This window comes from Suncus etruscus, chromosome 10 (genome assembly GCF_024139225.1).
Source record: "Suncus etruscus isolate mSunEtr1 chromosome 10, mSunEtr1.pri.cur, whole genome shotgun sequence".
In the NCBI taxonomy this organism is placed as follows: domain Eukaryota; kingdom Metazoa; phylum Chordata; class Mammalia; order Eulipotyphla; family Soricidae; genus Suncus; species Suncus etruscus.
Window position 1 is genome coordinate 38,242,627 of NC_064857.1, and position 69,721 is coordinate 38,312,347.

General features: G+C 50.8%; 2 protein-coding genes and 1 non-coding gene across 3 annotated transcripts in view; 1 reads left to right on the top strand and 2 right to left on the bottom strand.

The window, feature by feature from the left end:
- The first annotated feature begins 488 nt into the window (after positions 1-488).
- Positions 489-22,943, top strand: SLC25A44 (solute carrier family 25 member 44). Its single transcript, XM_049782310.1, has 4 exons — positions 489-629; positions 6,768-7,411; positions 17,946-18,073; positions 22,099-22,943. Exons 2-4 carry the CDS (start codon positions 6,787-6,789, stop codon positions 22,288-22,290), a joined length of 945 nt encoding a protein of 314 aa, XP_049638267.1. The 5' UTR covers positions 489-629; positions 6,768-6,786; the 3' UTR covers positions 22,291-22,943.
- A 13,114-nt stretch (positions 22,944-36,057) lies between these two features.
- On the bottom strand, positions 36,058-36,164 carry LOC126021427 (U6 spliceosomal RNA). Its single transcript, XR_007499943.1, has one exon. It is a non-coding gene; the product is annotated as a U6 spliceosomal RNA (small nuclear RNA).
- A 9,955-nt stretch (positions 36,165-46,119) lies between these two features.
- SMG5 (SMG5 nonsense mediated mRNA decay factor) overlaps positions 46,120-69,721 on the bottom strand; it is a 29,934-nt gene continuing 6,332 nt past the window's right edge. Inside the window, exons 3-22 of the mRNA XM_049782210.1 lie at positions 69,644-69,721; positions 69,128-69,284; positions 64,055-64,144; positions 62,053-62,142; positions 61,355-61,433; positions 56,371-56,496; positions 56,205-56,273; positions 55,671-55,879; positions 55,060-55,197; positions 54,349-54,945; positions 52,120-52,295; positions 51,617-51,692; positions 51,206-51,381; positions 49,072-49,230; positions 48,701-48,760; positions 48,212-48,371; positions 47,898-47,988; positions 47,319-47,393; positions 47,013-47,151; positions 46,120-46,931 (exon numbers count right to left, since the gene is read on the bottom strand). The exon at positions 69,644-69,721 is cut by the window's right edge and continues 46 nt beyond it. Of these exons, the coding sequence (XP_049638167.1) occupies positions 46,848-46,931; positions 47,013-47,151; positions 47,319-47,393; positions 47,898-47,988; positions 48,212-48,371; positions 48,701-48,760; positions 49,072-49,230; positions 51,206-51,381; positions 51,617-51,692; positions 52,120-52,295; positions 54,349-54,945; positions 55,060-55,197; positions 55,671-55,879; positions 56,205-56,273; positions 56,371-56,496; positions 61,355-61,433; positions 62,053-62,142; positions 64,055-64,144; positions 69,128-69,284; positions 69,644-69,721 (2,829 nt within the window). The 3' untranslated portion in view covers positions 46,120-46,847. The remainder of the gene's footprint in view (positions 46,932-47,012; positions 47,152-47,318; positions 47,394-47,897; positions 47,989-48,211; positions 48,372-48,700; positions 48,761-49,071; positions 49,231-51,205; positions 51,382-51,616; positions 51,693-52,119; positions 52,296-54,348; positions 54,946-55,059; positions 55,198-55,670; positions 55,880-56,204; positions 56,274-56,370; positions 56,497-61,354; positions 61,434-62,052; positions 62,143-64,054; positions 64,145-69,127; positions 69,285-69,643) is intronic.

Sequence of the window (69,721 nt, forward strand, 5' to 3'; positions counted from 1 at the left end):
CCCGAGCCCTGCCAGGAGTGATCCCCGAGTGCAGAGCCAGGAGTAAGCCCTGAGCACTGCCTGGCGAGGCCTCCCCGAAAAAATCAAAAATAAAGAGAGGCAGGACTCTTGCTGGGTGCAAAGCCAACAGTAACTCCTGAGCATCGCCGGGTTTGGGCCAAAACCAAAGCAAACAAACCAAAGTGTTACAATAGACATGAAGCACAAGGTGACCCACATAGAACCGGACGTTCAAGGAATTGGCCCGTCTTTCAATTTTTTCTCCCAGAGCTAGAAAGAACACGCATGCGCCGCAGAGCTGAGGGCACAGTGAAGCTTCAATGGGCGTGGCTACTGCCCTAACTCAAAATGTCCTCCAGGCCCATCGCTTCGGGAGGCGGGCCTAAAGATGCAAAACATCATACCTCCATTGGTCATATTGCCTGTCACTCATCTTTGTCCCGCCCAGGGGCGGGAGTAGCGGGGTTGTATTTCCGGTTCCGCCAGTACCTGGAGCCGGGGCGAGATGGAGGAAGATGCGACCCGAGGCCCTGAGTCCCCAGGCCCTGCGGATCGAGTGGGAGCTGCGGCCTAAAGGTCGGGGCTTGCAGTTCCCTTCGCTGGCGGCGGAACCTCCGTGATCTCGGAAGGTGAGCCCCCATCTCCTTGGGGCGCTGGAGTGTGACCCCGCCAAGATCCCTGAGCTTGTCAGAGAGCTGTCAGGGAGGCAGCTGTCAGGGAGGCTTCAGTGTTGGGGAGTTGGGGGGGGCAGTTTTGGGGAGGCCATGGAGGACGATTCCAGCAAGGCAGCATTTTTTCTGTCGGTGCATGCATGAGACTGACAGCAAATGAAGCTTGGTGAAGGACACCGAGGCAGCAGTGCAGGAGAGGGCTGGGGGGGGTCCACACTGGGGGTGCATAAATAAAGGGGTGTCACGTGGAGTGGAGGGAGCGGTGTCATGTGGTGTTGGCCATGTGGGGTCACGTGGGAGCTCTATAGATTACCGAACGGACACCAGGCAGTCAGGAATCTCATCCGGTCTGGGGGTTGGGGGTGTGAGACTGCCTCTCTCCCTGGAGCTGAGACCACACCTAAAGGGGGTGTTGTATTCATTGGGAAGGTGGGAGAACGTGTGGACGCACATATTTAGGGGAGGTGATCGCTGCTGTTAGGCACAACCTGAATGCAGCCGGCCCTGGAGAGGACAAAGCAACAGGGGGAAAGCCAAGATCTCCTTGTTTCCAGCCTTGGAAGGGGGAGCAGGCCCCAGGGATGTGCAGCGGGAGTGGTAGGAAGCGATTGGAGTTGATGAATGGTGGTTGTGCAGGTTTGAATAAATCTAATAGTTTTTGGTGGCAGGTAGAATAGTTAGAGGGTTCCTGATCCAGTTGTCATGGTCTCATGGCCCTGGACTGCTTGAGTGATGGCTATTCTGACATCACTTAATATTTCCAGGAGTGTTTTCCAGCCCCTGACATATGTTGTCACCTGGGAGTTTAGTTAAAATATTACTTCTTGGGGCCGGAGAGCTAGCCTGGAGGTAGTGTGTTTGCCTTGCATGCAGAAGGACAGTGGTTCAAATCCCGGCATCCCATATGGTCCCTGGAGCCTGCCAGGAGTGATTTCTGAGCATAGAGCCAGGAGTAACCCTTGAGCGCTGCCAGGTGTGACCCAACAACAACAACAACAACAATTACTTCTTGGGGGCCAGAGCGGTGGCACAAGCAGTAGGGCATCTGCCTTGCATGCTTGCATGCACTAACCTAGGATGGACCGCGGTTTGATTCCATGTCGTCCCATATGACCCCCAAGCCAAGCCAGGAGCGATTTCTGAGCACATAGCCAGGAGTAACCCCTGAGCGTTACCAGTTGTGACCCAAACACACACACACACACACACACACACACACACACACATATACTTCTTACACTAGTGAAATGGGAGAGTGGAAAAGGCTCATGCCTTGCAGGTAGCTAACCTGAATTTAATTCCCTGCACTGCATAGGGTTCCTTGAATCCTACCAGGAGTGATCCCTTATTGTAGACCCAAGAATAAGCTCTGAGCACAGTTGGATGTACCCCAACCCCCCACTTTTATCTCTGTTCAGTTGCTCTGGTGGACATTCTGGAAATTCTACAGATCTGGTTCATCGTGTATCTCAAGGGATATCCAGGCTGCCCTACTCTCAATGGCAAAACTGTCGAACAGCAAGGGGAAAAGCACTTTCCTGGTGGTTGGGTTTGGTGTCTAGTAGCAGAATTCGTGTGTTTCATCTAAGAAATCTAGGATTTGTGCCTGGAACCACCTCCCCCCAAAAATGTACTGTTAGCAAAATACATTCACAAATGAACTGTGGGAGCTGTGCCATGCTGCCTCACAGCAGCACGGTTCAGAGATGAGCAAACTGAATTTTAGGGGCTTGGTTTGGCCACCATCCTTCTGAGTAATGAAGATGCAACTCCAACTTGCCTCTTCAGATTACAGGTTTCCCTGTATAACCTGGCCATCCAGGGGACATTGTCCTCTCAGCCTGAGTCTTCTCTCTGAGCCCGGTGATAGTCTGGGGATCATACTTGACAATGCTTAGGAGACCATTTGGTGCCTGGCAAATCAGACAAGGCTGCATGCAAGGCACCAAAGGGCCTTAAGCCCTGTACTACTATCTTTCCAGCTTGTCTGGTATGATTTTATTTTATTTATTTATTTTATTTTTTGGCCACACCCTGTGACATCAGGGGTTACTCCTGGCTATGTGTTCAGAAATCGCTCCTGGCTTGGGGGACCATATGGGACACTGAGGGATCAAACCGTGGTCCGTCCTAAGGTAGCGCTCACAAGGCAGATGTCTTATGGCTCGCGCCATTACTCTGGCCCCTTGATTTTATTTTAACTAAATTTAGGGTGATGGAATCAGAGCGATGCCTGAGCCAGTTTGACCCTTTATATTGGAAAGGTCAGTTAGAGAGGTCTGTGCTGAGACAACTCATTCAATGGCTTGGGATCATCCAGGATCATCTATTGGGTCTCCATAGAAAGTACTGGAAACTTTGTTCCTGGACAGTGTTCTTAGCTGGGAGAAAAGCCCAGGATATAGGCCGTGCATGCACAAAAGAAAGGGAGTAAAACCATGAGCAAGTGTGGGTGATTGAATTGGGTGCCATGAAAGGTTGCATTCAGTTCCTTGCAAGGATGCTCTTCCAGAGGGTCAAGGCAGAGGAGCTGGTCTCTTTCTTGGGGGGTGGAGTCACTTTTGTGAGCCCTCTTTCCTTCTGGGGATTAACTATTTGATAGCTGAGGACTACCAGGATGTGGGGCCCTGAGTCCTGTACTGCTCTGCATCTCCTGAGCTTATGGAAAAGCAGCCTCTTTTGCTGGGCTTCACCTGCCGCTACCAGGGAGCTGCTGTCCTCTCTAGACTGGCCCAATTTTGGCCTGTGACACTGAGGTTCCTGCCCTGCTTAAAGAGGTCACTTTACAACTGCCTGTTCACCTTACAAACACCCTGGGAAAGTTGCGGCAGAGCATGGCTAGCCTGGAACAGTGGTGAGAGGCATTTTCTCGGTGCTTCTGAGGGGAGCCTTTGCACGGCTGGCAGTCCTCAGGGCCACCCAGAGTGTTTTGTCTTGGAGGCCGCTGCTCTCAGGAGTTCTGGAGGCTGGCAGTATACAGCGAGCTCCTGGCCGTATCCCTGCCTTCCCCTCTGACCAGCGAGTGGCCTGACCTTGGGCCTGTCGCTTCTGACCTCTCTGACCCCTCTCTGACCAACTGTTTCCTCACTTAGGGCAAGTATCAGAGCATCCACGACAGTATGAGACTCATACAAGTGACAGACATTTGGGGGCCTCTGTTTCCCCTTACTGGACAGTTAGTAATGTTGGGAACATGAATAGGCTTCTTGAGGACACTAAGGCAAGAAGAGAGTGACCCCTTCTCTAGAATGCTCCTCATGGGGGCAGAGGTTGGGAGCATTGCTGCTTGCTGGGGCTGACAGGGAGGCAAGGGGGGCGGGCCTCCGTGCCATCTGTCCTTGCAGTCCTCGAGATCCTTTGGACCCTGCTCCTGCTCAGCACACACTGATTCCTTGTCCTAGCTTAAACTCTTGACATCTTCCTTCAGCTTCAGGCCGTGCTTGTCTTGTTCCTACAGTCTAGACATTTCTTTCCTAACTTTCCATTGCTGGTACTGTGCCAGGATCTGATACACACAGGAACACTTGGCATCACAACTAATGTATGTCAGCATGTGATATCCCTGGTCTAATAGTTCTTAAGTTGGAAGATGCTGATTTTTTTTTTTTTTCTTTCTGGGATACACCCGGTGATGCTCAGGGGTTACTCCTGGCTATGCACTCAGAAATTGCTCCTGGCTGGACAATAGGGGATCATAGGGGACGCTGGGGGATCGAACTGTGGTCCGTCCTAGGTTAGCGCGTGCAAGGAAAACACTATCGCTTGTGTCCTGATCCGGTCCCAGATTTTTTTTTAATTTGAGTCACAATTGGTCTTGCTCACGGGTTACTCCTGGCTGTGAGCTCAAGGATCATTCTTGTCAGTGCTCGAGGGACTATATGGGATGCTGGGGATTGAACCCAGGTTTCCACTTGCAAGGCAAATGCCCTCCCCAATGTGCTATTGCTCTGGCCCTATCTTTTGTTTGTTTTGAAAGATACTGATTTTTATTTGGGGATTTGTGGCCACACTTGATTGCTCAGGGCATAATCCTGGCTTTGTGCTAGGGGAGGGGCATCACTTCTGGCGCATGACTCCTGGATTGTTTGGTGCTAGGTATTGAACCAGAGTTGACTGTGTGCAAGGCAAATGCCTTGACCCATGTCCACTCCCTCTGGCCACAAGAAATACCTGCTTTTCTATAGTTGTTATTTTAGTAAACTGATTAATGTTGAACTTTTTGAAACTTTTTTGTTTGTTTGTTTTTGTTTTTTGTGTCACACCAGCAGTGCTCAGGGGTTCCTCCTGGCTCTACGCTCAGAAATCGCTCCTGGCAGGCTCAGGGGACCATATGGGATGCTGGGATTCAAACCACTGTCCTTCTGCATGCAAGACAAGCGCCCTACCTCCATGCTATCTCTCTGGCCCCATAATATTGAAACTTTTTGGCTGCTGGAGCACCAGCCACATTAAAGCCACACACTACTTTAGTTTTCGTGCTTTCATCTTTGTGTGTGTGTGTGTGTGTGTGTGTGTGTGTGTGTGTGTGTTTTAATCTTTGTGTGTTTTACACTGATGCTCTGAAGGACTTCAGCTTTTCTTGAACAGACCACCACATTGTCAGAGGCAGAATCTGTGTCTTGTGTCACTAGAGCCAGCTAGGGATAGCTAGGCTGGGTAATTATGATTCATATGCATCAAGATGGAATGGGGGTGGGGAGGGGTGACCCCCAAAAAATAGAATGGGGGGGCAGAGAGATAGCATGGAGGCAGGGCATTTGCCTTGCATGCAGAAGGATGTGGTTTGAATCCTGGAATCCCATATGGTCTCCTGTGCCTGCCAGGGGCGATTTCTGAGTACAGAGCCAGGAGTAACCCCTGAACGCTGCCGGGTGTGACTCAAAAAAAAAAAAAGTGGAAGGGGAGGGTCTGGAGTGGTAGCATAGCAGTAGGGTGTTTGTCTTGCACGCAGCTGACCCAGGATGGATGTGGGTTTGATCCCCAGCATCCCATATGGTCCCCCAAGCCTGCCAAGAGCGATTTCTGAGCACAGAGCCAGGAGTAGCCCCTGAGCGCTACCAGGTGTGGCCCTAAAACCAAAAATAAAATAAAATAAAAGATAGAAGGGGCAAACCATGTTCCCTCTGTATTCTCCCTATGTTCTCTCCATGTCCCAAACGTGACTCTCAGCAGAATGACTCAGCTTACAGCGCTGCTTTACAATTTTTGGAGTAAGTTATCTAGTAACCACAGGGGACTCTGACCTTGGGCTGGTTTCTGACCCTTTCACTGGGGCCAGGGGAGGTAGTGATTGGGGATGCCCTGTGGTGTGAACACCCCACTTACCTTATGCTCCACCTTCTTTTCTAAGGCAGCCCAGGGAAAAGAGAGGTGCAGAGAATATGGTCAGGGGAGCTTGAGGGGTCTACAAGGGAAGCCAGGTGGCAAGGTGAGGTCAGGGCCATAGTGATAGGACAACAGGTAAGACGTTAGCTTTGCACAGGCTGACCCAGGTTCAATCCTCAGGAAATCCTATGGTTCCTGAGTACTGTCAGGAGTGATTGCTGAGCACCGAGCCAGGAGTAAGCCCAGAGTACAACCAGGTATAGTGCAACAAACAAACATAAAGAAAGGTGAAGTAATTGGCTGATGGGGCAGATGAGGGTGATAGGCCAAAGGTGATGCCACATTAGGACCCAGGCCTCCTAGCTCCCACATATCCCTGTGGTCCCAAGAGAGCTTGTTAGTTCTGACAGCCCTGTCCTACCCACTTCCCTCTCTCCTGAACATCTTTACAGCCCCTGCTGCAACAGGAGCTGCAGAAGCACTGAGCCCATAACTGAGGATGGGAGTGAGTCTCCCATCCTTTGAGGGGTGAAGGGCTTCACAGAGAGGGGGCACCTAAGTCAGCAGGACTGCGCAGGATGGAGATGGCAGGCGGTTTCCTCATCCATGCAGGGAGACTGTGGTGGCAGTTGGTGCTGCTGGACTGGTCAGGCTGACGCATTGTTGGGAGGAGAGAACCCCAAAAGATGCAGCTTGGGGATGGAAATACCAGAGGAGAACCTGCAATGAGCTGACACCTCTCATTTCCCTCCCCATGTCTCCTGCTCTCAGCCCCAGGCCTGCTTGCGCGATGGAGGACAAGCGCAACATCCAGATCATTGAGTGGGAGCACCTGGACAAGAAGAAGTTCTACGTATTTGGGGTGGCCATGACCATGATGATCCGCGTCAGTGTCTACCCTTTCACCCTCATCCGCACGCGCCTGCAGGTGCAGAAGGGCAAGAGCCTGTACCATGGCACCTTTGACGCCTTCATCAAGATCCTGCGGGCGGAGGGCGTGAGCGGCCTGTACCGGGGCTTCCTGGTCAACACCTTCACGCTCATCTCCGGCCAGTGCTATGTCACCACGTACGAGCTCACGCGAAAGTTTGTGGCCGACTACAGCCAGAGCAACACGGTCAAGTCGCTGGTGGCCGGCGGCTCAGCCTCCCTGGTGGCCCAGAGCATCACGGTGCCCATCGACGTGGTCTCGCAGCACCTGATGATGCAGCGCAAGGGGGAGAAGATGGGCCGCTTCCAGGTGCAGGGGACAGCAGAGGGCCAGGGGGTGCTGGCCTTCGGGCAGACCAAGGACATCATCAGGCAGATCCTGCGGGCTGACGGGCTTCGTGGTTTCTATCGAGGGTATGTGGCTTCGCTGCTCACCTACATCCCCAACAGTGCGGTATGGTGGCCCTTCTACCACTTCTATGCAGGTAAGAAGGGAGCAGGAGAGAGGGGCTGGGCTTTGGGGGGCTTGGGGGGCTGAGACAAAGGTTTGATGCAGGTTGAGGTGGGAGAGCTGATGGGACACTGAGCCATTCATTTAACCAAAGTCTGAGAAATTCAGAGACAAAATGATTCTTTTTTGTTTTTTGTTTTTTGGGTCATACCCAGTGGCACTCAGGGTTTATTTCTGGTTCTGCACTCAGAAATTGCTCCTGGCATGCATGGGGGAACTATATGGGATGCTGGGATTGGAACTACCATCTGTCCTGAGTTGGCTGCGTGCAAGTCTAATGTCCTAAAACTGTGCTATCTCTCCGGCCCAAGTGATTTTTTTTTTTGGATTTGTGGCCACACCTCGCAATGCTCCGGGGTTACTCCTTGTGTCTACTCTAGGGACCATCTGGGATGTAGAGAATTGGACCCAGAACTGCCATGTGCAAAGCAAACACTCTGACCCATTTTACTGTCACTCTAGCCCCAGACATGGTGATTCTTGTCTTCAAGGAGTCTCTAATAGAATGGGCACTGGGGCTCAGGCAAGCCAAGTCTTTGATGGCAGAATATAGTAGAGAGAAGGTAGAATAGAGGGTGTGTTGGAATCAGCTTGGGTCTGGATAGTGACAGAACTGGAGTGTAGGAAAGGGACAGAGATCCGTAAGGTAGGTGTGGGTTTTGTTTTGGTTTAATTTGGCCTCTCAAGTAGTAGTTCAAGAGGTCCAGGGACCCCTCTGGGAATTCTCAGTCAGCTGAAGAGTTGGTTCAGTGCAAAGACCCAAGGATTTAATGCTACTCCAGCCCTGCAGTGTCAGGGCCACTGGACCATCATGGAGTGCTAGGGACCTTCAGAACAGTACTTAGTGATGTTCGAGGAATATGTAGTGCTGGCAGTTGACCTTGGGTCAGGTGCATGCCAGGAGTGTACCTTGCTTGTTATGCTAGCTCCCAGCCTGAGGGCAGGGAATTTGAAGATGAACTTCATGGCTTTTTTTTGTTTTTGGACCACACCTGTCAGTAGTTCAGGGCTTACTTCTTTCTCTGCACTCAGGGGTCACTGCTGGAGAGCTTGGAGGACTATATGTGCTGCCAGGGATCAGCTGTATGCAAAGCAAATGCTTTACCTGTTGTTGTCCTGCTGTTCTGGCCCAAACTCGATGGATTTATAGTGAACTTCTGGATTGTCTGCTTTACCTCAGTATTGTTCAATGACAGCTGTGCTAGAATCTGACCCTCTTCATTCCTATAAAGATTTTTGTTCAAGAGCTGGGGAGTTAGGGCCTGGGTAGGATGCTTGTCTTGCATGTGGCCAACCTGAGTTCAGTCTTTGGCGCCACATAGTGACCCCTGAACCCCACCAGGAATGATCCCTGAACACTGCTGGTTGTGACCCCAAAATCAAAGAAAAAGAAAAGTAACTTTGTTCATAGACATTTTATTTTTCTTTGGGTGGAGGGGGGACACACCTTATGATGCTCAGGAGCTACTCTTACCTCTTCGTTCAGAAATCACTTTGGCAGGCACCGAGGACCAGATGGGATGCCTGGGATTGAACTGGGTCAGTCTCATGCAAAGCAAATGCCCTACCTGCTGTGCTGTGGCACCAGCCCCTAGACATTTTACTTTTTTTTTTTTTTTTTTTTTTGTGGTTTCTTTTTTGTTGTTGTTGTTTTGGGGGCGTACCCGGCAGTGCTCAAGGGTTACTCCTGGTTCTGCGCTCAGGAATCACCACTGGCAGGCTTGGGTGACCATACAGGATGCCAAGGATCAAACCCAGGTTAGCTCAGTGCAAGGCAAATGCCCCACCATTGTACTATTGCTCCAGCCTTTAGAAATTTTACTTCTAAGGTGTTTTCTAGAAGTGGGATTATTGGCTTGAAGGTAACATTCTCACCTCAATACATGTGCCCCCAGATTTCCATTGGGGGAGGATGGAGTATGTGGTTGAGTTGGAATTGAGGGACTAAGAAAGAGCTTGCCAGCCTGATGCCAGGTTTGCATTCAGGAGGCTTGGTTTATTTTATCCCTGAGCATAGCTGAGATCTAACTAAAGTCCCAATACCCCAGCGCCCCAAATAAAATATTAAGAGGGGGTGGATCAATACATAGCCCAGTGGGTAGGGCATTTGCCTTGCTCACAGCTGATCAGGGTTCAATTCCTGGCATCCCATATGGTCTCCCAAGCCCTGCCAGGACCAATTCCTGAGTGCAGTGCTAGGAGCAACCCCCAAGCATCACCAAGTTTGACCCCCCCCCCAAACAAAAATAAAACAAATAAATTTTATGGAATTGTATGTGTTTCTCCCCAAATAAATTTTCGTTTTGTTGTAGAACTGGTTTTGCTCAGGGGTTACTCCTGGCAGGCTTGTGGGACCATATGGGATGCTGGGGGTCAAACTCGGGTAAGCTGTGTACCAGACAAATGCCCTACGGGCTGTGCTAGGCTGTGCTGTCACTTCAGCCCACTTTGTTTTGTTTTTGGATCACACTCATCGGTGCTCAGGGTTTACTCCTGACTTCTCAGGGATCACTTTGGTGGGCTTGTGAGATCAATGGGACGCCAGGTCTTAAACCTAGGTTGGCCGCATGCAAGGCAAATATCCTACCTGCTGTACAATTGCTCTGGCCCCTAAACAAAAACATTTTTTTTTGTTTGTTTGTTTTGTTTTTGATTTTGGGACCATACCCAGCAGTGCTCGGGGGTTACTCCTGGCTCTGCACTCAGAAATTACTCCTGGTAGGGGGCCGGAGTGATAGCACAGTGGAAGGGCATTTGCCTTGTATGTGGCTGACTCTGGATGGACCCAGATTTGATTCCCGGCATCCCATATGGTCCCCCAAGCCTGCCAGGAGCGATTTCTGAGCGCAGAGCCAGGAGTAACCCCTGAGCGCTGCCAGTTGTGGCCAAAAAATAAATAAATAAATAAATACAAAAACAAGGGGACCGTACAGTTTTGGGGATTGAACTGGGACCTCCTGCATGCAAAGCATATGCTCATCTCGTTGAGGAATATCCTTGGCCCTTCTTTTTTCTTTCCCTTCCCTTCCCTTCCCTTCCCTTCCCTTCCCTTCCCTTCCCTTCCCTTCCCTTCCCTTCCCTTCCCTTCCCTTCCCTTCCCTTCCCTTCCCTTCCCTTCCTTCCCCTTCCCTTCCCTTCCTTTCCCTTCCCTTCCTTCCCTTCCCTTCCCTTCCCTTCCTTCCCTTCCCCCTCCCTTCCCTTCCCTTCCCCCTTCCCTTCCTTTCCCTTCCCCTTCCCTTCACTTCCCCTTTCCTTTCCCCTTCCCCCTTCCCTTCCTCTTCCCCCTTCCCTTCTCTTCCCTTCCCTTCCCTTTCCCTTCCCTTTCCCTTCCCTTCCCTTCCCTTCCCCTTTCCCCCTTCCCCTTTCCCCCTTTTCTTCTCTTTCCCTTCCTTTCCCCTCCCCCTTCCCCTTCCCTTCCCCCATTCCCCCTTCCTTTCCCCCTTTTCCCTTCCCCCTTACTCCTTCTCCCTTCCCTTCCCTTCCCTCCCCCTTCCCCTTTCCCTTCCTTTCCCTTCCCCTTCCCTTCCCTTCCCTTCCCTTCCCTTCCCTTCCCTTCCCCCTTCCCCTTTCCCTTCCCTTCCCTTCCCTTCCCTTCCCTGCCCTTCCCTTCCTTTCCCTTTCCCTTTCTCTTTCCCCTTCCCTTCCCTTCCCTTCCCTTCCCTTCCCTTCCCTTCCTTCCCTTCCCTTCCCTTCCCTTCCCTTCCCTTCCCTTCCCTTCCCTTCCCTTCCCTTCCCTTCCCTTTTCTTCCCATCCTTTCCCTTCCCTTCCCATCCTTTCCCTTCCCTTCCCCTTTTCCCCTTCTCCTTCCCCCTTTCTTCTCTTTCCCTTCCTTTCCCCTCCCCCTTCCCTTTCCCCTTCCCTTCCCCCTTCCCTTCCTTTCCCCCTTCCCTTCCCCCATTCCCCCTTCCTTTCCCCCTTTTCCCTTCCCCCTTACTCCTTCCCCTTCCCTCCCCTCCCCTCCCCTCCCTTCCCTCCCCTCCCCTCCCTTCCCTTCCCTCCCCTCCCCTCCCCTTCCTTCCCTTCCCTTCCCACACCTGGTGGCACTCGGGTTACTCCTGGTTCTGCCCTCAGAAATTGCTCCTGGTATGCACGGAGGACCATATGGAATGCTGGGAATCGAACTTAGGTCAGTTGCATTTAAGGCAAATAAATGCCTTACCACTGTGCTATCGCTCCAGTCCCCATCTCATCTTTTCTCGTCTATCTTTTCTTTTTTCTTTCATTTTTGCTTATTTGTGTTTGTGTTTGTGTTTTTGTTTTTGTTTTTGTTTTTTGTTTTGTTTTGTTTTTGGGCCATACCCGGCGGCTCAGGGGTTACTCCTGGCTGTCTGCTCAGAAATAGCTCCTGGCAGGCACGGGGGACCATATGGGACACCGGGATTCGAACCAACCACCTTTGGTCCTGGATTGGCTGCTTGCAAGGCAAACCCCGCTGTGCTATCTCTCCGGGCCCTTATTTGTGTTTTTTTGGGGTACACCTGGCAGTGCTCAGGGTTTACACCTAGCCCTGCATTTAGGGATCACTCCTAGTTGGCTTAGGGACCAAGCATATGGGATGCTGGAGATTGAATTCAGGTAGAATGCATGCAAAGTGAGTGCCCTACCTGCAGTACTCTGGACCCTGGCCCTTCCTCTTTTCTTTATTAATTTTTTAAAATTAAATAACCAGATACAGAGTTGAAAACTGTTGGTAGTTGAGTTTCCAACAATGTATAAACTTATGAATAAACTGTGTGACTCATGATGAATCATTGCGTACTAATATACTATCTAAACATTAAAGGTATTTCTAAAATATTTGATGGTAGATTATGATTAAGACATTACCTACAGGGGCCAGAGTATGGCGCAAGTGGTAGGGCATTTGGACGGACCACGGTTCAATCCCCTGGTGTCCAGTATGGTCCCCCAAGCCAGGAGCCATTTCTGAGCGCATATCCAGGAGTAACCCCTGAGACTCACTGGGTGTGGCCCAAAAAGAAAAAAAAAAAAAAAAAGACATTACTTACAAAAAAATCTTATTCATTCCTCTTTTTTTAAATTTATTTATTTAAATTTATTTAAAGAAATGCATCAATAGTTGACATATTTGATTATAATACATTTGTTTCAAGATAAGTGAAAGCAAAGTTATTTTAAAAAAATAAAAGTGGGGCCAGAGAGATAGTGCAGTGGTAGGGTGTTTGCCTTGCAAGCCAGAACCTACAGTGGTTCGAATCCCGGTATCCCATATGGTCCACCGTGCCTGCCTCATATTTCTGAGGGCGAGCCAGGAGTAACCCCTGAGCGCTGCTGGGGCTGGCCCACCTCCCCCAAAATAAAAGAAAGTGGGACCCGAGCGATAGCACAGAGGTAAGCCATTTTGCCTTGCATGCAACCAACACAGGATGGACAGTGGTTTTAATCCCAGCATCCCATATGGTCCCCCGAACCTACCATGGATGATTTCTGAGCACAGAGCCAGGAGTAACTCCTGAGCTGAGCGCCACCAGGTGGAACCCCCCAAAAAAAAAACCAAAACAAAAAGAAAGATGGGGCTCGGAGTGATAGCACAGCAGTAGGGTGTTTGCCTTGAATGTGGCCGACCCAGGACAGGCCTGGTTTGATGGCTGGCATTCCATATGGTCCCCTGAGCTTGCCAGGAGCGATTTCTGAGCACATGGCCAGGAGTATCTCCTGAACGCCACCAGGTGTGCCGCGCCCCCCCCCCCCCCAAAAAAAAAAAAAAGCCCTGGGGTGAAATCAATCCCAAAACTGGCTTACCTGAAATTTGGTCAAATTGGTGTCCCCGAAAGGAATCATAGAGGTTCAGTGATTTGAGGCAGGGCCATCAGGAAAATGGTGATTCTGGGTCATGGAGACAGCAGGTGTGTCATGCTTCTTTTTTAAGGCAGTTCCAACATTTCCCTGATGCTCATTGTGTATTATTTTCCTCCTCTTGTGTGTACAAGCAAGAGGGTTTTATGGTTTCTTTTTCTTTCTTCCTTTCTTTTTATATTTTCATTTTTGTTTTTTGTTTTTGTTTTTGTTTTTGGGCCACACCCGGCATTGCTCAGGGGTTACTCCTGGCTGTCTGCTCAGAAATAGCTCCTGGCAGGCACGGGGGACCATATGGGACACCGGGATTCGAACCAACCACCTTTGGTCCTGGATCGGCTGCTTGCAAGGCAAACGCAGCTGTGCTATCTCTCCGGGCCCATATTTTCATTTTTGGGCCTCATTGTGCATGGCAGACTCAGAGGACCCTCTGTGCTATTGGGGATCGAACCAGAGTCAGTGGCATGCAAGGCAATCAACCTAACCTACTGCACATTCTTTTCAGCCCACTATGATATCTTTTTAGAGTGCTGGGGATTGGACCTGGCCTGACTCATACATTCAAGTGCTCTGCTACTGAGCCATATCCTTGGCACTATAATTTCCCCTTTGAATGCTTCATGAACTTGCATGTCATCTTTGTGCCCTCCTAAGCTTTGCATGTGCCAGTTTTGGTATATGTGCTGCTAAAACCAGAACAGGTTTTTCTTCTTCTTTTTATTTTATTTTATTTTCATTTTTTGCTTTTTGGGCCATACCCAGTGGCGCTCAGGGTTACTTCAGGCTCTGGGCTCAGAGATCTTTCCTTTTAGGGTTCAGAAAACCATATGGGGTGCTGGTGATTGAACCCAGGTTGCCATGTGCAAGGCAAGAGCTCTAGGCTCTTTACTATTCCTATTTAAAAAAATTTTTTTTGTGTGTGTTTTGGGCCACACCCAGTGACGCTCAGGGGTTACTCCAGGCTATGTGCTCAGAAATTGCTCCTGGCTCGGGGGACCATATGGGACACTGGAAATCAAACTGCAGTTCATCCTGGGTCAGCTGACTGCAAGGCAAATGCTCTACTGCTGCGCTATTGCTCCGGCCTCCCTATTTAAAATTTTTAGAAATTTAATTCTTAAAAGTATTTTGGTTTTAGGGCTGGAGCAATAGCACAGCAGGTAGCTCATTTGCCCTGCATACAGCCAATACAGATTTGATACCTGGTGGTGTTCAGTGGTTATTTGGCTCTGCACTCAGCAATCACTCCAAGTGGAGTTCAGGGGACTGACTGTATGGGATGCTGGAAGTCAAACCCAGGATAGCTACTTTCAAGGCAAGCACTGTACTTACTGTATTATCTCTCTGGCTCCTATTTATTTATTTTAAATGTGTTTTTTGGGGCTGTATCTGGTGATGCTCAGGGCTTACTCCTGGTTCTGTGCTCAGGAGTCATTTCTGGCGGTGCTCAGGGGACTCTCTGGGTGCTGGGAATGGAACCCAGTTCAGTCCTGTTTAAGGCAAGTATGCCTTCCCCATTTTCCTGTCTCTATGCAACCCTTTTCTCCCCCATTTTGCTGGATTATATCTCATGATTATCAAGGGCTGGGCTTCTTGGAAGCATGTACTCAGAACTTGGCCTCTGTCCTTTAGCCAGAAGAGACTGAAACTAGTCCACCTGGGTTTATCTTTGCTTTGCCTGGATTGGGTACCCAGGAAACATTGCTGAATGAGTGACAGCAGGAGAGATGTGAGGCATTGAACCCCACCCTTTGCCTGTTTTGCTGTGGCTTGTAGGTCTGGGGGCCAGTGACAGCAAGCCCAAGAAGCCGCTCCTGCCAATATCGACACACACACACATCTTCCTCCCTCCTTCCCTCCCTCCCTCCCTCCCTCCTTCCTTCATTCCTTCCTTCCTTCCTTCCTTCCTTCCTTCCTTCCTTCCTTCCTTCCTTCCTTCCTTCCTTCCTTCCTTCCTTCCTTCCTTCCTTCCTTCCTTCCTTCCTTCCTTTATTGTTATATGTGCTACTATCTTTCTTTCTCTCTCTCTCTTTTTCTTTTTTTGCTGGGGACATACCTGGCTGTGCTCAGTACTTCTGGCTCTTCACTCAGGAATGCACTCCTGGTGGTGCATGGGGAACCCTATGGGCTGCTGGGGAATGAAACTGGGTCTGCTACCTGCAAGGCAAGCACTCTCTCCTCACTGTACTATCACTTCAGTCCCATTTATTTTCTGTTTTTGGGAGGCCACACCTGACCATACTCAGGTTACTCCTGGCTCTGCTTGCGGGAGTTTCCCTGGTGGTGTTCTGGGAACAGTTTGGGATGTGGAGGATTGAATCCAGGTTGCTTCATGCAAGGGCATCAGGCCTTACCTGCTCTACTACCTTTGGCCCCTCTTCCTCCCTCCCACCTTATTTCCTTTATTTCCATCCTTCTTTCTTTCCCTTCTTCCTTTCCTTCCCTCCCTCTTTCCTTCTTTCTTTTCCTCCTCCCTTCCCTCCTTTCTTCCCTTCTTCCTTCCTTCCTTTCCATCCTTCCTTCCCTTCCTTTCCTCTTCTCTCATTTCCCTTCCACACACTCTGTTCCAGATCACTTGGTGGGGATCTAGGGGACCCTATGTGGTATGGGGGATTGAATTAGGATCAGTTGTGTGCGGGTAAAGTGCCTTAACCCTGTACTGTCTTTCCCAACCACTTCAAAAACTTCAAATTAGTAGACAGGAGGTATCATGGGCCATGAGGTATCCCAGTGAGACTCTAGTCTTCTTTTTTTCACTTTGCCTGCTGACTCTGGTAAGACCAGGGGAGACCAGGGAGAGGGACTTTGGACAACTTAGGGAATTGCCAGACAGGGTCATTTCTACCCTGTCCTCCTGTATGTCCCTTAGTCTTCAGTTTTCTGGCTGTAAACTTCAAAAGTTTAGAGCAAGGGGGAAATAGAGCACATACTTTGCACACCAGTGTCCTTGATTCAGTCCCTGATATTGATGGTCCCTAAGCTCTGCTGAGTGTGATCCCAAAACAAAACAAGAAAAAACTGGAAGTGTGAGAAAAGAATTTCTTTTGTTTTTCAGTGGGCTAGAGTGGGTGGTACTGTTTAGGGTCACACCATCAGTGCTTAGGGGCTGTTTTCTGAGTTGTTCAGACTTTTTGCTCAAGGATTCTTTCTTTTGTTTTTTCAAGGATTATTTCTTGTGCTCAGGGGAATATGTTACCCAGAATCAAACCTAGGCCTCCTTCATGCAAAGCTTCTGCTCCAATCTATTGAGTCATTAGAAAAAAATATTTATTTTGGTTTGTTTTGGCCCACACCCTGCAGTACCCTGCTCTTACTCCTAGCTCTGTGCTCAGGGATCACTTTTGGTAGTACTCTGGGGACCTTTTGCCTTTTTTTTTTTTTTTTTTGGTTTTTGATTTTTGGGCCACACCTGGTGACATTCAGGGGTTATACATGGCTTTGTGCTGAGAAATTGCCCTTGGCCTGGGGGACCATATGGGACACGGGGATATTGAATCTTGGTTCGTCCTAGTTCAGTCTCGTGCAAGGCACATGACCTACCATTGCACCACCACTCTGGCCCCTGTAGACCTTTTGTGTACCAGTGATTACGCCAGAGCAATTATGTTCAAAGAAAACACCTTAAGCCCTGTACTATTTCTCCTACCTTGTAAACTCCTGTACTATTGGACCAGAGAAATATCACAGTGGGGAGATCGCTTGTTTACATGTGGCCAACCTGGATCCAATCATAGGCATTCCATATGGTCCCCTGAGCCTGCCAGAAATGACCCCTGAGCATAGATTCAGGAGTAATACCTGAGCACTACTGGTATGACCAAAGGGGGAAAAAAAAAAAACAAAAACCCAACCTTCTGTACTATTTTTTCAACCCACCAAAAAAAAAAAAAAAAAAAAAAAGATCTTTAAAGATTTTATGACAGTTGAAGGCCAGAGCAATAGCAGTGAGTAGGCCATTTACCTTGCACACAGCTGACCCGGGTTCAATTCCCAGCATCCCTTATGGTCCTCCAAACCTGCCAGGAATAACTTGCTTATACAATGACCAGGCTTCAGTCTCTGGCATCAACACCCCTGGCATCCCTAAGCATTGCCAGATGTGGCATCTGTAACAGTGCAAAAGAATACATTTTTCAAAACTGACTTATAGAGAGAAAACTGAGAAGGAATCATTGAGGTGCTGAATCTGTCTTACCTCAGGCTCAGGAATTGTTCCTGGCAGGTTCGGGGGACCATATGGGATGCTAGGGATCAATCCCGGGTCTGTCCTGAGTTGTCCACATGCAAGCAAATGCCCTACTGCTGTGCTATCACTCCAGCCCAGGGATCATTCTTTCAGTTTTTTGCTTCTTGGGCCAAATTGGAGGTGCTCAGGCTCTGCACTCAGAGCTCACTCCTGATGCTGCTTGGGGGTGTTAGGGATGAACACAACCCAGGTTGGCCACGTGCAAGGCAAGCACTCTCCCCCTCAACTCCCTCTCCAACCCTCAGAAGAATCTTGTCCCATTCAGAATGGGCAGTGTGGTGGGCAGTGTGGCTAAGAGGATTTCTGCAGGGTAGGAGGTGAAGAAACTTTTCTCTGAGTCCCCTGTGTCTTCAGTGGCCATGGTCAGTGGGTTGGTGGTCAGTCAGAGGCAGCTGGGCACTGGTGCTATGTGTTTTTGAGGTCTTATCTCCCCTTGGATTCCAGAGCAGCTCTCGCATCTATGCCCTAAGGAGTGTCCACACATTGTCTTTCAAGCCATCTCGGGGCCTCTGGCTGCAGCCACTGCGTCCATCCTCACCAATCCTATGGACGTCATTCGTACCCGAGTGCAGGTAAGAGAGGCCTCCCACATGTCCCCCACACTTCCCACACTCCTCATGTGTCCCCTCCAACTCCTCCCACATGTGTCCCCATTCTGCTTTTTATGGGGGGGGGACACATTCTGTGGCACTCAGGGGTTACTCCTGGCTCTGTGCTCAGAAATCACCCCTGGCGGGTTTGGGGGACCATTGGGAATGCCAGGAATCAAACCACCATATGTCCTGGGTTGGCCACGTGTAAGGCAAATGCCCTACCACTGTGCTATCTCTCCGGCCCCATCAGAGGAGAGCCTGAGCAATAGCACAATGGTAGGGCATTTGCCTTGCATTTCGCCATCCATGTGGTCCCTGAGCCTGCCAGGAATGATTTCTCTTTTAGCTTCTTTTTGCTTTTTTGGGCCACACCGGTGATACTCAAAGGTTACTCTTGGGTATGTGCTCAGAAATTGCTCCTGGCTTGGGGGATCGAATTGTGTTCCGTCCTAGGCTAGTGAGTGCAAGGCAGATGCTTTACAGCTCGCATTACCACTCTGGCCCTTTTTTTTTTTTTTTTTTTTGCTTTTTGTTTTTGGGCCACACCCAGCTGTACTCGGGGTACTCCTGGCTTTCCACTCAGAAATCACTTCTGGCAGGCGTGGGGGACTGTATGGGAGTGCAGGAATTGAACTCAAATCTGTCCCGGGTTGGCTGCTTGCAAGGCAAACAGCCTTCCACTATGCTATTGCTTCGACCCCTCATTCTGCTTTTTTTTTTTTTTTTTTTTTTTTTGTGTTTTTTGGGTCACACCCGGCAGTGCTCAGGGGTTATTCCTGGCTCCAGGCTCAGAAATTGCTCCTGGCAGGCACGGGGGACCATATGGGGCGCCGGGATTCAAACCGATGACCTCCTGCATGAAAGGCAAACACCTTACCTCCATGCTATCTCTCCGGCCCCTCATTCTGCTTTTATGTATTTCCCACATTGCTTCCAAGTAAGCCATGAGAAGCCAGAATTCAGAGTCCTGATGCTCTATTCTAGCCATTTCTGCAGCTTGAGCAAACCCTTTACTGAAGTGTTCCTCAGACAGATAGTTCCTTTTTGGGCTGAAGCAATAGCACAGTGAATACGGTCTTGCACATGGCCAACCTGGGTTCAGTCCCTGACACCCTATATGGTTCCCCAAACTTTCCAGGACTCAGTAGAGTGCAGAGCCAGGTGTGGCCCCAAAACAAGATGATCCATAGCACTACAAAAAAAAAAAAAGGCAAAGAAAAATTAATAAGTAATCACATAGACTCCGGAAATCCTAATCTCATTGGGAAAGCTACTTAAAGGGATAGAATATAGGCTTTGCATGCAGGATCCAGGGATCAGTTCCACTACTGCAAGGAACAGCTACAAGCTCTTCCAGGTATTGTTTAAAAAACTTGAATCAAAGAATCTAAAAAGATTTCCAGGAGAGGGCCTGAGTAATATATTATAGTGGGTAGGGCAGTTGCCTTGCACGCAGCAAATTTGGGTTCAATCCCCAGCACCCTGTATGGTTTCCCCAAACTCATTAGGAGTGATCCCTGATTGCTGAAACCTGACCATTACTTGGTGTTGCCCAAAAACAAAAACATTTCCAGGAGAATGGGATGATTGGATTATGAGGAGGAGCAGGAAGATGGAAAGCTTTAACAGGTTGGGATGAGGGGCAATTTTTTTTTTTTTTTTTGGTTTGGGGGGGACTTATACCTGGTGGTACTCAGGGGTTACTCCTGACTCTGAGCTCAGAAATCGCTCCTGGCAGGCTCAGGAGACCATATGGGATACTGGGATTCGAACCACCATCAATCCTGGGTCAGCTGTATGCAAGGCAAATGCCCTACCCACTGCTATCACTCTGGCCCCAATAGTGAGAGCTTATTTTTTTTTGTTTGGGGGCCATACTCAGCAGTGCTCAGGACTGTCTCCTGGTTCTATACTCAGGGGTCACTCCTCCGAGGGCTCAAGGGATATAGGAAAATATATGGGATATAGGGAATCAAAACCAGGTCGTCTACATACAAAGCAAATATCCTGTCCACTGTAGTATCACTCTGGCCCCTTAATATTTTAATGTTTGGAGAGGTATGTATTTGGACTTTTGCGTGTGGTGTTGGGGATTGAACCTGCGTGTCACACTTGCAAGCCAGGTGCTCTCTGCCATCTTCCCAGATCTTTTGGGAAGGTTACTTGAGTCTAGCTCAAAGTACTTAGTTCAAGACTCCTGGCTCCCCAGCTTCTCTGAGGAGAGACATAGGAAATTTATCTGAGGTTCTAGTAGAAAGACAAATGCGTTAAACAAAACCTTATCTGTTCATTCATCCATCATGACGCTTTTGGAAAAGTAGTGGGAAATAAAGATAGGCAGGTGTTTAGCTGCCAGCTAGTTTACTGTATGTGAAAAGCATAATATATGTTGACACAAATAACGACTATACCAGATGGACTGAGAGGAGTTATAAGAACAACAATCGTGGGCTAATGGATGGAAAGGGGACAGGATACTTCCCTCCTAAAATAGAATAGAATAAAGGGGCTGGAGCGGTGGCGCAGCAGTAGGGCATTTGCCTTGTAAGTGGCTGACCTAGGACAAACCGAGGTTCGATCCCCCAGTGTCCCATATGGTCCCTCCCCCAAGCCAGAAGTGATTTCTGAATACAGAGCCAGGAGTAACCCCTGAGTATCACCGGGTGTGCACCCCCCCCCCCAAAAAAAAAAAAGAATAGAATAAAAAACTTTCAGGTGGCTGAAGGGATAGTACAGTGGTAGGGCATGTGCCTTTGCACGTGACCAAAAACAGGACGGACCCCGGTTCGATTCCCGGCATCCCATATGGTCCCCCGAGCCTGCCAGGAGAAACCCTTGAGTGACACCATGTGTCACACACACACACACACAACTTTCAGCTTGATCTTAAAGCATGATGGATTTGAAGAGATGTATGGGAACAGTATGAGGGAAGTAATAACAGCAATAGTACAGTATTTGTCTTGTATGCAGCCCACCTGGGTCTGATCCCTGACACCTACATGGTTACCCAAGCACGAGAGGAATAATTTCTGAGTGTAGAGCCAGGAGTAACCCCTGAGTGCCAGCAGGTGTGGCCAAAAAGAAAAAAAAAAAAAGAAAGAAAAAACCTCTTGGGGCCCGGAGAGATAGCACAGCTGCGTTTGCCTTGCAAGCAGCCGATCCAGGACCAAAGGTGGTTGGTTCGAATCCCGGTGTCCCATATGGTCCCCCGTGCCTGCCAGGAGCTATTTCTGAGCAGACAGCCAGGAGGAACCCCTGAGCACCACTGGGTGTGGCCCAAAAACAAAACAAACAAAAAAATACAAACCTCTTTTTGATTTTTTTTTTTTTTTTTTTTGGTGGTTCACACCTGGCAGCGCTCAGGGATACTCCTGGCTTTACACTCAGAAATCGTCCCCAGCAGGCTCGGGGGGACCATATTGGGATGCTGGGACTCGAACCACCGTCCTTCTGCATGCAAGGCAAACGCCCCATCTTCATGCTATAAACACCCCACCTCCATGCTATCTTTCCAGCCCTTTTGTTTTTTTGTTTGTTTGTTTTTGAGTAACACCTGGAGTCACTCAGGTTACTCCTGGCTCTGAGCTCAGAAGTCGCTCCTGGCAGGCACGGGGAACCATATGGGACTCTGGGATTTGAACCACTTCTGTTTGAATCAGCTGTGTAAAAGGCAAATGTCCTACCACTGTTCTTTCTGGCCCCTTTTTCTGTTTTGTTGCTGTTTTTTTACTCCAGTTTCTTGATTTGTCTCTCTGGGCCTCTTACTTGAGCAAACAGGCATGACGAATGGAATAGATTCCCCATAGTTTTGCTGTTAGCAGGTCTGGAAGCCTGAGTTTCCAGCCCAGGCATGTGTCAGCCAGGACTATACTCAGCCACTGCTGCTGAACTGGCTCTCAGCAGATGGTCCGGCATCCTGGCTGGTTCTCACCACAGCAGTTTCAGGTGGAGGGAGGGTGTGCAGAGAAGCTCTGAGCTGACCTTATGGTGCCTTTTTTCAGGTGGAGGGCAAGAACTCCATCATCTTGACCTTCAGGCAGCTGATGGCCGAAGAGGGGCCATGGGGCCTTATGAAGGGCCTCTCTGCCAGAATCATCTCAGCCACACCCTCCACCATTGTCATCGTGGTGGGCTATGAAAGCCTCAAGAAACTCAGCCTCCGCCCCGAGCTGGTAGACTCAAGGCACTGGTAACTGTGGGGAGAAGTCTGCTGGTTCCCACACTACACGGGTTGGGGCAGATGGAGGAACACCTCTCTCCTCATGTCCCCTTCCCAACTTCCACTCTCAGCCCTATCCTGGGCTGGGTGGCCTGTCTGGGACAGTGACAGAGATTTGAGACTGCTCTTGCTGAAGACGCCCCACACTGGATCCCTGCCCCCACCATTTTGAATTTTCTTGCCAGACTCCTTCACTTAGTTCAGACTAAGGAGATCAGATCCACATGATTCTCTAGTCCCCTGTCCGGCTTGCTTCGTGGTTTCTGCCTCTGCCTGTGTCCTGAGAGCTGTACATAGAGCTTGTCAAGTGTCCTGCTACTGCCTCCAGGGCTGGCTGCAGCCCCATCCTGAGCTTGCAGTCTCACCTCTCCGACTGGCTTCACCTGGACCGAGGTGCCCACCCGACTCTGCCGAGTCATGCCATTGGGAACAGGTGGCAGGCGCTGTTGTTCAGGGGGGCAAGGGGTAGGAGCCGCACAAACCAACCATTCTGCCCCCTTATCCTCTTTCTAGATTTTTAGCTTGGGGAGAAAAGTGGATGCTCTATTGTGTGTATGTTTGTTTATCACCTGTGAACCAGACTACTCGTCATTTCCTGCTCCATCCTCAGTCTTATAGTCAGACGTGGAAAAATATAGGTGGGCCATAAGCCCACTTCTTTGGTCTTCCTATGTCAACCCTGTTGGCTCCATAGTCCTAGAAGAGTAGCTGCCGTTGGCTTCCCGGCCCAGATTCCATAGATGAGACTACCTGGAACCTGTTGGACTCAGAGAACAGTGAAAGTCAGGTTGAGAAAGAAGGTGAACTGGAAAGTAACAGAAGAGGGTCCATGCACTGGAATGCATGTCCCCAAGCTTAGGGTCTGAGCAGACGCTCATCACAGCGCGAGGACACCCCAGCCTTTGGACTCCAGGAAACACCCCTTTCCTCAGGAAACACCCCTTTCCTCTAAGGAATGGGAGGTGCCCATCCCCTGGAGGGATGCCTGGAAGAGAGCTGAGGGTCCTCGAGAAGCCACACGACACAGGACCACCGCGTTCACCAGCGTCATACTGCCGAAGTCCTCTGCTAAAGAGCATGGGGTCCAGATGAAGAGCCTCTCCCCCAAGCCTGTGTTGTGGGGAGAAGTGGCCAACTAGTGGAGTCGCAGGCATGGCAAACCCCGATATCCAGGCCTAATCGATCTTTCCAGTCTAATTGGTCCCAGCCTCTGGGGAAGGCCGTGGTGCCAATGTGAAAGGTGCTCAGCTCCCCGAAGCCTTGATTCTTCCTGCGGTCGCCCTCATTCTGTCAGGCAGAGATGCTGAAAACCTTTCTCTGCCTTTTTACCACTTCCATGGCTCCTTCAGGTCGGTCCTGCATCTTTGAGAGTCATCTTTTCCCTTTCCCTCATTTTGTTCTTGCACTTTATGAAAATCCTCCCATCGTTCTCCATAAATGCTCAGCCAAAGGGTTATTCCTTCAGATCATTCTGAATCTTCCTGTGCCCTCAAGAATCTTCCTCCCCTGTCAAGAAGCCTCCTGTACCTGGGTCCCATCCCTCCCAACCCCACATCTCCTGCTCGGCCTGTGAGAGCAGGATCGTCTCAGAGCATGGGACCACGGGTTGGGGGGGCGAGGTGAGGCAGGAAAGGTCCAGAGGATAGTTGGGGAGGTTCCCCCCAGACTGTGCTCTTGGATATAGTATTACCCAGCTTTCCGCTCCACATTTCTCCCATCTCTCGATTTTTCCATTTTACCAGGACCATAGGTCGCACCAGCTGGAATTTTTAGCCAAAATTTGAGGATTTGGGGGGAGTATTGATTGGTGGGCCAAGGAAAGGAACAATTAATTGATGCATTAATGCAATTAATAAACCTTGAGTAAAGTGGATTCGTGACTAGTAACAGCGAACTTTCACTGTCGGCACTGTGAGAAGTCTGAAAATGTAATGAATTAAAAGTTTTTATTGAGTCCCTGAGCTTTGCTTTATGTATTTGTTTTGTTTTGGGTCAGACCTGGCAGTGCTCAGGGGTTCCTCCTGGCTCTATGCTCAGAAATCGCTCCTGGCAGGCTCGGGGGACCACATGGGATGTCGGGATTCGAACCACCGTCCTGCATGCAAGGCAAACTCCCTGCCTAGCCTATTCTATCTCTCCGGACCCTCCCGTCCCGTTACCAAGAAAACCGCTCGCGGAGTCTCCTGACTTCCGGCTTCCGGCAGTTGCCCCGCCCCAGTGATTGACACTCCATTGCGACCAATCAGAGGCCGCCGGCTCCCGGGAACGGGCCTATCCGGTACTTCCAGGGGCGGGGCGGGGCGATCCGGCCGGCGGGATTTGGCGGTTCAACTTCAACATGGCTGAAGCGAGCAGCGTTGGTGCGGATGGCTGCTGTGAGGTAAAAAGTCCCCAGGATTCATCCCTGGAACCTGGAGCCGCCGGCCCAGCTCTCTCGAGGGTGAAGCTCCTGGATACCATGGTGGACACTTTCCTTAAGAAGCTCGTCGCCGCCGGGAGGTAAAGGTGGAGGGAGACGGTGTGATGGATGAAATTTCACAGTTGGTGAAGGTGGGCCAGGCAGGTTTTTCCCGCCAAAAATCTGAGTCTCGCGAGATCTGAAGGGAAGGTGGGGGGGCGGGAATTGGCTTGGTCACGTGACCCTGCGGACTGTCTAGTTCTCCTCGGGTTTGGCACGTGACCTCGAACATTCAAGTTAAAAGAATTCCTAGAGGGAGGGGCCAGAGTGGTTGCGCAGGGGGACCTGGGTTCGATCCCTGGTGTCCCATATGGTCCACACAAACCAGGAGCGATTTCTGAGTGCATTAGCCAGGGGTCTTCAAACTACGGCCCGCGGGCCACATATTGTATTTATTCTCATTTTGTTTCTTCACTTCTAAATAAGATATATGCAGTGTGCATAGAAATTTGTTCATAATTTTTGTTTTTACTATAATCTGGCCCTCCAACAGTCTGAAGGACTTGAACTGGCCCCTTGTTTAAAAACTTTGAGGACCCCTGCCTGAGAGTCACCAGGTGTGGCCCAAAAAGATTAAAAAAAAAATCGCTCCTTGGGGGGGGCATCATGGGATGCTGGGAATTGAATCTGGGTCCCTGTGGGTCAGCCACATGCAAGGCAAACGCCTTACCATTGTGCTATATAGCTCCAGCCCCTCAGGTTCTATTCTTGGCATCCCATATGGTCCCCCAAGACTGCTAGGAGTAACATCTAAGCTCAGTGGCAGGAATAACCTCTGAGCACTGCCGGGTGTGGGCCCCCCCCCAAAAAAAAATGGAGATAGAAAACAAACCAAAAAGAAAAATACAGGAGCTGGAGCTGTGGCACAGGCGGTAGGCCTGGTATGTACCTAACCCAGGATGGACAGCAATTCTATCCCCGCCCCCCCCCCCCGCCCCGTGTCCTATATGGTCCCCCCAAGCCAGGAGCGATTTCTGAGCACATAGCCAGGAGTAACCCCTGAGTGTCACTGGGTGTGGCCCAAAAAGTTAAAAAAAAATAAAGGAGAAGAAGAATTAGATGGTGATCCCAATCTACCCATTTTCATGACTCACAGCAACACAATACCCCAGCTCGGATGGCTCTGAGGATTCACTTTTGGGGAGTGCATGAATACACATGGGCTCCTAGAAGCAGGGTCTACTCCAGGAGAGCATGGGGTGACCCGCTACTTCACCCCGAGGGGAAAGTGCAGGACGACAATAATAACAACGCTTTCTTTTTTTGTTTTTGTTTTGGGGCCACACCCAGTGACGCTCAGGGGTTACTCCTGGCTGTGGCTATGTGCTCAGAAATCACTCCTGGCTTGGGTGCCATATGGAACGCCAGGGATGGAACTGAGGTTCGTCCTAGGTCCTAGGTTCGAGCAAGGCAAATGACCTACCACTTGTGCTACTGCTCCAGCCTCACACTTTCTTCCTTGACTATGTCTGGCACTGAGATCCTAGGAAGGTTTCCTCCCCACCCCACATAGCACTCACCGCACGGTGGTGTGGAAAGGCTTTGGAAAACACCAGCAACGTCTCCTGATCACAGCATTTCTACTTGCCCCTATGGCCCACTACCTGTTTTTCTTGAACTCACCAAGACTCCCAGTCTCTTTCCCTCCAAGTTTTAATTTATTTGGGTTTGGGCCACAGAGGGCTACTCCAGCTCTGGGCCTCGTGAATACCTGTGCTCCAGTCCATTGAGCTCTCTCTTTCCCACCAGTTAGTTCCTTGTGCCTGGTGTCCCATTCCTTCACGGACCTTATGAACCACCTTGCTCACGAATTCACTCAACAGTTATTTGGGGGTGTGTGTGTGTATGTGTGTGTGTGTGTGTTTTTCTCCCTTGGCTTTTGAACCACATAGAGCTGCGATGGCGAACCTATGGCATGCATGCCAGCTGTGGCATGTGAAGGCCTTGCAGCTGGCATGCGGGAAGGTCCGCAATTAATAAATTTATAAAATTTATAAAGAGTTTTTAGATACTAAAATCTTGTTATTAAGGTTTAATTGATGTGCTGGCACTTTTGAGGAAATTCTTAGGTTTTGTGCGGCAGTTTGGGCACTGGGCTCAAAAAGGTTAGCCATACTGACAGAGAGGGTAACTCCTGATTGGTTGTGCCCAGACTGCTGCAGAGGAACTATGTGATGGTGGGGATCGAACCTGAACTTCTTGTATTCATTCATCCTTTTTTGCCATTTCTCTGGTCCTCAATAGGTCTTTGAGTACTAATTCTGTGCCTGGTACTTTTAGATACAGGAATGCTATAAAACAGACAAGATTCTGACCTGGAGCTTCCATTCCGTGGGTAGAGATAAGTGATAAACTCAATAATGAGAATTTGGAAAGAATCAACAGGTAATGTAATAGCAACATGTGTAAAAGCAACGTGCTAGGATAGGGATAGCCCCTTCCGAGAAAATGACACTGAGTTGAAACTTGAAGAATTGCAAGGAGCCAGGCTGGAGAGATAGCATGGAGGTAAGGTGTTTGCCTTGCATGCAGAAGGACGGTGATTCGAATCCTGGCAACCCGTATGGTCCCCTGAGCCTGCCAGGAGCGATTTCTGAGCGTAGAGCCAGGAGGAACCTTTAGTGCTGCTGGGTGTGACCCAAACCCCTCCCCCACCCCAAAAAAAAAAGAGCCTCCTTTGGGGGGCGTTGCAGAGGGAGTACACCGAGCAGTGCTTAGAGAGCTTATTCCTGTGTCTGGCTCAGGGATCACTTCTGGTGAGGCTCAGAGCACCCTATTTAGTGCTAGGGATCAAACCTGGCTTGCCTACGCGCAAGACCAGTGCCACCCCCCAAATTATGTCTCCAGCCTAGAAACATTTCTTCTTAATGAAGCAGGGTGGCTGTCTCTGAGGTTGCTGAGGTGTGAATAGCACGAATTCTTGTCTCTGTCCCTGTCTGTTCCCAGCTTCTTTGTCTTGTAGTGAGTGAATCCTTTCTGCGGGCCCTGGCCAGGTGCTGCACGCCCCCTTGTGGACCGTGTGAGGTTGTTGTTCACTGCTAGTACTGAGGTTACTTTGAGGGCTGACTAGCCCTCCCGTAGCATTTTGGTGTCTTGCACATTTATCTTCCCAGAGGAACTATCGCTGACAAGCATCCAGAAATTTATTTTTAAAGTAATTAAAATAATGGGGGGGGGATTTGCATGCAGCCAACCTGGGTTTGATCCCAGGCATTTCATATGATCGATCTCCCTGAGTCCACCAGGACTGATTTCCTGAGTGCACAACCAGGAGTTAGCCTTGAACACTGCCAGGTATGTCTCAAAAATTAAAAACATGATTGGTTTGTTTTGGGGGTGTCACTCCCTGATTGATTTCAGGAGGTCAGGCAAATCTGGGGATTGAACTGAACTAGAGCCTGATAGATGTATGGCATGAGTTCTACCACTTGAACTGAATCTCCAACCTTAGGGTTTTTTTTTTGTTTGTTTGTTTGTTTTTTTTTGTGGTTTTGGGTCACACCCGGCAGTGCTCAGGGGAAACTCCTGGCTCCATGCTCAGAAATTGCTCCCGACGCATGAGGACCAAATGGGAAGCCGCATTGGAACTGTTTACCTTCTGCATGTTCTACCTCCATGCAATCTCTCCAGCCCCCTTAGGGGTATTTTTTTGTTGTTGTTTTTTTTGGGTTTTCTTTTGGGCCACACCCAGTGATGCCCAGGGGTTACTCCTGGCTTGCACTCAGAAATCGCTCCTGGGGGCCGAGAGATAGCATGGAGGTAGGGCATTTGCCTTGCATGCAGAAGGATAGTGGTTCAAATCCCGGCATCCCATATGGTCCCCTGAGCCTGCCAAGAGCGATTTCTTTTTTTTTTTTTTTTTTTGGTTTTTGTCCACACCCTGTGACGCTCAGGGGTTACTCCTGGCTATGCGCTCAGAAGTTGCTCCTGGCTTCTTGGGGGACCATATGGGATGCCGGGGGATCGAACCGCGGTCCGTCCTAGGCTAGCGCAGGCAAGGCAGGCACCTTACCTCCAGCGCCACCACCCGCCCCCAAGAGCGATTTCTGAGTATAGAACCAGGAATAATCCCTGAGCACTGCCAGGTGTGATCCAAAAGCAAAAACAAAACAAACAAACAAAAAAACCAGAGTTGGCTGTGTGCAGAGTAAATGCCTTAATCCCTGTCCTATCACTCCATTCACTGTAGTGAGTTTTTCAATGAAGTAAATGAGATGTTTTTTCAATAAATTAGAAAGCAGTGGAGGGCTGGGGATGTGGCTCCAGCAATTGCAACTTATATATGTTTGTTTGGTTTGTTTTGGAGCCACGCCTGGTGGTGCTCAGAAGTCGCTCCTGGCAGACTCGGGGGACCATATGGGATACTGGGATTCAAACTGGGGTACCTCCCGTGTTGGCCGAGTGCAAGGCAAATGCCTTACCGCTGTGTTATCACTCCGGCCCTCTCTCTATATAATTCCCCCCCCCCCCCCGTCTATATATAATTTTTTAATTATGTTATATATGTGTGTGTGTTTTTTTGGGCCACACCTGGCAGTAATTAGTATTTACTCCTGGCTCTATGCACAGAGTTTGCTTCCAGCAGTGGGGTACACACCATGCTGGGATTAAATCTGGCTTTCAGCATGCAGAGCTTTAGTACCCAACCCTTTGAGCCGTATCTTTGACCTGGAACAGCCTTTTTAGGGTGGGGGTGGTTTTGTTGTTTTGGGGCTACACCTGATTATGCTCAAGGCCTACTTCTTGTTCTGTGATCAGGCATCACTCCTGGTTTCTGCACCCAGGAATCACGTTGGGCCATATTTGGTGCTGGGTTCTTACCTGTTTGGGCAGATACAAGGCAAGTGTCCTGCCAGCTATACTATTGCTCTGGCTCCTACAACAGGGGTCTGGATAAGCTGCTGGCTCCACTGCAGTAGCTTTTTTTTTTTTTTTCTTTCTGGTTTTTGGGCCACACCCTGCAGTGCTCAGATCACCCTTGGTAGGCTTGGGGACCATATGGGATGCCAGTATTCGAATCAGGGTCTGTCCCAGTTGTCCCCGTGCAAGGCAAACATTCTACCACTTTGCTATCTCTCTGGCTCCTGCAGTAGCCTTTTAACAGGCCTGTCAGCATGTGGGGTGCACTGGAGTAAGGACTGTTAATGTAGCCCTTTATTCCTGCCACCTGCATTCCACCTCTAGAATCCTGTGAATGGGCACACCTCTGTATTTTTCATGTTCTTTGAATTCTCAGACCCTAAAGGGGACTCTTGCAGAGATTAGGGTCTACACTTTCCCATCTTGTCCCATCCTCTGTCAGCTGCCCGGAATTGAGGAGAAATGTGCCTGACCCCTCAGATATCCTCATGCAGGGCAGAGTCCCATGATCTTCCTGGACCAAACCCATGTCAGACCATAATGACCCATTTTGATGCCAGCCTCTGGCCCAGCTGCCTGGAGCCAGACCATAGCGGATGTCTGTGGTGGTTCTGAGGGTGCAGAAAACATCTGTTTCTTTCTTTCTTTTTTTTTTTTTTTTTGGGGGGGGTCACACCCGGCAATGCTCAGGGGTTACTCCTGGCTCTATGCTCAGAAATCACTCCTGGCAGGCTCGAGGGACCATATGGGATACTGGTTCTCGAACCAATGACCTTCTGCATGAAAGGCAAACGCCTTACCTCCATGCTCTCTCTCCAGCCTCAACATCTCAGTTTCTATCCTCTACTTCTTTGGGCACTTCCATCACCCAGTGCAGATTGGTGGGAACTTAGAACCAACTTCCCCCAAATAAAGCCCTGGTCCACAGTGCCACCAGCTTTCAAAGTGATAGTCCTGAGTACACTCAATCTAGAGCTGCTTCTGCACACTGAGCCACGTGGAAGAAAAGAGTGAAACACATATACAGTGATCAGGAGAGATTAGGGGTGGCAGAATCAGAGCCTTTGTTTTTGGGTAATATGTTCTCTGGTTATGTGATTCAGCTTTCAGTATTGTCCCTGGTGACTGACCAGCTCACTGCTTTCTTTTTTTTTTTTTTTTGGTTTTTGGGCCACACCCAGTAATGCTCAGGGGTTACTCCTGGCTATGTGCTCAGAAGTTGCTCCTGGCTTGGGGGACCATATGGGACACCGGGGGATCGAACCGCGGTCCGTCCTAGGCTAGCGCAGGCAAGGCAGGCACCTTACCTTTAGCGCCACTGCCCGGCCCCCCAGCTCACTGCTTTCTTGAACACTTATCACTCAGTTGTTTCTTATAAGCTGTCCCATAGTTTGGGGTCTGAGAAGCAGCTCAACAATAGAGCACTTGCTCTGCTTGTGTGAGATCTTGGGTTTGACCCCTTGTATCAAAAATAAACAAATGGATTAGGGGCCAGAGAGATAGGATGGGGTGAACATCCTATTGCATGTGGACAACTCCAGGTTCACTCATACACATTACACAGTGATCCCTGAGCTCTTCAGGGAGTGATCCCTGAGCATTGCTGGACATGGCACATAACAAAACACCATGGATTGCAGAAGGAATTGAGTTAGGGTTTAGGAATGCTGAGGAGCGGGGCCGGGCGGTGGCGCTAAAGGTAAGGTGCCTGCCTTGCCTGCGCTAACCTTGGACGGACCGCGGTTCGATCCCCCGGTGTCCCATATGGTCCCCCAAGCCAGGAGCAACTTCTGAGCACATAGCCAGGAGTAACCCCTGAGCATTACTGGGTGTGGCCCAAAAACCAAAAAAAAAAAAAAAAAAAAAAAAAAAAAAAGGAATGCTGAGGAGCTGAGGATGAAGGCCTCAATACCTGGAGGGACGGGAAGGGTCTGGCCATCAGTTTACAGGTACCTGATTTCACCATAATCTCTGCCTATCCCCTGCACACGTAGAAAGGAGCGTGCGTGCGTGCGTGCATGAGTGCGTGCATGCGTGTGTGTGTGTGTGTGTGTGTGTGTGTGTGTGTGTGTACTTGTTTCATCCCCTCCCATCCCGCCCCATGCACATCTCCAGCTAAAAGATGGAGCAGCCAGGACAGGTGGGGAACAAGGAAAGGAGGCAGAAAGCTGGACAAGGAGACAAAGGGAAATGAACACTGGGGAAGGATGTGGAAGGGGATTGCGTTATGCATGAAACCCTGTCATTAGGAGTATTGCAAATGTAAGCTACATGGTGCCTAAAACATGTAAAATAAATGAATAAACAGATTTTAAAATAAAAAGGGGAAAGGCATATGTTTTCCAGCATATAAGACGACTGGGTGTATAAGATGATCACCTACTTTTGCTGAAAAAAATATAGGTTTTGGGCTATATTCATCATATAAGATTCTCTCTCTCTCTCTCTCTCTCTAACTTTTTATCTCAAATTTGGCTTTATTTTTTGTTTCCTAAATGGTTTACTGATCCATATATTTGGCTCTAATTTTCAAGAAGTCTAAAAAAGACTACCTCTTTTAACGCATGGAAATGGAAATTAATGGGGGCCGGAGAGATAGCATGGAAATAGGGCCTTGCATGCAGAAGGATGGTGGTTTGAATCCCGGCATCTCATATAGTACCCTGAGCCTGCCAGGAGCGATTTCTGATTGTAGAGCCAGGAGGAACCCCTGAGCACTGCCGGGTGTGACCCGAAAACCAAAACAAACAAACAAAGTAAGATTTGATTTCAATATGGAAATTTTAATTCAAATGCTTATGTCATGCATTTACTTAGCTGGAAAACTCGCTTATAAACATAAGGCTATTTGTCATCAAACATGTAAACATAAAACTGTGATCTACATTGAGAGCAGGGAGAAGGCTCCTCCAAGAGCAGCTGGCTGGGGTGCAGTGATTAATAGGAGAGCTAGAGGAAGACAGAGCATCTCCTCTGTGTCCCATAAAAGCTGAACAGAGGGATGCTGGTGGTAAGAGGTAGGGGGGCTGATCACCCTGAAGCTGGAGTTAGTTATAGCATGCCGTATAATCGGTGTATAAGACGACTTTTTATTTTTTTTAAGCCAGTCAAATTGAGCAGAGGGGGGTTATATACCAACTTTTGTGATACTAACGTTAATAAGTTCTGATAAACCACTACCATCAGACCAGTCGACCCCCAACTTTTTTTTTTTTTTTTTTTTTTTTGGTTTTTGGGCCACACCTGGCAGTGCTCAGGGGTCACTCCTGGCTGTCTGCTCAGAAACAGCTCCTGGCAGACACGGGGGACCATATGGGACACCGGGATTCGAACCAACCACCTTTGGTCCTGAATCGCTGCTTGCAAGGCAAACGCCACTGTGCTCTCTCTCCAGGCCCGACCCCCGACTTTTTTTTTTTTTTTTGATCACACCTAGCAGTGCTCAGGGGTTACTCTTGGCTCTATGCTCAGAAATCACTCCTGGCAGGCTCAGGGGACCATATGGAATGCTGGGATTCGAACCACCAACCTTCTGCATGAAAGGCAAACACCTTACCTCTCTGGCCTAGACCCCCGACTTTTTTTTTTTGTTTTTTCGGGCTACTCATTTGATGCTCGGGTTATTCCTGGCTAAGTGCTCAGAAATTGCCCCTGGCTTGGGGGGACCATATGGGACGCCAGGGGATCAAACCGAGGTCCTTCCTTGGCTAGCGCCTGCAAGGCAGACACCTTACCTCTAGCACCACCTCGCCGACCCCAACCCCCGACTCTTAAGTTTTTCATGGGTTAAAAAGTCATCTGGGGCCGGCGAGGTGGTGCTAGAGGTAAGGTGTCTGTTTTACAAGCACTAGCCAAGGAAAGACCAGGGTTCGAAGTTTGATCCCCCTGCGTCCCATATGGCCCCCCCAAGCCAGGGGCAATTTCTGAACGCTTAGCCAGGAGTAACCCCTGAGCATCAAATGAGTGTGGCCCGAAAAACCAAAAAAAAAAAAAAGTCGGGGCCGGCGAGGTGGCGCTAGAGGTAAGGTGTCTGCCTTGCAAGCGTTAGCCAAGGATCAGACCGCGGTTCGATCCCCCGGCGTCCCATATGGTCCCTCCAAGCCAGGGGCAATTTCTGAGCACTTAGCCAGGAGTAACCCCTGAGCATCAAACGGGTGTGGCCGGTAAAACCAAAAAAAAAAAAAAAAAAAAAAGTCATCTGAAGGGTTTCATATTTTAAAAAAAGTCATCTTATACTTTGGAAAATATGGTAAATGGTCCAGAGTTAAGCTGCTCTGCCTGGGGATGCCCTGGACAACTCTTGTCTCCCACCCACAAGGGAGGCCTCTCTGTCACTGTCCACACCTGGTTTCATTTATTTATTTTTCCCCAAATTCAAAAGAACCTTTTATTTACTGGGATTGAAAGAGGAGGAAAAGGGCAAAATGCCCTCAGGGGTTTGAGAAGGGGGGCCTCTTCTTTTATTTCCCCTTCTTTGGAGGGCACACCTGGAAGTGCTGAGGGGTTACTCCTGACTCTGCACTCCAGAATCACTCCTGGTGGGTTTGGGGAACCATCTGAAATTCTGGGGATCAAACCCAGGTTGGCCACATGTAAAGCAAATGTCCTTTCTGCTGTATAATCTCTCTGGCCCCAAGAAAGGATCTCTTTTGACAGGATTCCTCACCCCTGATTCTTTTTTTTTTTTTTTTTTGGGGGGGGGGTCACACCCGGCTGCACTCAGGGGTTACTCCTGGCTCTGCATTCACAAGTCACTCCTGGTAGGCTCGGGAGACCATATGGGATGCTGGGAATCAAACTCCTATCAGTCCTGGTTCAGCCGCATGCACAAACACTATCATTGTGCTATCTCTACAGTCCCTGCTATCTGTCTGGTCCTATCACCTCTGATTCTTAAAGGTCTTGACTGGGAGAAACCCAGCTGTCCAGGTCAGAGCCTCACAGCCTGGGGAGTTGACACCTTCCTTGCCCTCTGTTCTGTAGGCCTAAAGGCCTGCCTTCATGGAGCCATCTCCTTGTCCTTGCTTTTTTGCTGGGCAGCTCTCCCCTCCCCTCCCCTCCCCTTCCTTTCCCTTGCCTTCCCTTCTTCCCAGAGGTTTCATGTACTCGGTATCATCAACAATTGTCCACTTCAGCTGCAGGACCTGACTCCTACGTGTGGCTCGGGGAAGTACATTCTTGCCTCAGCCTGCAGGGCAGACACTACTTGCCACTGCACCATTCCTCAGATCCCCTTGCAGCTCTTCAAATTCATTTTAGTATTTTATAAGGCTTTTTTTCAGGGGGAGGGGCAGAGCAATAGTATAGTGGGCAGGATGTATGCCTTGCATGGCAAATATGGCTAACCCAAATTTGATCATCTGAATACCATATAGTCTCCCAGTATCACCAGGGAAGATCCCTGAATGTATAGCCAGGTGTAAACCCTGAGTGTCGATGGGTGTGACTTGCCACAAAAAAGAAAAAAAATGTTTTTGAGGGGAGCACAGCCAGCAAGGTCAGGGGACCTACTACTGGGAATTAAGCCCAGACTTCACCTAGGTAAAACAAATGCTTCCTATGGAGCTCAACCATGATCTGGGTTCATTTTTGGAGGGAGGAAAGCCTCCCCAGGGCCCTGTAGGGGACAGGATGACAGGCAGCTTGTGATCCCCCTACAGCAGCAGTCACCCCCGAGAGTGTGGGGTCCAGAACAGTGGTACAGTGTGTAAGGTGCTCACCCTTGCTTACTCCCCAGCATCCTATATGGTTCCCAAAGTCCGCCAAGAGTAATCCCTGAGCGCTGCCAGGTGTGGTGCAAAACCAAGAAAGAAAGAAGCGAAGAAACCGGTGTGCTCACAGCCATCTGAGTTGAGGCCACTCACTTGGTGGCTAGTGGACCCACTGGCGTCTGACAAAGATTGGAGGGCCACTCGCTCTGCCAAGGGGAGGCTTTGGCTCTGCTCCCTGGGACTTGAGTCCAGAAGCATCAAAGCTTTGATCCGTGCCTGAGCCCAGACCTGCCTGCTTTCTCTTTCTGTAGCTACCAGCGGTTCTCTGAGTGCTACAAGCGCTTCTCACAGCTACAGTCAGAAATGTCGCAGCGAATCTATGACAAGTTTGTGACCCAATTGCAGACATTGATTCTGGTGAGTACAAGAAGCCCTGCGGCAGTGACTTCATCCCCTCATTCCGAAAGGTGTGGCTCCTCACGTGTCTCTGCTGTCCGGTTTCTTTTTTTTTTTTTTTAGGCCACACCCGGCATTGCTCAGGGGTTACTCCTGGCTCTCCGCTCAGAAATAGCTCCTGGCAGGCACGGGGGACCATATGGGACACCGGGATTCGAACCAACCACCTTTGGTCCTGGATCGGCTGCTTGCAAGGCAAACGCCACTGTGCTATCTCTCCGGGCCCAGCTGTCCGGTTTCTTTTTTTTTTTTTTTTTTAAATATGGAACGCTTCACGAATTTGCGTGTCATCCTTGCGCAGGGGCCATGCTAATCTTCTCTGTATCGTTCCAATTTTAGTATATGTGCTGCCGAAGCGAGCACAGCTGTCCGGTTTCTAAGTGATCATGTCATGACCTGGTCTTCCCCCCACATTGTATCTCTGTCTCCTGTGGAAGCTGAAGTCCAGCACAAGGGCAGTCTGGGACCCTACCCCTAAGAGGCACAGCAGGGCCATGTCTCACAGCACATGGCTTTTCTGGACAAGAAATAAGACTTTGCTAGACCACAACCCAGGAGGGCTCCTGGGCATTGTTGTTTTCATCTTGTGGTTATAGAGGGCAGGGTTGGGGGAGGCCCACCGCAGGAGGAGAGGCCAGCTACCTCTGCTGAGGCCTCATGTCGATTTCCCGCTTTAGTGGTGCTAAGAATCACTGACGAGAAGTTGAAATGTTTGTATTCCAGGGACACAGATAGGGCCTGGGAAGTTGACAACATGGGCTGAACTCAGGCTCTGCTTGCAGGAGGCCTGAGTTAGATCCCTGGCACTGCCAATTGCCCATCCCACCTCCCCAACTACCCTAGCAATTACTGGGTGTAGCCCCTCCAAAATAGCAACAATAACAGACACAGGACAGGAATCAGTCAACCACTTATTTGTGTGGTTTCATCAGTTTTCAGCAAATTCCCATGGGCCCTTCATGGCTCTTTTGTTCCTTTTCTTCAGAAGGAAATTGCAGAAATCAAGACTGAGGGGAACCTGGAAGCTGTCTTGAATGCCCTGGATGTGCTTGTGGAGGAAGGCAAAGACCGCAAGGAGCCAGCCTGGTGAGAGGGGCCGCTGAGAAGGACCCCAAGCAGGACCTGAGTGGAAAACGGGCCTTTGTGGGGGAGTTAGCAGAATCATCTGTGCAGGGTCAAGTTAGGGGCTTGCATAAGAGTGCAGGAAGGTGTTGATCAGAGCTCCCATTTGGACCTAGGTCTGGGGGAGCAGAGCATCAGGGTCTGGAACTTTCTGTCTATAAACAGTCCCCCAGTTTTCTTATGAGGCTGCCCAGTGCCTGAAATTTGTGCACTGGTTCCTTCAGCCCCTGACCCTGCTTTAAATGCTTGAGACCACACAATGGACAAGATACAGCCATGTGCCGAGTGGGACAAGACAAGCTTGGGGGTAGGGGGACTGTTCTGTGCTGCTGTCTCCTACCATTCCCTCTGAGGGGGGCCCAGCCCTTTTCTGTGCTTTCTCATATGCATGATTTTATGCATTTGACCTTGATACCTGATATAAAGGAATTTTGAGGTTTTGTAGGAGACCCTGGGTTCAACCCAGGGTATGCCATGGTCCCCTGGGCCCCCTGAGCATTGCCTGGGAATCACCCCCAAAAAAGAAAAATATAATAATTGTCCCTCTTTCCCTGTTTCTGCTGCTGCTGGCATAATGGTGCTTGAACACTTGGGGTGCTCATGTGGGGCACACTTCCTAGCCCTAGGCCCCACTTCTTTTCTGTACCTTGACTGAACCAGGCTCTATCATGTGCAAAGAAAGGAACCCCTGCCTGCCTGTAGTTTTACATGGTGCCCCCAAGAGCCTCCCCCTTACATGTGGGCAGCAGGTCATTGGTGCCCCAGACAATGGCACTGGCAGCAGTGAAAGGTCTCCATGCTGGTAGCTCCAGAGATCTGGCTGCATCTTTCGCCATCAAGCCATGTCCCCAGCACTCCTGAGGAATAACACTGTTTTTGTGGTGCCAGCAGTGAACTCAGGTCTCATGCATACAAGGCCTGTACTTTACATTAGACTACATGTTCCATCCTGGTAAAATATTTTTTTTTCCATAGATTTTTATCCCCCTTTGGTTTTGGAGCCATACATGGCAATGCTATGGGACCACTGTCAGTACACTGCTAGATTCGCTTGGTTAAACATGTGGTGCCAGAGATCGAACCTAGGTATCTTACATGCAAGCCTGCTCTGCCCATTGAGCCATTTTTCTGGCCGAAAAAACCGATTGTTTTTATATTGTTTTTACTTGGGGGAGGGGTATCACACCCAATGTTGCTTTGGGATTACTCCTGGCTCTGTACTCAGGAATTACTCCTGACATTGTTCAGGGGACCATATGGAGTACCCAACACTCTGCAATATTGTTCTGGTCCTGAAAAATATTTTTAAAGGGTCTATAGGAGAAAGAAGGGTACAGTACCAAAAAAAAAAAAAAAGAAGGGTACAGTACAGTTGGTAAGGCATGTGTCTTGCATTCAGCCAGTCTGGGTTTGGTTCCAGACATCACATATGATCCCCTGAGCCCCACCAGCAGTGGGCCCTGAGCACTGCCTGGGATGTATAGCCATACAAACTAAATAAATGGGCCCATAGGGCTGAGAAATGGCTCGGTGGGCTGGTTCCTGCTTCACATACAGGACTGGATTTGATGCCGTATTAATCCCCAAAGCAAATAAACCGAAGAATTCAGTGACCTTTACCACCGATTGGCTGTGACCTGCCTCCTTACTCTGAGTATACAGGACTCCTTTTCATAACCTCCTAGGCCTAGAATTTCTTCTTCATCTTCCCAAGTCAGCTGGCACCCCAGGCAGCCATGCTTTGTGAGGCTGCTGTTCCTGCTCCCCTGCCCATATGTGCTGGGCAAGTGGTCTAGCTGAGGACAAAATGAGGGTGGGTGGCAGGTTGTGGGCACAGGAGCCAGAGCTGTGGAGGAGGGTCCAGGAGGGTGATGGTGGTGGGACAGGGCATGAGGAAGTGTCTGCTGGGTACCCAGCTGGAGGCCGAGGTGTAGTGATTGGAGCCTCACCCCTTATATCCGCAGGCGCCCAAGCGGAGTCCCAGAAGGGGATCTGCGCAGCCCCCTGCTGCCCTACTACCTGCGGCAACGGAATGCGTTGCGGCGCCTCGTGCAGAAGCAGGAGGCTGAGAACCAGCAGCTGGCGGAGCAGGTGCTAGCTGGGCGCAGGCAGGTGGAAGAACTGCAGCTGCAGTGCCGGGCCCGGCATCAGGCCTGGCAGGTGAGAGTGGGAGGCTGGGGATCAGCTGGTTGCACCACTGTGGCCTTTCAAGGAGAGAGTGGCCCTCAGTGCCACAAGCACTGTTCTGGGGTGACCTAGTCTTTTATTTCATTTTTTTTTTTGTTATTGGACCACACCTGGTGCTGCTCAGGACTTAATTCTGGCTCTGCACTTCGGGTTCGGAGAACATTTTGGTATGACCGGGATCGGACCTGGGTTAGCTGAGCACAAGGCAACCTTGCTATCAGCCCTGATCTTTTTCTTTCTGGATTTTTATTGCTTACTTTATGGTTTTAGGGTTACACCTAGTGGTGCTGGGGTGGAGGGTGGTTTCAGCTCAGGATACTCTTAGCTATCTCAGATACTCTCTGGTGTTCGTGTGGGGTTAAACCTGAGCATTCTACGTGCTATGCATGAGCTCCAGCTTTTTTTTTTTTTTTTTTTTTTTTTTTTGTGGTTTTTGGGTCACACCCGACAGTGCTCAGGGGTTTTTCCTGGCTCTGTGCTCAGAAACTGCTCCTGGCAGGCACGGGGGACCATATGGGACGCCAGGATTCGAACCGATGACCTTCTGCATGAAAGGTAAACGCCTTACCTCCATGCCACCTCTCTGGCCCCGAGCTCCAGCTTCTTGCATTGTCCTTTTCCTGACCAGCCCAAGGTACTTGGGACCTGGTTGTGGAAGGGGGGGGTCAGGCTGGGTGCCAGGAGCAGGTGTGGCCGCAAAGTGATGCATGTGGCTCCCAAAAAGGAGGGCACCATCTCCCCAAATCCTTGTCTCTGGATTCTCCTTTCCAAGACTGCCTGTGCTGTCCTCCCTGAACACCTGGCAGGACCAACATATGCCCTGGTCACTCTTTTTGTTTGATTATGGGGTGGGCCACATCTGGCTGATTCCTGGCTCTGCACTTAGGAATTACTCTTGGCAGTGCTTGGGTGGAAACCATACAGGATGTCAGGGATTGAACCTGGGTCACCACGTGCAAGACAAGCACCCTTCCTACTGTACTGTGTCTCCTGTCTTGGGCACTTTGGGGATCAGATGAACCAAGGAATGACCCCGGCCCTCCCACATCACCTCCACTGTTCTTGTCTCTAGTGGCGTAAGGCCCTGCTCATAGGCTGCCAGTTGGGCAGTGGGGTGTCCCCATAGGGTATCCATCCCTTCAGGCTCTCCCGCGATCACTCGCTGTATTTGTAGTCTGGCTGAAGTCACCTCACTCAGGAGCTTCTGCAGTAGCCCCTGCAGAGTCTGGGATACTTTGGGGGAGGCCCAGGCAAGACCCCACGGCCCTGGCTTACATTAGGGAAGGGAGGTAGGAGATCTCAGCCAGTCTTTTTGTCTGTCTGCAAAGACTTTGCACAGGGAGCAGAAGGAGCTTTTGGCTGTGCTGCAGGAGCCTGAGTGAGAGGAACCTTCCGAACAGAAACGTCAAGGTGGAGGCGATGGCCATGCACGGCCTGGACACGCGGCCTAAGGAGCTGGGCAGTGGTGAGGCCATAGCCTCATGAACTCGGCGGGTTGACCCAAGGACACAGAAGTCCCCACAGTCTCCATCCTTTGGACCCTTAAGCCATGCACCCTCAGTCAACCCCACTGTCAGCGCCTTAGGGAGCTGGGCTCAGCCCCATGCTACTGGGATTGGGCCCTCGTCACCACCCTCCCCCATCACTGGGGGAACCTGGTTTCAATTTCCTCTGATTGCCTCTTTGCTAGCCAGCCCCAGGCCTGCCTGGCTCTCCCACATCTCTAAATAAACTTCCTCCCTGCTCTGTAATCTGTGAGGACGCTTCCTCCACTGCCTCCCCACTTCTGGCCAGCACCCTTGATCCCAGGCAGCTTCCCTGACTCCCTCTCCCCACTGCCCTGGGGTGACCCCCAAAATACCCTTGGGTAGAGGGGCAGGGCTGGTGGGGGCCACACCCAGTGAGCTTGAGCCTGAGGATACGTGGGAGGATATTGGGGCCTTGGACTCCTCCAGGTTTGGGGGTGGTTTGGGTTACCCTGCCAGGTACCTGTACAAGTTTATTGGGGCTGCAAACCAGGAATGGGGCACCCTGGAGCCACCCTGGTACTCCCCCTCCACCTCATCTCACAGTGAGGGAACAACAGGGTTTCAGGCACTGCCCATGGGTGAATGAGGGCATAGCCTGGCACTGCCACCATAGCTTCATTGATGCCCACAGCGACTACAGATCACAGCCTAACCATACCCTTGGGACTGGCCCCGTAGGTCCCCCGGGGGGACTGTCTGATCTGGGGGCGATGAAGAGGCCAGGCCATATAATTGCAGCCCCCAGGGTCCTGTTCAACTACCACAGTTCCAGCCACAACATTCTTTGGGTTTGACCTACAAAGCTAGGGCGGATGACCCCTAAATAGCCTTGGCACAGTCCCCTGTGACCCGCCAGCACTGTGGCCTGGCACCCCCTCCCTGGACACAGCCCTGAGAGTATAAAGCAGCCGAGCCGGGAGCAGCAGCAGCTCCAGCAGCCATGCAGCCCCTCGCGCTCCTCACCCTGCTCGCCCTGGCCATGCTCTGCTGCGCTGGCCAGGCAGGTATGTACTCACCCTCCCCTGGGCCTCCTCCCTTTCTTGGCAGACCCAGAGGTTTGGCTAACGGCTTCTTCCTCCTTCCTGCAGATGCCAAGCCCAGCAGCCCAGAGTCCCGCAGAGGCACGGGTAAGAGGGGCCCCCAGAGGGGCTGTCTGCAAAACCCTGCCCTTATCCCTGAGCCCCGTCCCCATCTCTGCTCTAAACTCACCCTGCCTACACCCACAGCTTTCGTGTCTAGGGAGGAGGGCAGCGAGGTGGTGAAGAGACTCCGGCGCCAAGCGAATCCTGACTACGGGTGAGGCTGCAGGGGGTGGGGTGCCAAGACCCTTGTCTGGGTAGAGGGTGGCTGCTAGGCCTAGAGGCTAAAACTGTCATTTTGGGCCCAGAGCCCCAGCCCCTCCTCTAGATCCCTTGGAGCCCATGAGGGAAGTGTGTGAGCTGAACCCCCAGTGCGACGAGCTGGCGGAAGTTGTTGGCTTTGCTGAAGCCTATCGGCGAATGTATGGCATCGCTTAGTCCCTGCCCCTCAGCCAACCCCCTCTACTGACTTCCCCAGCCCTACCTACAGGAGTGGGGTCCCTCTCTGCTACTACCCCAGGCCCACTGGCCCTGCCCATAGGAGTGAGCTCTCTCCCTCACTGCCCAGAATAAAAGCTTAAGAAAACTTGGGTTGGTTGTCTTTGTCCCTCTTTGCACCTTTTTAGCCCCAGAAAGTGTCCGTCTATTTGTATCTGCACCATCCCAGAAAGCATTGAATGAGTTTTCCTAAGGTCTCACAGCCCGTCTCTAGCCAACCACCTTCTCAAAGCACATCCACCTGTGCACATAGCTGTGTCCAAGACTGATGTGGCTGGCAGCCTGCAGCAGACATGGGTGTTGCCTTCCTCTGCGCCCAGCTTAGTCACCTCACCTTCTTTCTCAGTGGCTTCTGGATGCCTGGACAATGACTGATGAATCATCTCCCCTTCTGATCTCCAACCATAGTCCACCTCCCCTCAGACCCTTGGCAGCAGTCCCACCACTGCCTCCCCATTCTGCCCCCTCAACTATGGCCACAGACTGGAGCATGGAGCTAGGAGCGCAGGGGTCTTGGCCCTCGCCCTATAGAAGAATGGAAGGTTTTCGAACAGGAGTAAGCAAAGGTAGCCAAACAGAAGCTTGCTGAGTCTTTTGGGCTTTCCAGCCCGGAACCTGGAGTGCAGAGGCACAAGCTGGTGAGGGATGAGGACTGGGCATCTCAGGCTGGAAGCCCTATGATCACCTCAGGGCCCCCACAGATGAACCTGCTGTGGATCTGTGGCATTTCTGAGAAGCAGGGGACAGCCTTTCAGCCATGACATGTGTGTGTGATGTATGGAAATGACCTATGGCCTCTGCGGCCGGGTTGAGAAATGTATTGGGAGTAGCAGGAGAGGCTGGTGCAGAGGAAGCTGCGCAGGACCTGGCATAAAGAACTGCAGGTGCAGGTGGCTATGCAATCAGGAGGTTGGCATGGAATAGGCCACATACGGGAAGGTGCAGCCTGTGGAGAGGGGGTACAAGAGCCAAGGCCCTGGCACCCCGACAGCCCTGCCCAGATTCCCTCCAGGCCAAGCACTCAGGCTTGGCTGAGGGTGCCACAGTCCTGGAAATAGCAGATGTGGTACACACAGGCAGAGCTGAAAGGGTAGGTGCAGCAGGATACCAAGGGGTAGAGGCAGGTGGGTAGTAGGAAAATGAGTAGGGGCCAGCGCTCTCTCGGGAAACCGAGGCCCTTGATAATGCCAAGAGGCGCCACAGGAAGTACCTATGGTAGGTTGGCACAGGCTCAGGTGCATGCTGTGCCCACACATTCCCCCCCCCCCAAGGCTCCGTGCACAGCCTCCATCAGGTGAGTAAGAAATGAGTTCAGGGGCCAAAGTGATAGCACAGTGGTAGTGTGTTGGTGCGCAGCCGACCCAGGTCCAGTCTCTGGCATCTCATATAGTTCCCCCAAACCTGCCAGGAGTAACCTGAGTGCTGCCAGATGTGGCCCCACCCAAAACAAAAGTGAGTCCAGATGTTGACAGTCTCATTAGTCATCTGGAAGGAGCTGAGCTGAGCTGAGCTGGTAGTGTCACTACCCTGACGTACCATCCTCCCAGAACACCTCCAGTGGAATCAGTGGGATCGGGAAAGCATGTGGGTCATGGTGTTAGCGCCCCATCCATGCCAGGTCTCTGTAAACAGGACTGCAGAGAAAAGGCCAAGGGCCCCCAAACCAAAGTTTCACCTTATCCGGAGGGGGGGGCAAAAAAAGACAGAAAAGCCAGTTCAGAGAGCAGCTGAGTTCAGAGAGCCAGGAAACAACCTATGTGGGAGGCCATAACTGCTATTTACTGTCAGTTGAAGAGCCCTCCCAACCCTGCCAGGCTGGTTCCCTCAACCGGGGAATCTGGTGCACTGAGGGACTGGGGCATCTCACGCTAACCTAAGACAGGATAGGGGGTGGAGGATCAGGCAACTGCCCCCATCTGCGTCTTTTTCTGGCTGAGTGCAGACCTGTGGAGCAGACAGGTGGAGTGAGTCACCTGATCCCCAGGTGCCTACTGGGAGCCTCTGTCCCCACAGGGAGGGGGCTAGGCAGCCAAAGCTCAGCAATGTTGCCAAGGCCTGGCAGCCCTGGTCTGATCAAGATGTCCCTCCGCAGCTCCCTTTCCTTTCCAGAATGTGACAGCTAGGCCAGCACTGAGTCACAGCTCCACTTCCACGAAGGGCTCCTGGCCAAGTTCCCTATCTAGAGAAACTCACAGCACCCAGGGAGATTTGAGTAGTGAGGGATGCTGGCTCTGCCTATGACTACCTCCCTCCCTCCTGTGCCCCCCAGTCCAGACCTGTGTGCACGGCTTGGCCCTTCTCTGCTCTCTCTGCGGCTGCCTACCAGCACATTCCTTAGCACAAATGGAGGTGGGCAGTGGAGCAGTGGAAGGAGGGAGAAGACACTCCCCTCCCACCCCCACCATTCCAATCCATCCACCAGGCCAAAACTTGGCAGCAGCGCTGTAGCCTTGTCCTGCCCCCTTCCTACCAGCCTCACCCATCCTTGTTTGTGGGGGCTGTGGAAAGGACTTTGCCCCTACAGCCAACAATATGAGGCATCCCGTTCCCCTGTACCCAAACTGGAGCCAGCAGGTATCTTGACCTGGGCCCAGTCCCTTAACTACCAAGTGTCAGAGTGGAGGTGGCAGATTTCAGGAGGGGATGGGTAGGTTGCACCCATGTGCACCCCCATGTGTACTCAACCACAGGAGGGCTGAAGCCAGGAGGGGCCTGCTTGCCCCTTGGGGCCCTTCTCTGCATTAGGGTTCAGCTCTCTGGACTGCTGAAGAGACACGCCAGGATGGCTGCCCTAGGCATTCCATGTGTCCCCCAGAGCAGCTCAGAGCCCAGGGGGCTTTCTTGGCCAGAGTTGGACACTTTGTCAAAGAGGGAAGCCTAGCAGGCCTGCTGAAGACCCCAGGCAGGGTGGAGTAGGGTTTCTGCAGGAAGAGGCAGGGAGTGGGAGACAAAAAGGAACCAGGAACAAACCCAGCCTTGTCCAGTGGCAGAGCAAGGTGGGTGTTCTTGCCCCATGAGCAAGCAGCTCATTTGGCCTCCTAAACACACAGCCCTGCAGAGGTTGGAGGAGCAGGCCAGCGAGAGTTGAAGCATGGCTGGCAGGGCCTCTGTCAAACAGCCTCAAAGTGAATCCTGACCATGGTGTCAGAGGCTGCCTGGCGAGGCTGGCATGTCTGAACATCTGTTCTGGACAGACTCCAGGGATAAGCGGGGCCACTGCTGGGAGTGGCAGGGGTCCCTTGCCACATAGTTCGGTGCCGGCACTTGCAGGGCAATCTAGGCAGATTTAGTCACCTTCTGAGCAGAAGACAGTCAGACTGAACTGCTGCTGTTGCTAAGAGCCAGTGCTGGATGATCTTCCCTACCACTAGGTAGACACCTAGGGTTCTAGGCACTTGACAATGGTCACCATGAAGCCATTTCTGGACACCATTTCCAGTCACCATGAAACCTTCCATGGTTTCTGGGCCACATCAGTATGTAGTCACCATCCCAGTAACACATCACAGACAAGCATCAGAATAAAGGGAGGGGGGCGCGGGGAAAAAAAAAGAATAAAGTGGGCTCTGGGAGGTTTTTATTAATGATGCTTCAGCCTGTCTCTGCCAAGGACTGGGAGTAGGATGCCCCCAATTGTCCCAGACTTGCTGCCTCAAAGTAACCGGAGGGGGAAACCCCGATCTCCTCTGGGCACACGGGGGGGGGGGGGGGGGGGAGGGGGGAGGGAACCACAGCTTGCACTGAGATGGCAGACCAGCTGAGCCTCTCCTTGCATGCTCCTGCACTGCCATGAGCTCTCCATGATCTTGGTTCCCACTATCCATTTCAGAACTACAAGAGCCAGTCCCAGCTCAGCCTTTCAGGCTGTGTCCCAAGGAGTGTGGGAGTGGGGCTGCTCCCTCAGGACGAGCCCACTTACCCCAGCAGTTTCAAAGAGCCTCTCCCTTCTGCTGCCAAGTTGGACAGTAAGGGAGAGTACATCCCATCTTCTCTGCCCAGCACCCCCATCCAGCACAATAGCCCACGGGAAGCAGTGACTGAAGTCGCAGGTCCACGGGCCAGACTGCCCCCACCCACCCTTGGAGCCTGTCCCCGCCCGCCAAGATACTGTGAGGGACATGAGGTGATGTGGGACAGCAGGGGTTCACCTGCAGCAGGCAAGGTGGCAAGCTTGGCCCCTCCTCTGATTCCCAAGCTCAAAGGTGGCCCATCCCTCAACAAGGAGCTGTGAGGACGATGGGGGTCCTGGAGAAGTGGCTGCAGAGAACCTGCTGCAGACTCCTGGCATAAGCGGATTCTCCTGGGGCGCAGAGGCTCCATGCCCTGGCCCCATTCGCCTCCTGGTAACAAGGACCTGTTGCCTCAGCCCTGGGTCCCTCCTGCTGCGGGGACAACAGGGCAGTGGAGGCAGGAGGCTGGATGCTCGTTAGAACACTTTCCTCCTTCCTGCATCCTGGCAGCGGTCCCTGCCCTCCCTGTGCTCCTGTGCCCTCCCCGCCTGTGCGCCGGGTATCTTCCCTGCCAGCGCGTGCATGAGTCTGCATGTGGGGTGACGACGGTGTTGTCCTGGACGCCAGGAAGGGCAGGAGAGATCTGGAGTCAGCCCCACGGCAGGGCCTGGGGGTTCAGTCTCAGCCCATCTCCTTCCACTGCTTGTACAAGTCCAGGACATTCTTGATGTCCACACTGGCGTGTGCAGCAGCCTGCAAGGCTGCCTGTGGCAGAAAGGTAGGAAAAGTGTAAGGCTAGAACTCGGGCCCTGAAGGGCTCCATCCCCTCACCCGGTCCCAACCCACCTGCATGGGGCCTGAGAGCACGCTGGGGTTGTCCAGTGGAAGACCTGTGACAATGGTGACCATGCCACTGGGATCCTCCTCACCTGCCCCCTGGGCCAGAGTCAGCTGTTTGCAGCTATCCAGGATCTTATAGAGAGCCCTGGGGTGGGAAGGGTCAGTCAGCATCTGCCCTGTCTGCACCAGCCACCCAAAGTGCCAGGAGATTAGCAGACAGGTGGCAGCCTGGAGGTGACTGTGGATGTGTGTGGGAGGAGCCAGAACCAACATGAGGCAGGGCCGCGAGGGGCTGAAGGTAGATGCACTCACCAGGCGTCTGCATCCTGCTTCTTCAGTTTATGCCGCTCAAAGCTCTTCCCCACTTCTTTCTGGCAGCGAATGTACCTGTAAAGGAGCCGGAAGTGGTGTGAGGCAGTGCAGTGGGGAGCCAGTACCCCCGGCAAAGCAGCCCACTGTGCAACAAACAGGGGCCCAGAGTTCCAGGAGGCTTTGTGGGGCCCCTGGGAAGACTGAAGGGAGAGGTAGCAGCAGATGCTTTTTCAGTCCGGCTCCAGCTCTTGGAGGCCAAACAGGCTTTGTACAGCTTCCTGCCTTGCCTGATGCACAGGAGAGCTTCCCCACTCCCTCACCCGCACTGTGACCTTTTCCGGCCCAGAGGCCACAGGAAGGGCTGGCTGAGCCTTGGTATCTGAACCTACTGGTTTGTGAGGAATTTTTGCTTTGGAAAGGTCACCTGCTCTGACCCTAAAGCAGCACCCCCGCCCCAGCCTGGAGTGGGGTCTGAAAACCTCCTCCCAGTGAGGCTGCTCTCAAGGGGCAGTAAGGCGAGAGGTTGGATCCCTGTGGTCTCCCTGAGTCTCACCTGTGGGTCGCAGGCCAGGGACTCACCTGTTTCCTTTCTTAAACTCAGCCTCTAGGTAGCGTATCCCATCTCGGGCCCCCGGGTGCTCCTTCTTGAGCAGATCCAAGCCATCAATCACTGAGGCAGAAGCAGAACAGGGGCAGTACTCAGCTCTGTGTACAGGAGGGGGGCTCAGCAAATCCCCAGCATTGGCCTGGGGCTCACACTTGTGTGTTCTCTGCTGCTTGGTGAGCCAGAGCCCAACCAAATCAGAGCCTTAACAAGGACTGACGGGCCCCCAAAGAAGGGCCAGCATCGGTCAGTCATGCTAGCTATCTCTCCACATGCTCGAGAGGCTCACCTGTCCTCGGGATGATGACGATGAAGCGTCCACTAGTGGCCAATTGTCTAATGATAGGCAGATGGTGGCAGAGGGCCTGGGTGTCAGGGACGAGGTAGGGGGACATTGCTGTCTGGGCCTTGGGCTGCTGCAGGCTCCCTTCCAGCTGAGAGACCTCAAGCTAGCAAAAGGAGAAAAGGCGGAAATGGGTACCACTGCAGGGATGGCACTGGTGCCAAGGGCAGGCACCAGAGGCAAGGAAATGGAACAAGGGTTAAGGAGAGGGAAAGGTAGAGAGGGAGGCAGATGAAGGGACTGAGGGAGACAGTTGAGGACTAAGTGGTGCCAGGAGATGGTAGGAGGACAAGGAACTTGCCTGGTATGAGGTACAGCCCTCCACTGGAGAATGAGAGAAAAAAGGGGAGTGGGGAAGTGAGAGCGAGAAGGGGAGGAAGAGAGAGAGCTGGACAGCATGCATGTGCAGAGCAGAGCAGGCTATGCCGCCCCTACCTGGAGCCGCAACTGAGCCATGTCCCGCATCAGCCTGTTCCGCCGAGCTTCCTCCTGTGCCTAAGAGGAAAGTCAAGGAAAAGGCTAGGGTGAAGAGTTGGTGACACTGACCTTGACGAAATCCAGGCTGACAGCTCAGAGGTACCCCAGCACTGCCCAGAGTGGCACAGGAGCAAAAACAAGACCAAGAACATTGGGGGGTAAAGAGAAGGGAGGTGGGACTCAAAAGGACCCTATGTGGTGCCAAAATCCGAGACCACGGTGGTCGTATGAAAGCAAGTACCCTCCCACTGCACCGTCTCCTTGGCCCCGAAAACGGTTTTCAGCGATCTTGAGCCTGAAAGACAGGCTGGAGGGCGGGTCAGACTCACCATGCGGAACTGGGCCTGGGCCTGCTGCAGCAGGGTCTCCTGCTCCGACTGGCCGATGCTGACGAAAATGCCCACCTCCGGGCTGAACTGCAGGATGCTGCCTTGCAGGCGGGCGACGAAATGCCCAAAGCTGCGGATGCAGCAGATTCGCACGACTGACTGGGGAGACAGAGGAGCCCAGCCAAGCTGAGGATTGCTGAGGGCCCATTAGACAGCCCTGCTACTGAGCCCCCACTGCTACCCCCTTATCACCCATCAGGGGACAGAAATGGCTGCCCCTAGGTGACAAGAAAGGTGTAAGCACATGCTTGAAGGATGCCAGTACTGAGCTGGGGGGAGTGTAAGCACTATTGGGAGGGAGTATTAGGACTGTGGGATGGTACAAAAGCCCGAATGGCAGGAGACCTGGGGTCTGGCCATGGAATGATGTAAAGCAATCTTTTTTGTTGTTGTTTGCAAGGCAAATGGCTTACCCCTATACTAGTTATTTTTGTTCTGAGGCCATGCACAGCAGTGTTCAGAGACCCTATGGAGTGCTGAGGATTGAACCCAGCTCAGCCACGTGTAAGGCAAGCTCCTTACCACTATACTGGGTCTTAGGGTCCAACAACGAAAATCTTACTTGCACCCTCGTATATATACAACACTACTAAATGGAAATGCCCCATCTGGAGAGGAACCAACAGGAAGTATGTGTATGGAGGTGAGATGCAGGGTGTGTGGCCCGTGTGTCCAGCTTCCCTCTGCTGCCCCCAGAGGTCCCACATGGTTACAGATTCAAGAGCAAAGTTTCTGCAGCATGTTGGAAGCAGTGCCTGTCCAGATCTAACCTGCTCAGGGTAGCTCAGAGATCAGAGCAAAGAGAGGATAGGGCTGAGGTGGAACTCAAGGCACAGTGCTTGCCTCATATGTACAAGACCTGGGTTCATATCCAACACTGCAAAAAATTCCCTTTTGCAAAAGGGAAAAATAAATGAAGAGAGATTTCAAAGCCATTGGCCAGAAGGGAATAAAGCAAGGAAGTTGCTAGCCTCATGTACTGCTGGCCCCAAGGGACCCCCAAATTGCAGTCTTCAAGCACTGCCAGAACTAGCCTGAGTAATGTATGTGTAACTCCAAACCTGGCTCCCACTACACCTGCCAAACACCTCCCCACCCGTATTTTAAAGCTTTAATGGTTCCTGTTGTTTATTACTCAAAAGCAAGAATGGTTGCAAGGCCAGAGAGACAGAAAAGTGGGTGGAGCCTTGCACACAGCCAACCTGGGTTCGATCTGTGGCATCCCATATGGTCCCCTGAGCCTGTCAAGAGTAATTTCCCAGAAGCAATTCCTGAGTACCAGCAGGTATGGCCCCAAAACCGTGCAAAAGGAGAGAGGGAGAGAGAGAAAGAAAGGGAGGGGGAGAGAGAGAGGAGAGAGAGATAGAGGAGAGAAAGAAGAGAAAGAGGAGAGAGAAGAGAGAGGAGAGAGAGGAGAGAGAGGAGAGAGGGAGGGGAGAGGAGAGAGGGAGGGGAGAGTAGAGAGAGAGAGAGGAGAGAGAGAGGAGAGAGAGAGGGGAGAGAGAAGAGAGAGGAGAGAGAGATGTAGAAGCGATAATATACAGGGTAGGGCACTTGCCGTGCATACAGTCAACCCAGGCTCAATTCCCAGAATCCTATATGGTCCCCTGGCCCTGAGTGATCCCTGAGTTCAGAGCCAGGAGTAACCTCTGAGCACAGCTGAGTGTGGCCCCCCCAAACCAAACTAAAACAGCAAGAAGGGTAGAAGAGCAGAGACCTGTCACCAGCAGCTGCAGAACATCCTGCCCCAGGGCTCAAAGAGGGACTAGGGCCAGGGAATGAGCTTGGTGGCAGAGTACATGGCTCGGATATTCCAGGTCCCAGCACCACACAGTAAGTACTGAATCTGCAGTAGCTCCACTAGTGGGAGAGCTCAGGAAGCCACAGCCCCACCACTGACCTGGACCCACCCTGCCTGGACCAGTGCACACACAAGGTATGTGGTCACCACCCTACACACACAGGCATGATATTCGCAGGGCCTCCTCACCTCCACCTCCTCTGCATGCACATATGCATGGTCTCACCTTCTCTAGACATGTATGTACACACACGCATGCATGCGCAGCCTCACCTCCTCCAAAGCGCTGAGCAGGGGCCGGTCTGTGTCAAAGTGGAAGTGCTTGTGGGCAGCCCGGAGGGGAGGCAAGTTGCGAAGTGCCAGGTCCTCCGGGAGCAGCAGACTAGAGGCGAGGTCAGGCAGTTCACAACCTGCCAGAAGATCCTGGACCTCAGGGCACAGGGACAAGCCTGAGGTGAGAGAGACACATGTGGCCACCATTCAGTGGGAGCCCCGGAGGACAACGGAGAGCAAGGAAGAGACATGTGGATGCAGGCCAGGTAAAGCCTGAGGGGGTGGTGCTGAGGAACAGGGGGAGAAGGGAGGGAGAGCCCCAAAGGGGACAGTCAGTACTGACAAGCACAGCAGAAAGCAGAGAAGCTGTACCCTGGTGGGGAGGAAAGGGATGGGCTCAGAGGGACTCACCGGACTCTTGGAGCTCCCCAGCAGTGGGCAGCAGGTTCAGCAGCACAGACAGGCGGTTCCACAGACTCTGTGAGCTCTGGAGAGAGAGGACCAGGGGCTCAGCCAGACTGAAGGGACTGGGAGCTCTGTGCAGACCTGTGGGATCTGAGGCTCAGTGCTCAGGGGTCGTTCATGGCTCTGACCCTGCTCTCCAGTCTCCCCAGCACCTCCTTAAAGATAGGCAGTGCAGGCAGCTCACAGGTTTTGGATGCGGGTGCCCTAAAGTCCATCCTGAATCACATGATCCTGAGCATGAGGCCAGAATGAGACCAGGTGAGACCAGGAGTATGAGCCCCTGAATACTAGCAAAGGTGCCCCCCCCCCCAAATAAATAAAAACAAAAAAGCAGGAGACAAGAGAACTAGGAAGGAGTCCAGCTTTTGGTACCAGAGCGCAAACAAAGGAGATGTCACTGCCCAGTCAGGCACACACAGGGTTCCAGCCCTGATGCAGCAGGCACGCACCTGTGCACACACAACTATGAGGTCCGGGTTGGTCCGTAGCCAGTCCAGGAAGACTTTCACAGCTGGGAGCAGGCCCTCCGCCACCAGCACCTGCAGCTTCTCTTGGATGCTGCGCTCATTTCGACATGAGCGCCCACTCGACTCGCTTCCTTCGGACTCGGAGCCCTCTTCAGAGGCTGGGTGGGGAGAACAGAGCTGAGGGAGGGGCACACTCTGCCCCCACCCCAAACACTTCTGAAGAGTTCTGGTACCAAATAGACTTGACACTCAAGAGCACAGCTGCCCTCTGTCTGCCAGCCCAGCAGAAAGAGGCATTCAGGCCAAGACGAGAGTAGGACTAGAGATATAGACCTTTTTTTTTTGGTTTCTGGGTCATACCTGGCAGCATTCAGGGGTCACTCCTGGCTCTACAATCAGAAATCGCTCCTGGCAGGCTTGGGGGACCAGATGGGATGCCGGGTTTGAACCACTGTCCTTCTGCATAACGGCAAATGCCTTACCTCCATGCTATCTCTCTGGCCCCAGAGACACAGACCTCTAAACTAGAATTTTTTTTGGGGGGTGGGGGTGGGGTAGGCATACCTAGCAGCGCTCAGGGGTTACTCCTGGCTCGGCACTCAGAAATTGCTCCTGGCAAGCAAGGGGGATCATATGGGATGCCAGGATTCGAACCACCATTTGTCCTGAATCAGCTGCGTACAAGGCAAACATCCTACTGCTGTGCTACCTCTCCGGCCCTAAACTAAATCTTTTGGGCCATAGAGAGTACAGCAGGGAAGTCTCTTGCCCTATACATGGCTGACTTGGGTAAAATCTCCCAAGGTCCCCCGAGCCCTACCAGGAGTGATCCCTGATCAATGATCTAGGAGTCACCTTTAAGCACAGCAGGGTGAGGCCCAAAACAACTTAAGAAAAAAAAGCTTGTGGGCCAGATTGATAGTATAGCAGTCAGTGTACTTGTTGCCTTGCACACAGCGGATGTGAGTTCAATCACTGACATCCCATATGGTCACCACCAAAAGTAATTCTTGAGTGCAGGGCCAGGAGTAACCCCCGACCATTGCTAATATTTAAAAATAAAAAATGAGGGGCTGGAGAGGTAGCGTTGAGTTATGGTGATTGCCTTGCATGCAGAAGGACGGTGGTTCGAATTCCGGCATCCTATAAGGTCCCCCGAGCCTGCCGGGGGTGATTTCTGACACAGAGCCAGGAGTGACCCCTGAGCGCTGCCAGGTGTGACCCAAAAAGCAAAAAAATAAAAAAATAGGGGCCAGAGATAGCACAGCGGTAAAGCGTTTGCCTTAAATGCAGAAGGATGGTGGTTCGAATCCCGGCATCCCATATGGTCCCCTGAGCCTGCCAGGAGTGCTTTCTGAGCATAGAGCCAGGAGTAACCCCTAAGTGCTGCCGGTTATGATCCAAAAAAAAAAAAAAAAATGAGGAGCAGGCGCGGTGTAGCAAGCGGTAGGGCGTCTGCCTTACATGTGCTAACCCAGGACCTGGGTTCGATCCCCAGTGTCCCATATAGTCCCCCAAGCCAGGAGCGATTTCTGAGCTCATAGGCAGGAGTAACCACTGAGCATCACCGGGTATGGCCCAAAAACTAACTAAATAAGGAAATAAATAATGAACTAAGAAGGTTGAGGCTAAAGCGATAATTCAATGGATTTGGATGTTCTCTGTATGTAGACAACTCAGATTCATTTACTAGTACATAAGAGTCCACCAGGAATGATACCTGAGCATAGCCAGGAGTAATCCCTCAGCAGAGAGCCAGGAGTTAAGTCCTGAGCATAGCCAGATATGCCTCCACCCCACCCCCAAGAAAAAGAACTGAGCTCGGGAGTGGGCTCCAGTGCATTAGTGTGCATAGGAGCTTGTGGTAAAGGACAGCAGTGCATTAGAACAGGGTGGCAACTTGTACACAGGACAGCAGTGAAAGCAACTATGGCTCAGCAGACACATGCTGGATGGACAAGGCTCTCTTTGAGAGGAAGACCCCCCCGCCCCCAGAGCTGGTAGGGACTCCTGGCAGGACCTAGGAGAGTAAGCAGTAGTGGCTGCTGTATGCAGGAAGAGTCCTAAGTCCCCAGAGTGGGCAGGAAGGTGGAAGTTGCAGGCCACGAGGACACAGCAGGAGAGGGAGATCTTAGGAAGGGACCCTGGGAAGGGGTAAGTTGTGCAGAGGAAACCATCTGCTCTCCCAGCTCAGCACCCAGGAATGAATACCTGGCTCCAAGGGCTTATCCACGTCCCCATTGACACAGGGCTTGTGGCCATCTGAGGTGTGGGGCTCAGTGGCGGGCTGGAGAAGCAGGTTGCTGAAGGTGGGAGCCAACCGAAAGCAGCGCTTGGTCTGGAACATCTGTGTGGACATGGCTTGTAAATTGCTGGTAAGGTTTGCCTCACTGGGCGCCAGGGGGCCATTGAGGACCTCAGGGGCTTCCGACTGGGCCCGAGGAGGTTCTGAAGCTGGGGACCGCGTTCCCTCTTCGTCCTCCATATCTTCCAAGTCAGACCGAGACTCTTGGCTGTTCATTTCCGAGTCTGTCTCAGCATCAAAGGCTGTTCCCCCACCTTCGAGACTCTTGTCAGAGCCACTGTCTGAGCCCTCACTGGCCCTTGCTGAGTCAGGGCTGGAGTCCGACTCGAAGCCTTCACTCAGGTCACTGTCGTCGCCTGCTTTGGGCGGATGGCGGCGGCGGCGGAGGCAGGAGAGGCGGGAGAACTTGCGGCCTTTTCTGCCCTCCCCCTCTGGAGGGCCAGTGGGTGGCTCAGGGCCTGGCTCCTCCTGCTTCTCCAACGGCTCCCTGGGCTCTGCTTCATCTGGGGAAGGGGGGGGAGGCATGATGGACTCACAGGAGCGTAGGGGCAGGCCTGGCCTGTGTGTTCCTTGGCCCACTTGTGTCCAGCCCACACCCAGCCCTCGCCATGCCGTACCAGTGCCATCACTCTGGAACGCCGGCACAGGGTTCTCGCCCTCCTCTAGCTCTGCCTGCAGTCGGATGTTCACGTGATTGACGAGGTGGGAGAAGAGGGCCAGGGTGAAGGCAATGGCTGCGCTGTACTGCTTGGAGCCTAGAGCCAGGAAAGCAGCATCAAGGGCCGTGGCCCAAAGAGGAGGAAGGGCCAGCAAGCGCAACCCTATCTCACCTGCTCAGTATCTAACCAAGCTGCTTCAAAGGGCAAAGGTCTCTCAGGTTTTTCCACTATTTATCCATCCTATAGTCTAGATGTGCCAGCTCACCCAGTGCTTCCTCCTGGAAGCGGATCCTCTCATACCGTCTCCTCCCCTCAGCATCGAGGTCTTCACACCCCAAGTACCCCACACCCAGTACTGCCAATTTCATCTTTCCCCCTTCAAAGCCTGCTTCACATATACTTCTTTCAGGAAGCTCTCCAGAGTCTCTAAAGGACTACCTGCACTGCCTAGCAAGGTCTCAACTAGGCCTGATCTAGCTAAAAAGGGGTGGATAGAGGGGAGCAAAGCTGGGAGAATGGGACCCTTGTCCTTTACCCTCCCCACAGCTGAAGAAGTTAGTTTCTGCTACCTGCTCTCTTGAGGCTGTACACCCCCATGAGGCAGATGATGAGCATCTGGAAGATGAGGAGATCAGGGAGGAAAGCGTAGCCACTTTCATAGTCTTCTTCCTCCTCGCTGGCCAGGCTGAGGTTGGGGGAGGAGGGCAGGTAGAACAGACAGAGGTTGAAGTCTTCCAGGACAGACTGGCAGAGCGCGGTCAGCTCAGAGTCCACAGAGCTAGGAAGGGCAGAAGTCACAGGTCAGCACCGGGCTGAGAAAGGCAGACGGAGCCTTGCAATTGAGGGTTAAGAGAAAAACGCTGGCTCAGGAGGCCTCGGTGTGAGCAGCAGGGGACTGAGTGCAGGCAGATGAGCTAGCAGGGAAAGAGGCCTCTGGGCAGCCCATCACGAGCATCTCCCAGAGGACACAGCTGGGAGCAGGTGCCGAGGACTCAGTAGTCAAGCAAGTTACTTATCTGAACATCATCCAAGTGGAAGGCAGACGGGATGGTGATGCCACCACAGATGTGGCTCACATGGTTCTTGGTCCCCCTTCCACTCACCTGCTTTTGGGCTGCAACAGACTTTGCAGATACATAAAATTCACCAGCAACCTCTTAATGTCTTTACATCTGAAATGAGAAGGATTAACACAGTGGGGAATGGCTGCTATGTTATGGGTGTCCTGTGCCCCTAAGAAAGGGGCCCCGGCCTCTTGGGCCTGCTCACCGCTTCCTGCTGGGGGACAGTCTCCGCATCTCACACTTCTTCATCTGGTGGTACATTCTGGCTGCCTTATCGTATAGCCGCTTGAGGTTCCCGTAGGCCCCCTCAAAGGACACTTCTGACTGGATACTACAGGAGACACAGGGGTGGGTTGGGGAAGGCAACTCAATCTCTAGGGAGAAGTAAAGGAAAGGTGGCCTCTGCCAGGGAATTTGGGAGTAGCTTTACCAGTTAAAGACAGAGCTCCTGTCCTGTACTGCCTTCCAGGGACACCTGATTCCCCAACCCCACCCCATACACACTAAAGTCCAGAGTTACACAAGAATAAAGACAATGTCTTTGGGGCTGGAGAGATAGCATGGGGTTAAGGCATTGCCTTACATCCCAAAGACCCAGTTTCAATTCCTAGCACCTAGGAATAAAAAAAGGGTCACTCACTCCTCTGCCAGTAACAGCCCTGGAGCACCACTGGATGGGGCTCCAGCAATTCACCCTCTCCCCCAAAAGGTATCTCCATCTTGAAACAGGACAATCCTACTATCACAAAGTTAATTTGCTCACCATCCCCACTGTCAATTTTGGGGGGTGGGGTGGAGAACTGGGCCACATTTGGCTATGTGGAGGGCTTACTCCTCACTCTGCACTCAGAAATCACTCCTGGAAAGTTTGGGGGACCACGTGGGATGACAAGAATAGAACCCAAGCAGACATTTGGAAGGCAAGTGTCCTGCTGGCTGTACCATCTCTCTGGCCCATTTAGTATTTTGGGGGGAAAGAACACACCCAGCGATGATCAGTGATCACTCTGGCAAAGCTCAGGGGACCATATATATGGTGTTGGGGATCAAATCCAAGTTGGAAGTGTACAAGGCAAGTGACCTACGTGCTGTTCTATCTCTCTGGCCACCATCCTCCTCCATCTGTTACGTATTTTAGCAGGAGCTTCTAAGCAGTACTTAGCCAGTCTGGGAGTCCCACTGGCAATTCTCTGTCATGGTTCAGTGCTGGCCTGAGGATGTGATGCTATTTGGATCCTGCAGTACCCAAGACACTGGGGCAAACCATCAGTGCTGGGGATCTCCAGGGCTACACTCAGTGATGCTCAGTGGAACTGAGAATTGAAAGCAGGTCAGACTAATTCCAGGTATGAGCTCTACCTGCTGTACTATAGGCACTATCTTTTTTTTTTTTTAATTAATTTTTAGATTCTTTAGTTACTATTTCTTTATCATTTTGTTTTGTTTCAGGGGCCACCATCAGCCGTGCTCAGGGATTACTCCTAGCTCTGTAATACTCGGGGATCACATCACTCCTGGCAAGGATCCCTCTTTGGTGTCAGGGATTCAGCTGCACGCAAGGTAATCTTCAGCCTCTCCTATCTCTCTGACACCTAATTATCTTAACTACCCTTTTTTTTTGTTTTGTTTTTTGTTTTTTGTTTTTTGGGCCACACCCTGTGATGCTCAGGGGTTACTCCTGGCTATGCTATGCGCTCAGAAGTTGCTCCTGGCTTCTTGGGGGACCATATGGGACGCTGGGGATCGAACCGCGGTCCGTCCTAGGCTAGCGCAGGCAAGGCAGGCACTTTACCTCCAGCGCCACCGCCCGGCCCCATCTTAACTACCCTTTTTATGTGATGCTGGGATTAAACTCAGCACCTTCCAAGTGCTCTCCCACTGTGCTCTATGCTAGCCCATCCTCCATCTCTACAACAGCACTTGGGGCCAGAAATTGGGCTGAGAGGCAGAATGCCCACTTCTCAGGCCCTCACTTAGAGCCCTAGATCAGTGTTTTTCAACCTTTTTGTGCAAAGGCACACTTTTTTTCATGGAAAAAAAAAATCACAAGGCACACCACCGTTAAAAAATGTTAAAAAAAAGATTAAACTCTGTGCCTATATATAAATTCTCTTGATTAGTAAACAAATAAATTATTTTATAATTAGTTTATTATGAAATAATCTAATGATCGGTCTATTTGTGAAATTGGAATTTTTCCCACAGTGTGCCGCAGCACAGTGGTTGAAAAACACTGCCTTAGATAACCGTGTGCCTTAAAAAAAAAAAAAAAAAAAAAAAAAAAAGCTATGTAGTACAGAGCATTTAGAAAAGGTAGCACTCGGGGCCGGCAAGGTGACGCTAGAGGGAAGGTGTCTGCCTTGCAAGCGCTAGCCAAGGAAGGACCGTGGTTCGATCCCCCTGCATCCCATATGGTCCCCGCAAGCCAGGGGCAATTTCTAGCGCTTAGCCAGGAGTAACCCCTGAGCATCAAATGGGTGTGGCCCGAAAGAACAAAAACAAAAACAAAAAAAAGAAAAGGTAGCACTCAACAAGCATTTCCTGTGCACAAGGACATTTACATAATATGTGTAGTATATAAAAAATTTTCCATAAATTATTCTTGGAATTGTATATAAAAATATTTCCTTAGGATTGTTCTATGACTATTGCCCCACCTAGACCAGGTGGGGGCGCTGTGGAGTTGGCAATAAATAGCTTGATGGACAGGGAAGAGGAGTCCTTTTGCGAGAGCTGGTTGCAGGCTGCAAGAGGTCTCCCTCTCCCCCCTCTCCCCCCTCTCCCTCTCCCTCTCCCTCTCCCTCCCTCTCTCTCTCTCTCTCCAATCTTTTACACCCTAACCTTCTTGTCTGTGTGGATTATTATTTGCTGCGGATAAATATTACCCAGATCTCCCCCCGAAAGGGGACAAGGGGGTGGGAAGTAATTTCTCATTCTGGGGACTATTTGTGGATTCACAAACACCTAACGAAGGATTTAACAGCACAGATTCTCTACAATATGTACTTCAGAAAATCCTCACCACACTCATTATCACAAATGATTTGGTCATGCCATAGTAGGAAACAAATCTGGAACCATCCTAGTCACACTCTTAAGTTCCCAAATAATCTTAATAAAAAGCAATGATGGGCTGCAGTGATAGTACACTGTGTGTGTGTGGGTGCTTGTCATGCAAACAGCCAACCTGAGTTAGATCCAAGCACCCCATATGGCCCATCGAACCCCACCAGGAGTGATCCCTATCCCTGAGTGTAGCCAGGAGTAGTTCCTGAGCACCCCAGTACACAAACAACTCTCTCCTCTCTTTCAAAAGATAAAAAAGAGTGGTCAGCAAAAAGAAAATGTCTGTGGTGACACAAACGAGCTGATATTCCTTCCACTGCGAAGGTCTACTTTGCATTCCTCTCTCTCCCTCTTCAATCTGGGCAAGAGGATTAGCCATGCCAAGTTACCAGGTTCCAGGTCTAGGAGATTTGCAGATTCCTATCTCCCCTGCCCTTTTTTGAGGGTGGGGAGGGTATGAGGGAGAGGCCTACATCCAGCTGTGCTCAGGGATCACTCCTGGCAAATAGTCAACCATGTGCAAGTAAATTACCCAGATTCTATTTGATTTTGTTTTAGAGCCACACCTGGCTCAGGAATCGCTCCTGGTGGGCATACGGGACATTACAGGATGCCAGGCAACAAACTCCGAGTTGGCTGATGGCAAGGCAAATGCCTTACCTGCTGTAGTACTCTCTCTCTGGCCCCTAGTTCTCAGATTCTTATATTTGCATGTGGTAGGCATGGGGCCAATCGCTGGCAGTACACACAAGCACATATGGTGCCCAGAGCATTGCCTGATGAGATTCAAGAATAAAATAGAGGGGCCAGAGCGATAGCACAACAGTAGGGCATTTGTCTTCATGCGGCCAACACAGGACAGACACCGGTTTGATTTCGGCATCCCATATAGTCCCCTGAGCCTGCTGGGAGGGATTTCTGAATGCAGAGCCAGGAGTAAACCCTGAGTGCCACTTGGTGTGACCCCAAAACCAAAAAAAGACAAACAAAAAAATCAAGAATAAAATAGAGAGGCCAAAGAGATAGCACAGCGGTAGGGTGTTTGCTTTAAAAGCGTCAGATCCAGGACCAATGGTGGTTCGAATCCTGGCATCCCATTTGGTCCCTAGCTCTGCACTCAAAAATTGTTCCTGGCGGGCTGGGCGGTGGCGCTAAAGGTAAGGTGCCTGCCTTGCCTGCGCTAACCTTGGACGGACCTCAGTTCGATCCCCAGGTGTCCCATATGGTCCCCCAAGCCAGGAGCAACTTCTGAGCACATAGCCAGGAGTAACCCCTGAGCGTCACCAGGTGTGGCCCAAAAACCAAAAAAAAATTGTTCCTGGCAAAAAAAATATTCATTCCTGGAAGGCACAAGGGACCATATGGGATGCCAGGATTTGAACCACCATCTGTCCTGGGTCAGCTGCTTGCCAGACGAACGCCCTGCTGCTATGCTATCTCTCTGGCCTCAGTCTTATTTCTTATCATAACACAATCACTGGCATTTGGGGGATCAACTAGCGTCACATTACTTGGCTGTGATGACCCAAAGATCTAAGTCTCATCAACAATGGATGTCTTGGGACCGGAGCGGTGGCACAGAAGTAAGACGTCTGCCTTGCAAGCACTAGCCTAGGACAGACGGCAGTTCAATCCCCCGGCGTCCCATATGGTCCCCTCAAGCCAGGAGCAATTTCTGAGCACATAGCCAGGAGAACCCGAGTGTTAAACAGGTATGGTCCAAAAAAACAAACAAACAAAATAAATGGATGTCTGAAGCCCCAAAGCTACGTGTGGGAACCCAAGAAGCAGCGATCTACTCTAAGGTCATCTCCTCTTGCTACGATCAACTGCTGGCCATTTAGACATAGATGAACTACTGCTCAAAAGTTCTTTTCAGAGGCTGCTCTGTTAACACTTGAGGAGCTAAAGTCAATTTCTTCCTGTGACATGATGGGTAGAGCCTCACAGATTGCAGAGGGTAGAAGGAGGAACAGTAGGGCTGTGTCAGTAAACCCCCACAGGTCTGTCCACTGCAGTATTCTTCAGCTACCTCAGCCACAAGCTTGAGAGTGGTGGAGGGGAAGGGGCAACCAAAGTGGAGATGGCATGGAAGAGCCAGTGGGGCTGAGGATGATACTCACCAGCGCAGGTAACAATACATGGCTTCCACATTATAGTATTTGCTGCCTGCAAGGGTGCCCAGCTGATTGAAGGGCATTCCTGGGGGAAAAAAGATGACTCACAGTCACAAGTCACTCAATACTTGCAGGCCTACCAAAGCTGAGCACCAGGTGCCAGGACTGCAGTGTTGGGTCCTCAGGGAATTAGAAGCCTGAGTCTCCTGGCTGCTTCAGTCTTTAAGTAGTACAAGGAACCACTAAGCTCTTCTCACTTCAATCCCAACACTGCCAACTATCCTGCAAAGATGCCAGCAACACGGGTGCCAGCCCCTCACACTCCGTGAAGCCCTCTTTGACCGAGCATTCCCTCCGCAGCTCTCCTAAAAAGGGGGCTTGTTCTTTCTCTTACATAGCCCCTTGAATGGACAGAAGTCTGGGGTCCCCTCTATCTCCAGAGACCCTTGGGTCAGGGAAGCTTGTATCTCTTCTCCTCCTCTGTCTCCTTCTTACTTAGTTCCAGACTTTCCCATCTAAAGTTCCCCCGCGCCCCCCTACATCTGCAAGGACATGTCCTGGGCAGGAGGAGCAATGAAGACAGAGCAGGAGCAAGTGGGTGAAGGAGGCCCTGGGCCAAGCACGCTCAACTAAACAGCACTCTCCACTGCTGTCCGCCTGCCTGCCCTGTGAAAAAGGATGCCGGGCTGAGATCAGCTACTTACCAATCTGGGGGGCAACTGACAGGGCTTGGTAATAAAATCTCTCAGCTAGTAGCTCTGTGTCTACGCCAGCTAATTCATTCTGATATCGTGCTGCAAGAGAAAAGGAAGACACAGATGAGGACTCCAGGCCTCAGGAAACCCTTTCCTTGCCTAGGAGCCTGCTCAAGAAGCTGTAACACGAGCCTGGGAGGAAGACACCTGAGCTAGGAAACATCCAGCTATCTGCATTACTCGTTCTTCTTTGAAGGGAGGTTCAAATAAAAACAACATGGAGGCTGGAGTGGAGCAACAGAACAGCAGGTAGGGGCACTGGCCTTGCACATAGTCAACCTGGGTTCATTCCCTGGCATCCTATATGGTCTATTGAACCTGCCAGGGACCATATTCCTGAGGGCAGAGCCAAGAGTAAACCCTGAGCACAGCGGGTGTAGCCCAAAAATAACGAAGAAAAAGTGTAAATAATATTCAGTGTCTTTAAAGACACTTCTAGCTCCTTTCAATGTGGGAGGGCTACAGCTTATGTAACTGGTTACAATGATGACTTAGACTGTTTCTAGAGTCAACTACCCTACCCCAGAAAGATATTACTAACTGCTCCTGGTCTGCCTGCCTCCCCCTCTCCTTCCCTTCCTTCCCTTCCTTCTCTCTCCCTCCCTTCCTCCCTTCCTTCCTTCCTCCTTTCCTTCCTTCTTCCCTCCCTCCCTCCCTCCCACTGTCCCTCCCTCCTTCCATTACCTAAGAGAGCCCAGAATGGGCTTAGACACAAAAAGGGAGTGACTGCAGTCAGCAAATGATACCATACCTATAGCCACAACCCTAAGAGGAACTACTGTCTATGAGAGACCAAGTGCATATAGCAAGCATATTTACATGCTGAGAAACATCCTTCCCTGTGGTGTAACTTGAAATGAAGATAAAAGAAATTCTCAAAAAAATGAGAATAGGGGCCGGGTAGGTGGCGCTGGAGGTAAGGTGTCTGCCTTGCAAGCGCTAGCCAAGGAAGGACCGCGGTTCGATCCCCCGGCGTCCCATATGGTCCCCCCAAGCCAGGGGCGATTTCTGAGCACATAGCCAGGAGTAACCCCTGAGCGTCAAACGGGTGTGGCCCAAAAACCAAAAAAAAAAAAAAAAATGAGAATAACATCAGATTGAACTCTCTGGGGAAAAAAAAAAACTCTCTGGGCCAGAGAAATGGTACAGGGATTAAGGTACGTGTTATACAGGTGGCTGACCCCACTTAATTTCCGGCACCTCATATATCCCCAAACACCAGTAGCAACTAACATCACAGAGCCAGGAGTGTCCTCAAAGAATGTAGCCTAGCCCCCAAAAAATAACAAACAGATGAAAAATAATTTTATTTGGGGACTTATAACTAACTCTTGGCTTTGAACTCAGGGATCACTATGTGGTGCCAGTATGAAACTTTTTTTGGCTATTCTTGGGCTTACTTCCGGCTCTGCACTCAGGAATCACTTCTGGCAGTGCTCGGGAACAATAATGGGATGCTGGGTAACAAAGCTGAGTCAGTTGCATGCAAGGCAAAAGCCCTACCAGCTATACATACTTTTACCCTAGCCTAGCCCTAGTCTGAAATTGTCTTTTTACTTTTCTTTTTGGTTTTTGGGCCATACTGGCAGGTCTCAGGGGATATTCCTGGCTCTGTGTTCAGGTATCACTCATGACAGGCTCGGGGGACCATATGAAATGCTGGGAATCAAACCCAGGTCCATTGTAGGTCAGCCGCATGCAAGACAAATGCCCTACCACTGTGCTATCTCTCCGGCCCCTGAAATTTTATTAACTCTGACTTTCTCAGAGCTTGAAGTCATGTTCCTTCCTCCTGATTTCCAAGAGTAATAAAGAGCAGCCATGGAGGAAAGCAGCACCAGCAGAGCCCTGGTTCTCCGGCTGTCCTTCCTACACAGGAGTGCCCACCATCAAAAGAGCATGACTGTATTAGAGTCTGAAAGAGAATGAAACTAAAGCCTGAAACTCTTACACAAATCCCCCAGGTACACCAGACATCGGTGGCATGCCATCTGTGCCCAATCCATCTCCTTCCCGGTGGCAGACACGGGCTTCTTGCATCCTGAGAGAAGAGAGAAATTTTTGAGTACTTTTCTCTGGCCCACTGTGAGGAAAGCCCTTACCTAACAAGAAAAAAAATAAAGAAAGAAAGAATTCAGGACTTGGCTTGGGATATTGTTTATGAAGGAGACACATTTGGAAAGTAGGAGGAATACATTCACAGAAGATACAGGAAGAGGCAGGCTTACTAAGAAGACTGATTCACTAGACTGGTAGACACTGCAAAGAAAGGCTGGGGCTGGATCGATAGATTGTACAGTGGGTAAGGAAAACACTTGCCTTGCATGTGGCTAACCCAAATTCAATCCCTGGCATCCTACATGGCAGGGATCTCAAATTCAATTTACCTGGGGGCTGCAGGAGGCAAAGTCGGGGTGATCTTTGAGTGCAAAGTCAGTAGTAAGCCTTGAACATTGGGGGGTGTGACCCAAACAACTAAAACAAAACAAGATTCCTCTAGGGCAGGGCCACAAAATGTTGTCCAGAGGGCTGCAAACAGCCTGCGGGCTGCAAGTTTGAGACCCCTGCTATAGGGTCTTCCAAGCATTGCCAGGAGTAATTCCTGAATGCAGACTCAGGAGTAAATCTTGAGTATTGCCGGGTATGGCCCCAAAACAAAAAGCTGGGGCACTCAACCTACGCAAGCTTTCTGGGGAAGGGTCCCTAAAAGAGCTTCTTTTTTTTTTTTTGCAGGAGGCTGAGGGGGGTTTTCCTGGGACACACCTGGTGACGCTCAGGGGTTACTCCTAGCTGCACTCAGAATCTATCGTTCCTGACTCAGAGGCCCATATGGGATGCTGGATATTGAACCTGTGTCCATCCTGGGTCAGCTGCATGCAAGGCAAACACCCTATGGCTGTGCTACCACTCCGGCCCCTGAAAGAGCTTCTTATGAAGTTATCTAAATGCAAGCCAAGTCACAAAAGTTCATGGGAACACCAGTTTCTGGCTGAACACTCTGGAGGTACTCTCAGGTAGGGGGAGGGCCAAATCCTCACCCGACAGAAACTACATCCACACCCCAAGCTACCATCATGCCAGAGACCCAATTTTACTGCTTCACAGCTAATCACTGCAGAGAAACCTAAATGATGAAATCTCTAGGTACATCACCTTTTGACCTAAAAACTGGTCTTCTTGGAATAGAGGCAGGTGTCTACCCATCCCCCACCCTCATACTTTCAAAGCCACAGTAGCTACATCCACATCCGAAAATGTAGGCTCAGAGACCCATTTCAACAGATCCTGGGATTCCTGGAGCTTGCAGTTGCATACCACCTCCAAATTCCTCAATTCTGACACATTAGTAGGAGCCTAAATGGGAAAGCCAACTAATCTCAACAACAACTAAAAATACAGAAGGCTCAACAAGCCACAAATAGCTTAGTAAACCCTCAATGACCTGACTTTCTTTTACTGAAATATTTTTTAGTAATCTCATTAGCCATTTAGCTGTAACAAACAATATAAAAGAAACTATCTTGTGGGGGCTGGAGAAATAGCATGGAGGTAGGGTGTTTGCCTTACATCCAGAAGGAAGGTGGTTTGAATCCCGGCATCCCATATGGTCCCCCCGTGCCTGTCAGGGGCAATTTCTGAGCGCAGAGCCAGGAGTAACCCCTGAGCACTGTCAGGAGTGACCCAAAAACCAAAACAAAGCCAAAACAAAACAAAACAAAAAAGAAACTATCTTGTACCTGCCAAGAAGGAAAGCTTAGGTTGGGGGGGTGGGTAGAAACTGTGGACAATGATGATAGAGGGAATGTTACACTGGTGGTGAAAATGGTGTTAGAACATTGAATACCACAGAAATTGCATTATGAGCAATTTTTTATACCATGGTGTTTAAATACAGTAATAAAAATAAAGAAGGCATCTATCTGCAAAGGAGTAAGAGGTGAGGCTCATGTGTCAGCATGGAAAGATATGCCTTAGAATTCAGGGGTCTCAAACTCACGGCAAATGGCCCTCCGAACAACATTTTGTGGCCCAACTAGAGGAATCTTTTTTTCTTTTGTTTTGTTGTAGTTGTTTGGGTCACACCCCTCAATGTTCAAGGTTTACTACTGACTTTGCACTCAAGGATCACCCTGACTTTGCCTCCTGCAGCACCCAGGTAAATTGAGTTTGAGACCCCTGCAGAATATGGTAAAGACAGGACCCCTGCCCAGAAGTACAAAATATGAATAAAGCTCTGGGCTTCTGCCTAGGACAGGGGTCTCAAACTCGCAGCCCATGGGCCGTTTGAGGCCCTCCGTACAACATTTTGTGGCCCTGCCCTAGAAGAATCTCTTGTTTGGTTTTGTTGTTTGGGTCACACCCCTCAATGTTCAAGGCTTACTACTGACTTTGCACTTAAGGATCACCCCGACTTTGCCTCCTGCAGCCCCCAGGTAAATAGAGTTTGAGACCCCTGGCCTAGAAGAACATAACACAGCCTACTGCCCATGACTGTGACCATGAAGGGATGAGACAAGCTCATCTTTCCTAAGGACTAGTGGGGGGCAGAGACAAACAATGCCCCAGGTTTTGTGCCTCCCTTCCCTATTCAGCCATGAACCTTCTGCTCAGAGAGCCAACATACTTGGGAGGTGGTTTTCCTAGGCTCAGGAACCGATCTGTTTCATAACATCAGCTTAAAAGATGTACAGATACCCTGTAGAGGTTACCCTTACTGCTTCCACTCTATAGAGAGTGTTATCTTCTGACAGCCCACATCCAAAGACACCTGGCTCTAGCCCTTCCTCATAGCCAGTGCCTAGAGTATACAGCCTGGGGCTGGAGCAATAGCACAGCAGTAGGGCATTTGCTTTGCACACGGCCAACCCACACAGACTCTGGTTCAATTCCCAGCATCCCATATAGTCCCCCCAAACCTGCCTGGAACAACTTGAGTGCAGAGGCAGGAGTAACCCCTGAGCGTCACCGGGTGTGACCCAAAAAAAAAAAAAACCCAAAACAAAACAAAAGTCCATAGACTACACAGTCTGAACTTGAAGAAGCCTTTTTTTTTTTTTTTTTTTTTTTTTTTTTTTTTTTTTTTTTTTTGGTTTTTGGGCCACACCCGTTTGATGCTCAGGGGTTACTCCTGGCTATGTGCTCAGAAATCGCCCCTGGCTTGGGGGGACCATATGGGACGCCGGGGGATCGAACCGCGGTCCGTTCCTTGGTAGCGCTTACAAGGCAGACACCTTATCTCTAGCGCCACCTTCCCGGCCCCTGAAGAAGCCTTTTGAGTGACAATTCTTTTTTTTTTTTTTTTGGGGGGGGGGTCACACCCGGTCGCACTCAGGGGTTACTCCTGGCTCTACACTCAGAAATCGCCCCTGGCAGGCTCATGGGAACATATGGGATGCCAGCATTCAAACCACCGACCTTCTGCATGCAAAGCAAACGCTTTACCTCTATGCTATCTCTCCCGCCCCTTGTGTGACAATTCTAAGGTGAATAAGTGCATCAATAGATGAAAAACTAAAGGGGAAGGGACCATAGTGATAGAATAGCAAGTAGAACGCTTGTCTTGCAGAAGGCCCATGTGAGTTCAATCCCTGCTATTCCATATGCAATGCCAGGAGTGATCCCTGAGTACAGAGCCAGGAGTAAGCCTGGTATACTGTTGGGTATGGCTCAAGTAACAAAAACAACAACAACAACAAAAACATAAACAAACCTAAAGGAGTCTGGGAAACGGATCTCTCTGGTCTATCAACCTTATGACTTCTATCTTAAATTAATACTTTTGTTTTGTCAATTTCTGGAAACCACAGTGTCGGGGATCATATGTGATGCTAGAGGACTGCACAGGTCACACAAACCAGACCACAAGCAAAGCAAGCACCTGCTTCTGTGGACCCTGGACCTTAATCATTTTTTTCTTTTCCTTTTTTTTTGGGGGGGTCACACCCAGCCGCACTCAGGAGTTACTCCTGGGGCCTGGCGAGATAGCACATCGGCGTTTGCCTTGCAAGCACCCGATCCAGGATCAAAGGTGGTTGGTTCGAATCCTGGTGTCCTATATGGTCCCCCGTGCCAAAAAAAAAAGGAGTTACTCTTGTCTCTTCACTCAGGAATCACTCCTTGCAGGCTCCAGGGATCATATGGGATGCCTGGGATCGAATCCAAATCAACCGCATGCAGGGCAAACATCTTACCTGCTGTGCTAGTGCTCTGGCCCCTGGACCTTAACTTTATTTATTTTTGGGTCACACCCAGTGGCACTCAGAGGTTATTCCTGGCTCTGAGCTCAGAAGTAGCTCCTCGTAGGCTCAGGGGACCATAAGAGATGCTGGGACTTGAACCGAGGTCTGTCCTGCATTGGCCACATGCAAGGCAAACACCTTACTGCTGTGCTATCACTCTGGCCCTGGATCTTAACTTTAAATAAATAAAACACCAACTATTCTTTTGATGATGAAATGCTGCCATATGGTGGCACAAACAAAAACTCCATCTCTGATTCATGACTATGTTCTGGTAAGGACAGGGCCATAGGCCTAGGGAGGAAAGTATAAAGAAAAAGAGACCTAGACAAAGAGGGAAGGTACTCTACAAGGGGGCCAAAATAAAGTTATCAACCCAAAATGGAAGTAAACTATAGTCTCTGGTACCCCTGTCTGACACTTATGGAGCAATACAATCCAGACTGCTCTCTTTCATGAAAATCATTTCCTTGGCCATATGCTTATTAGGGTTAATCCAAATTTAAGAAAGTTTGGCATGTGACCCTGGTGGCTATAATCCTGGTTCAATTCCCGGCACCATATATGGTCCTGTGAGTCCCTGGCATCAGGAGTCACTCCTGAGAACACAGCCAGTGATCAGTGCCACTGGGTGTGATCCAAACCCTCCACCAATAAATTTCATGAATCAACTGTCGATCTCCACAAGAACCAAGACTGTGTTGGTCATAATGACATGCCCAACAAGGGTTCAAAATTCAGAGTGGAGGCAGATGAACTTATCCCCATTTTCAGATCTCACTGACCTATGAGAGGGTCGGTGACATGAGTCCAGTCAATGCAGCATTGCAGCTCAAGCTGGTAATGGGACTGGATATAGAGAAGGAGATGCTGGTAGAAGCCAATACCAGCAACCAAGTGTGTCCTGTAGGCACATTCCAAGGTGCTCCGGCTGTGGATATGCTAGAGATCAAGGAAGGGAAGAGAGGGGCAAGCAATAAGCTTAAAAAGCAGAATACTCCTCCTGTCAGGCTTCCCCCACCAAACACAAAACTAGAAAAATGTGCTCATGTCACTGAGGAAAGAAACTGATTTTCTTGGATCTAGAATTTCATTCATATCTCTCTAAATTACTGTCAGAGTGTTAGAACAACTTCTCTGTCTCCTCACAAGGACCAAACCTTCTTCTCTAATCCCTCCCTCATCACCTTTCACCAGTGAAACCCTAGCTTACAACTTGCTTTGGCCCACTTACCTACTTGACCCTTCCTTAACTTTCCCTCTGAAAACACACCTCTTTCAAATTTGAGTCCCTCCCTTACCTTCTTATTTGTCTTGATAAATTGGATAACTTCATAGTACACCTTTCTCCACAGCAGCTCTTCAGCCTTCCTCCCATA

Excerpts from the sequence above, each read along its gene's own strand:
- SLC25A44 (XM_049782310.1), top strand. The coding sequence starts at position 6,787 with ATGGAGGACAAGCGCAACATCCAGATCATTGAGTGGGAGCACCTGGAC. Across the intron at positions 7,412-17,945 it reads CTTCTACCACTTCTATGCAG|AGCAGCTCTCGCATCTATGC; the intron begins GTAAGAAGGGAG and ends CTTGGATTCCAG. Across the intron at positions 18,074-22,098 it reads TCATTCGTACCCGAGTGCAG|GTGGAGGGCAAGAACTCCAT; the intron begins GTAAGAGAGGCC and ends GCCTTTTTTCAG.